At 37.9% G+C, this 72,089-nt stretch overlaps 4 protein-coding genes across 4 annotated transcripts in view; 2 read left to right on the top strand and 2 right to left on the bottom strand.

The window, feature by feature from the left end:
• Nucleotides 1-13,267, bottom strand: part of USP16 (ubiquitin specific peptidase 16) — a gene marked incomplete at both ends in the record, with an annotated part of 17,781 nt that extends 4,514 nt beyond the window's left edge. Inside the window, 11 exons of the mRNA XM_081996359.1 lie at nucleotides 801-857; nucleotides 1,665-1,756; nucleotides 2,650-2,728; nucleotides 3,609-3,696; nucleotides 4,060-4,190; nucleotides 4,884-4,976; nucleotides 5,964-6,145; nucleotides 8,003-8,106; nucleotides 10,560-10,663; nucleotides 11,339-11,517; nucleotides 13,207-13,267. Of these exons, the coding sequence (XP_081852485.1) occupies nucleotides 801-857; nucleotides 1,665-1,756; nucleotides 2,650-2,728; nucleotides 3,609-3,696; nucleotides 4,060-4,190; nucleotides 4,884-4,976; nucleotides 5,964-6,145; nucleotides 8,003-8,106; nucleotides 10,560-10,663; nucleotides 11,339-11,517; nucleotides 13,207-13,267 (1,170 nt within the window). The remainder of the gene's footprint in view (nucleotides 1-800; nucleotides 858-1,664; nucleotides 1,757-2,649; nucleotides 2,729-3,608; nucleotides 3,697-4,059; nucleotides 4,191-4,883; nucleotides 4,977-5,963; nucleotides 6,146-8,002; nucleotides 8,107-10,559; nucleotides 10,664-11,338; nucleotides 11,518-13,206) is intronic.
• Nucleotides 13,268-16,119: 2,852 nt separating this feature from the next.
• Nucleotides 16,120-18,516, top strand: RWDD2B (RWD domain containing 2B; the record flags this gene model as incomplete). Its single annotated transcript, XM_081997879.1, has 4 exons — nucleotides 16,120-16,323; nucleotides 16,414-16,481; nucleotides 17,186-17,551; nucleotides 18,266-18,516. 4 exons carry the CDS (start codon nucleotides 16,120-16,122, stop codon nucleotides 18,501-18,503), a joined length of 876 nt encoding a protein of 291 aa, XP_081854005.1. The 3' UTR covers nucleotides 18,504-18,516.
• Nucleotides 18,517-19,397: 881 nt separating this feature from the next.
• On the top strand, nucleotides 19,398-49,701 carry LTN1 (listerin E3 ubiquitin protein ligase 1; the record flags this gene model as incomplete). Its single annotated transcript, XM_082008833.1, has 30 exons — nucleotides 19,398-19,439; nucleotides 21,004-21,207; nucleotides 21,535-21,633; nucleotides 22,652-22,882; nucleotides 23,667-23,719; nucleotides 24,167-24,347; nucleotides 25,023-25,196; nucleotides 26,260-26,450; nucleotides 27,739-27,886; nucleotides 28,205-28,990; nucleotides 29,534-29,575; nucleotides 30,595-30,802; nucleotides 33,191-33,430; nucleotides 34,392-34,545; nucleotides 34,831-34,981; nucleotides 35,697-35,898; nucleotides 36,847-37,006; nucleotides 37,173-37,277; nucleotides 37,539-37,681; nucleotides 39,569-39,704; nucleotides 40,619-40,763; nucleotides 42,569-42,782; nucleotides 43,068-43,305; nucleotides 44,171-44,245; nucleotides 45,171-45,357; nucleotides 45,798-45,969; nucleotides 47,042-47,262; nucleotides 47,825-48,019; nucleotides 48,694-48,861; nucleotides 49,639-49,701. The coding sequence occupies 30 exons, from the start codon at nucleotides 19,398-19,400 to the stop codon at nucleotides 49,699-49,701; spliced, it is 5,328 nt and encodes a 1,775-aa protein (XP_081864959.1).
• Nucleotides 49,702-54,993: 5,292 nt separating this feature from the next.
• HEMK2 (HemK methyltransferase 2, ETF1 glutamine and histone H4 lysine) lies at nucleotides 54,994-60,459 on the bottom strand (the record flags this gene model as incomplete). Its single annotated transcript, XM_082008532.1, has 6 exons — nucleotides 54,994-55,103; nucleotides 56,147-56,288; nucleotides 56,973-57,056; nucleotides 57,970-58,060; nucleotides 58,676-58,765; nucleotides 60,317-60,459. 6 exons carry the CDS (start codon nucleotides 60,457-60,459, stop codon nucleotides 54,994-54,996), a joined length of 660 nt encoding a protein of 219 aa, XP_081864658.1.
• Between the last annotated feature and the right edge of the window lie 11,630 nt (nucleotides 60,460-72,089).

Raw genomic sequence — 72,089 nt, 5'->3', positions numbered from 1 at the left:
AGAGTAGCATTTTACAAAAGCTGAGACATTTTCAGTTGAACTGCCTGCCACAGAATTTGTTCGCTTCTGCTACAATTAAATTTATTTGCTGCAGAAGACATATGATCCCTTTCGCTGGGGGGGTTTAATTTCAATATTTACTCATTACCTTTTTTGTAAGCAGTGCTACATAACAAATTTGAAATATTACACATACAGATTATCAATATGAAACACAAAGCAAATCAAGTATTTTGAGTGTCAAATAAAGCAATACTGATCAAATAAATATTCACATACTATCCTACCGATGTTGCTTAACTTTATTCAATAACCTAAATATTATGAGAAGTACTCTTGCACTCAATAAAGAAAAATGGATGAAAAAAATGTAAAAAATAAGCAACCCCTAGGCACCCACCACTGTCATGCAATGTAGTTCAGTTTTACAACAGCGAAGATGAATCGGGAAACACTGTTCTTTGCCACTCAGTCTTCGGCAATAGTGAGACAACACTGGAACATACTACGTTATTCCCTAAGCCAGTCTCTACATTAGAAACATTAACTGACAAAGCCAAAAGATCACCAACAGACTATCAGTGATTTTTCCAGAGACGATTTATGAGCCACAACTTACAGGAGCGACTCTCATGAAAATCTTATTCTCTGTCTTCCTGGGCAAACTTGTAATTTTAACTTTTCAAGAGAGACATTTAGAAAGATCCATAAATTTATTCCCTAATGATTATATAATAAGAGGTGTTTTCATATAAGCAAACAAAAACAAAGCCAAAAAGCAAGCATGTACCATTTCTTACCTGATCATCTAGTACGGGAAGCGACAAATCAAGGAAAGACTCGTGGACCAAGGATACCTTTAAATGAGTATGTAAGAGTCCAATTTAATTTTGTTTGGAAGTGGCTGGTGGTAGGTTTATTTGTACCTTGCCTTGTTTGCATTCAATGCATGCTTTAGCCGTGCTTTAAGTTTGTATGCACAAGTGAATCTACCTTCACAAACAGCCATGACCAAAATCTAGCAGTCATATTACGACAGAAATAAGCAAGAAATACTTTCACAAATTGCAGTTTTCTAGTGGCCCAGAATATGAGACTCCAACTTCGGGCCTGTGAGACTGCAGGTATCGTCCTGTCATGACATACATCTAGCCCACTTGCTAATACCCTTAATTACTTAATTCTCAGGATGCATTATTCCAACCGTGCCTTCTTGCTTAACTATTCTCCTCGCAATCCCACAGTCATTCCAGTGTGGGAAAGGGAAAGACCTCATTACCTGATGAGAAAGAAAAGGGCCCCTGGCAGCATACTGCTGGTAGCAGTACAATTCGCCCACTCTACAATTTGTACCACTGGAAGGTGTTTACCAGGAGTCTGAGAATGAATTCTTCTGGCAGAGACAGCTTGCTGTCACTGACCTCTTTTTCTGGAAGTCTTTTGAAAGGGACTGAAAGATCAGCTTTGTAACATAAGGGAACAAAGACTCCAGCCAAACCATGCCCCTCTTTGAAAAGCATGCAGCTAGTCAACTCTTAGAAGTGTATTACTTGAAGCAAACCTCTCCAATTTCACTTATTTCTACATATAGTAGAACTTAGGGGTTCTCCTGCAGATTACATAAAATTATACTCTAGGCTATTCAAAGCAGGCAGTTTACTTACGGTTCTGCATTCCTCACACATAATCGTACTGGTTAATTCTCCACCAAAGATTCGATCTACAAAACTTTGCATTCCCTTTTTCTTTTCAAATTCTGAGAATTGACAAAATATATAGTAAAGTTAATGCTATTATATATAATATACTGGCAACCAATTAGTTATGGCATACCAAATAAAAAAAAAAAACCCAAAACAGAATACAGTATGCAAGATATATGATGGAACATGTTGGCCTGTTCTAGTTTCCTCAGGAAGTGCAGCAAGTTTCTTAAATTAAGGTCCTTTCGTGTATCAAAGGAATGGGGGCAAAAACACATTCACAGAACACAGTTTGACTGAACCAACATTTTTACCACTTTCCCAACTCAAATGCATTTCCCTGTTTTCCCAGAAGTACTGCATCCCAGGAGGAGTTCCTGTTTTCTCTCAAGACCCAACTCAAACAACTGTCTGAACCTATAGAACAAGCACCAACTTCTGTCTGTATAGGTGCCCTACAAACAAAACCAACTTCCTCAAGTTGCATTTTCCATGTGGTCTGCATTTAAACTTGCCTTCATCTTCTAACCTAAATCATGGTGAAAAGTTTAAAAATTCTTCTGTTCACTGTTCGTTTTGGGGTTTTTTTTTATACCACTGTTAAGTAACAATGGACTATTAGGACTGAATAAACCATTACATCAATGTGCTAATATTTAATTTCTTATATATTAATGATTAAACACTACCCAAACGTATTTTAATGTATAACATCTATCGAATCAACTGTCTCTTACACTGTTAAGAAGGAAACACCACCAAGTTCAGTACGACATTTAAATAAATAGTCTAACACTACTGAGCCTTATATTTTAGATACACACATGAGATGGCATAAACTTGTAGAATTAAACATGTATCTTTTAGTTGCTGCCATTTGTGCTACTTTGTGTATTTCAATGAAACAGATTTTCAATTACCACAACATCAGTAACATGTACTTTACCTTTAATTTTCTTTTTAAGTTCTTCTTCATTTTGTTTGTTAGAGTCAGTCAGCGCCTTCAGTATTCCAACAGTTACTTGCTGAAATTTTCAAAACAAATACACACATAAAATTTCCTAAATTAATTCAGTTGACTAGTTCATTTTACAAAATATGTCAGACGGAGGAAAAAGTTTAATCTTCACCAAATAAGAGAATCAGTAAAAACACCACAAATGCCTGCAGAGACACAAAGTAGTTCCTGCGGATATTGAAAAAATTAACTAACTGAAAAACAAGCTTGCAACTGTAACGTTGCAATTAGTATGTAAGAAAATCAGTCTCAAGATTAAATACTTTCCCAAAGTAAAACTGGCAACAAAAAATCATGGAATTTCCACAAGTGAACTTTCAGGCATTTCAGAAATTAAGACAAAAAAGCACATTCCCTTAGGGTGACTACACATACTCCACACCCACTTTTTCTGTAGAAGTTTTGGAGAAGTCAATCAATTTCTGAAGGACAACAGACATTTGTATTAGAAGTGCTGAATTAACCAGAGACCTTTAGAGCAAGCAAAGCTGAACTTTTCTACTTGATTTTATTAGAAGAGCACAGTGTACACACCAGTACACTGCCTTACAAAAAGGCAGAAAATATCATTATCTTAGAAACCTAAACAATGTGTGCAATGTATGTTAGAGATACAGGCCACAAACAAACTTCATTCTTTGAACAGCTCTGTAAAATGAAAATAGTAATACCCATGGTTGCTCCTTCACAACACCACTGCTTACAGGCTGCCTGGTTCTACAGCTCTATTGCTAATCTGCTTCAAGTGCGTGCTATGGGCAGCACAAACCACTCTACAGAGGCTGACATCTCAGAAATAATGTTCTTTCTCCCCTCAGCAGAGGGGAGAGTCTTGGTCTGAGGTATGCAAGAAGAAAGGTAGGCACAACTATGAAATTAGCACTCACTTGGATTTCTTCTGCTCTCATTCCATCAAGTAAGTAACGAAGCAATTCATGACTGTCTTGCTGCTGATAACCTTTAAATCGTATTGCTCTATCAAATGAAACAATAATTGTGAAGTATAACAACTTAGAGATAGACAAAGTAAAAACAATTCATACCAGACACAAAAGGACAAAGTCCCAAGCATGTATATAAAAGCAACAAGTGTCTACATATTTTCTAAAATTATGAAGCTAGCTAGTCAGAATATGTTACTGAGTATCTTTCATTTTATTTCTATGCATTTATATTTTGCTCTTTATCTTCTTCTTTCAAAGCTTGTTAAGTATCATACAAATGTTATATGCTGTGATGTGACCTCAAGAAAAAAAAAAGGGGGGGGAGAAAACTGATCTTTTTAAACAACAAATTTTTTTCACACTCACTATGATATGCAATTGTACAGATACTCACTTTTTACAAACCTGGGCAAAAAGTTCCTTAGGAGTGACTACCCCTTTTTTTGTCTCCTGCATTTCTGTCAGGAACTGGTACATGGCTAATGTCAAAGGACCTGGCTGATCTAGTTTTATCAGCTGAGGTTCCTGTTTTAAACAAAAGCAACAAAGTTGTTTTGCCTTAATTTGGTGACAGATCCTTCTGGAGTAAGTTCTTCCTTATCTAAACACTTCAGTTCTTGAAAACATTATTATAAAATAGAATACACAAATAAGTTAACCTGACAAAAACAACCAACACTTGGTTTCTCATGAGATGATACCAAAACACTGGGATAAAAATCATTAATTATTTATTGCTTAGTTGCAACTCTGGATTTCTTGCTTTTATTAGGGGGAAAAAAACCCAAAACACACAGTTTCCTGAAATGCACAACCCTTCGTTCCCGTCCAAATCCCTAACTGTAACAACAGGTGTGTTATTTAAGTAGGCGCTGCAGACACCCTATAGTTTCCTATTTTGCATTTAGACAAGTGACACTATAGCAAAAGTTACACATTTTCATCCTTTATATAACTTAATCATAATGTAAGTACTCCTTTGATGACAACTAATACTTAGAGTATTGAATCACTGCTCTTTCACTTTGAATGGAAAGACCTCTGCGAACTTCAGAAGCAGCTTTATGGAAGTCAATGGTAAAGTTCCCATTGATTTTACATCTTGATCTTGTTAGTATTTAGTTGAAACAGCTTTAAAACCCAGAGATGAGTATTGCTTGTTTCTTTAACAGACTGGAAGGGTGGGGAGAAACACTACAGAGGTCAAAGCATATATACCATGGATAACTCAGGTGACTCTATTTTAACTGTTGTGCCAGGCATTTTAGCTTCTTTAAGCAGCTCTCTCAGGACTGGAGTTTGTGATAAATTCTGTAGAATATAAAAGAAAGAAGAAGATTGGTAACAGGGGAACAAGAGGAAGGGCAGAGGAGTTCCACTGGTCGTGGAATTTGTATCAACCAGATTTGCAGCAGTTTATTTTTCCAAAACACAGAACTACGATGGTAACTACCACTCTGAAAATTCTAACAGTGTTTAACAGTTAAAAGGTACATTCATACAGCTAATGTGACTTCCAGGTGTCCTCTTTATATATATCACTTTAGATTGCAAGAACCCTAAATGTACTTTCCTTCTTCAGACTCACCTTTTGACAGTCTATTTACTAGTGTCTGTTTCCAAAAATCAAAAGGTACTATGCAGTGTGCATATTTGCTTAGTTTAAAATATGCTTAAAAAAAAAAATTGAATGGTCTATTAAAACCTGCAAGTACAGTGGGAATTTTGTTTGAGTAAAGCTTCAGTATCAAGAACCAAAGAGCACAAGATTACATGCGAGTTTTAATACAAATAAAAGAGCAAGTTGATTCTATCCAAACACTTCTTGGCTGAGCAAGACACACAAGATGGCAATGCAATACACTCATCTCGTTAATATTTATTTTTATTTGATTTCCCATTGCTGAGAGAGACAGTTTTTGTTTCTTTGGGTATTTATTTCTTATATTCCAAGAGGTCAGCAAAGATAAGGCAGAATTTTTTTTTTTTCTTCTTATTAAACTCAGAAGTTGGCATGCTTAATCTATATCAGTGAAAGATGCTGTCCCTCAAAGACAGGACAGTTTGTTGTATCTTCCCTGAGAGCAAGTCTGAACCTGCAGCTCCATTTCTTCATATTTCTCTGGGCCAACATGCTATTTTTAGAATGAACCCATCATTCTTGGCAGATAAAAGCCACATTCTATCTGTGTCATTGTACAATACTGGGGGTGGGGCTGTTGTGGGTTGTTGGGTTTGGGTTTGTTTTTTTTTTTTTGCTATTCAGAATTTTTTCAAAAGCAGCAATAACTACCGTACCTGCATCACTGCATTAAAGAAACATGTATTCCCCAAGTTACTAAGTCCTTTCACAGTCACTTCCGAGTTAGTACTTGAATGAGAATTCTCTTCTTTAAGTGAGACTTCTTTTTCTTGCTCATTTTTGCTGTCTTTTTCTACTTTTTTATTTTCAAATTCTTTGTACTCTTGTTTTTTTTCTACTGAAATAATAAAAAAACATACCACATATTAACCACGTAACAGGGAATGGGCTAGGAAAAAGTTACTATAGGCAGCTGTAATCTACAATGTTTAAAAGTTAAGCATATGATAATTAATTCTGTAATTATATACATGTAACACCACTGGTTTAAGTTCTTAAACTGTCTAGGTAACAGGAGTTTAAAAAGAAACAAAACAAACAAAACCAAATAAAAATAATCAAGAAACCCCTGAAATGCCGTTTCAGATCAGCATACAATTTAAACATGCCACTTGGTCCACAAGCCATTCATGCCAACAATCTCTGAAACTCTGCATCTGTTATCTGAAATTTCATTCCTGTTGCAAAATCTCCTATGGTAGGGCTTTATACAACACCCAGCAAGATGCCACCTGATACAATATCCCTTTTGACATGGCACTATTGTCTGAAATGAAATGCACAGGCCTCCCATTGTCAAAGCATTCTCATGTTCATTTCATGAACCTAAACAGATTAAACTGGAAGGTTTATATTCTCCAACACACATTAAAGATATTCTCCCCAAAATTACTTTGGTGTATAGCTCCAGATTTCAATGACCTGTTTAATAAAACCATATGGAAATTCCAGGTAATTTCCAAAATAACACCCACACTGGTTCTGCCAGTTTGGCAGTCTACTATTGATAAGGTTTCTGATAAATAGGGCTTGGAGCCAAAATTAACTTTATTTTAAAGTAATACCAGCTCAGAGAAAGCAAGGAAACCAGACAATACAATCTTTGCAGATGGACAAGAAATGGATGGACAATAACAGATGGAACACCTGAAACAGACAACAACTGCACCCAGGTATTCATCTGTTTTTCAGTTCAAACCCAAGAAGAAAATTCTGGCAATCAATATGAAGTTCAAATACTAGATGTAGAGAAACTACGTATCTGGGAAATACAGACCAGAACCACTCAAAGATTCCAGTCCCTGTGGGAAAACCTCAGCCGCTTCCTAAACAAATATTCAGAGACAGCCACTTGGCATTGCTGGATGGCTGTGATCTGTTTCCCAAGGGGGATATGACTTCACCCAAGTGTAGGATGGTATTGGATTTTTTGATAGCATGAGTTATAGCATTTAAGTTGAGAGGCAAATTCTTCTGAGTTTTCTAGTGGAAAAGCCTTGTACAAAAACAGTTTTGCCGTTGTGGAAACGGGGGGGCTTTTGCTGGGTTTGTTTCCTTTTAAATGACCCTGTTTTGCAGATAGACTGCAGGCTGAACATGCTATTTTAGAGCGTTCTGAATGCACTGCAGCTACCAATACTAAAGGTACAGACCTAGCAGACAATTCCTCTTGTACACTCCTTTCATTAGGAAACGTGCTGCAATAGCTGGAGACTTAGTCATTCCAGCTGATACATTCACAAATACCTACAAAAATACTTTTAAAAAAAATAAAATCAAATTATGCGTAAGCAATGAAATTCTCCTTCAGATCTCAAGACAGACTGAGCAATACTGATGAATTTCAGCACTTCTAAGTACTGAAAGTAAATTCCTTACTCACAGAACAATGGAATGCCACATTTTAAAAACAGTCACAGTAAAAAATATATTTTTCTTCCTTCTACTCCTATATTTCTGATCTGTAAATTTAGGGGACACTGAGCAAAATCCTGGTCCAATTAGGTCCATAGGCTAGGATGTTACTTATGCTATCAGAATTCTGACAAAGAAAAAAAGGAAGAAACTAGCTTTTTACTTTACCATAAGATGCTTCAAAGCTAGGTCTAATTTAGTATACATTCTTGATTTACAGTACTGTCTCCTACATTTAAGGGACTTTCTGATTTACTGTATGTATACTATAGTTACTTACCTGTACGTGATGAGTCAGTACAAACTTGTTTTCTAACATAATCCACAGTCTGACCCAATCGGCTTGAAGAATTATATGGGACTTCATTATCGCATATGTAGCACCTGTCTCCGCACCCCCCACAAAGAAAAACAATTAATCCTATTTTTTCCTATTGTTTAAAAATCCTAAACTATTTGCTTCTTTGATGCTATTCATTACACAAAACTATAAAATTACAAGATTTATTTTAAGATTTAGAAGTCTTAAAGAAGAGTTCAATCTTATTTCTGATCAAGAAAATACAAGGTTCTAAAATTATCTTTACTAAATAATTTCAATGACTGGAGGTTGCAATTTACAAATATAAATTAGACCCTTAAAAGATGTGCTTAGAAACCTAGTCTGCAAGAAAAATAAATGCAGGGAAAATTTTGCCAAAATCAAGAAACTAAGATATCAGGCCCTAAAGGAAATGACTTATGAATGTTATGGCATGGAAAAACATTCTGAGTATTCTAGCCAAGCAACTACTTCATTATATTAAAATTGGGTAAGAAACAAATCAGTGTCCTTCATTAGTCCTGCACGCTTTTATTTGCTCTTCCGTGGCTGATATAAATCTATTTGTCTCTCTATGAGCAAAGAACTGTGTGGTTCGGCTACTAATCTGTTTTACACAAAATTGTGAGAGAAGCTGCAGTGACAAAGGCTCAAGCAAGAGTAAAATTCTGCCAGAACACATACAGCCGAAGGAGAGTTGTATGTACCGATTTCGTAGTTCTGCCCAATCAGGTCTTTGAAGAGGTGACAAAAGGTACTGAAGGGAATGCAAATAATTCTGCATTCTGGAACATACCAATTACAGTTCTTGGGCACAAATGCATTTAGCAGATTTCAGGATTACCATAAGCCAGACTCTATTTTCTGATATTAAAAGCAGCAGAAGTCTGCAGTAAAGCACTTCGCTAAATCTCTAGCATCCCTGGAATTCACTGCAATTCTCACATTTCTTCAATGTCTCATTGAAAAAACTAGCTCAATCTTTGGATCCCTGGTATGTATTTATTGTCTCTCTGGTTAATTATAAAAAATAGGCATTCTCACTCCTAGAATAACAAATGATAGTTACTTCCATGGGCAATTTTTAGTATCCTTTCACCCATCAAAAATTTTTATAGGAAGCCGTGAGGGAAACAAGGAATCGGAAGGAAGTTTTTTCAATGATGGCTGTTTGACCAGTGGGAAAAACATTAAGTAGATCCAATTGGTAAGTCATACCAGTGCTGAAAATACGTACAATAGCACTTGCTGTAACCCCGGAAGAGCAGAACTTAATCAATTACTAGGACTCTCCTCTTTCTCTCCATGTTTGAAACTTTTTCTTATAACCATTTACAAGTACTATTCAAGTCCAATTTCAACCACATTTGCATGAACACTATAGAGAGATTTATTTATACATTCATAGCATTAATAAATTCTGATCAAAAAGGCTTTCCCTTTTATGTACCAAGTCCACTGTGAAATACAGTTCTTGATTGTAGGTTTGATTTATAACAACAATTTATAGCCAATATATCAATCTGAATTTGTGCAAGTTTGTATAACAAAGAAACTCTAGAAAGAAGCAAAATATCTTGCTTAGACAACTTCCCCTCATTCACAAGTACTTTGATTTGAAAACAATATAAGCTTTAGAACAGAGAAAATAAGATATAGATTAAGCCCTTTAAAATAATAATTTAAAAACTTATTTAAATTCACAAAAATAAGTTCATTAGTAATACATATTATTAATGTCTATTTCCATTCTAGAGTTCAATAAAAATACTGACCATTACATGTAAGTGTTAAATATGATCAAATAAAGAGATAATGTTAAATGGAATTAACATAATGACAAATAATAAGTTTAAAAAAAGGTTATAAAGCAAAATGAAAACTCTTCATGTAAGGCACAGTGTTTCTGTATGGCACTGTCCGGAAGATTAAGGTTCCCCCTTATATAGTAACATGCTATTCCCTTTAAGCATATTCGTTTCAGGAGAACTCCTTTTAAGAGCAGGAAATACTACCAGAGAGATGGAATTTGTATTGATTGATCCAGTAGCATCTTGTAATTCTACAGTTGTGCTTCTAAACTATACAAATGGTGTTAAGAAGTCATATTTATTGGGAAAATAAGAGTAATTAAGTTTGTCACTAACTGTGTATCAGAAAGTAGCTTCTCCCAAGGCTGAAAATTCAGAGCTACTAACAACATACATTTCTACACGTCAGTATTCTGACCAAGAAAAAGCAGTAAAATATGAAGTCAACAGCATTTACTAGTTGGTCAATTTCAACTTCAATTATGAAAACTTTCTAATTCTGTAACTTATGAAAGGTATAGATTTTACAAGCAATATTTATTCAGCAAATCTCAGCAAAGACTGCTGGGAAGTTGGTGTGCAGAAATGTTTTATAAATTTCTAGAGATAAGTCCTAGAGAACACAAAGAAAAGAAAACAAGAATTATATCCCAGTCTCTGTTGCCCTCTAGCTATGTCTTATAACTGCTGCCTGACAAACTCACCACACACTCCAGTTGTCCAAACTGAGAACCAAACAATGGGGATCTGATCTCGGCGTAGTATAATGCTTTAAAGCATGCTGTTCTTGAGAATTTCTGCCACAGCCCTACAATGTTGATAACCAGAAGTGTCACAAAATCCAGTTGACTATCAATGAAACATACATAAAGTCAAAGTATAAACAAAGGATTAAAATGAAAATTGATGAGTTATGTTAAACTAATTAGGATGACCAGATGGGTCTGTATTTCAAGACACTTATTTCTGCAGAGAGAGAAGTAACTTACTGGGTGCAGAATAACTATAAAGTTGCTCAGGGATCAAACATCTCATTTACAAACTCCAGCTTGAACAGCTTGAAGAACAAAACAGAGCAAAACCAAAAACCTCTTCAACATGCATAGTTTGCAGTTTGTAATTTTATATTAGCTTAATAAACTAATGTTAGCACAAGATCTTATTGTAAAAATCACAAATTAGGATCATTAACAGAGTTTTTTTATTTTCTTAGCAAAATAATTTGGACTTTCTAGGAAAAAGTCCTCAAGATGGTGTTTAGCCTTAAGTCTGCTAAATGCCTTTGTGCCAAGCTTCTAAGTACTTCATTTGCAATTCGGAGCAGACATTTTTTATCACACTAAAGTATATGAAATCATTTATGTAGCACGACATTTAAAATAAAGAAAGAGAGAATATGAGTTTAATTAGAAGCTCTCTTGTTCTACTATATTATGAGGCACTAAAAGATATTAGGACAAATTAACAACAAAACAAGAGATACCCTATGGCCACATTTTAGACATAACCATATCGAAGGGCTTTCGTCAGTCTCCTCCTCAGATTTCTCTTGTGTCTTATTGTCTGCCTTGCAGTCCTGACAAACATGCCATTCCACGTTCAGCAGTGCCTTTTTCAGATGACCTTGTTCCAATCCTTTACGAATATGCTTGCACACAGGTTCTACAAGACAAAAAGCACAAGAAGGATGTAGGTATCATAACAAACGAAACAGTCTCTAGGCTTCAAAGACACAGGCAGCAATCCAGAAGCTAGGATAGCCTTTCTAGAGTCAAAAGAAACATTGACAATTTAGCAAATGTATCAGAAAGAAACCCTTTGTTACCCACATTCACAATCCAAGGATATTGTTGCTGCATCCTAAACTACTGCATTAGTAAAATAAAAGTATCACTCAAATCTACACCTGGTCAGAGGAGTTGACAAAACCTTTGGATACAAACCTACCTACTGTGCCAGGCTGTGGGCTTCTATTATTGTGGCGTTACGATTCCCACATCTCCCAGGGAGCAGCCACAGCCCACTGCCACGGTTCCCAGTCACCAAGGCAGCACCTGGCTGGCCTATAAAAGTGGAGATTATGGAGGTTATGCTTCCAGCTGAGCTGCCTCAGTGAAATTAGGCAGCAGACTATAGTAAAAAAGAATGGCAGTCATCCTACCCATACCATTACCACTTCACACTACAATACTACACCGTACTTGGAGCTGCACCTTCTGGGCCTGGTGTGAACTCCATCTATTTAACCAAACTCGGCTAAGAAAGGTTACACCGAGAACAGGCATCTGTTGCTAAGACCTACTACCAGGAGTTTAATTATCTTCCTTCTTTTTTGTTTAATTTTTAAGGTTGTTGGTTACACCATCACTTCAATGAAGAGAAGCTGCCTGTAAGCTTCCGTCACATACAGAAAAATTGTGATTGACAGACATGACAGATAATGCATATGCAAACCAAATCAAGTTCTTCCAAATAAAAAAAGTGGTGGTTTTTTTGGTTTGGGGTTTTTTGGGTTTTGGGGTTTTTTTGTTTGTTTGTTTGGTTTGTTTTTTTCAGCCTACAATTTTTCACTATTTGCAGCTGCAATTGCAAATGTTTCCCCAGTTGGGATCAACAACAAAAAAAAAAAAGATGGGCAAGTCACAATCTGTGACCTGGTAGACAAGGTGGTAGAAGAGAATGCTACACAGCGTAAGTGAAAACAAGAGCTAGAATAACCAGGGTAGACAAGATAACAAATAAAATTGCACCACTGAGGTGAGACGCAGTACAGCTGGAAGGATAACATTAACTATTTGGGATTAGGAACCACTAGGAACAGAAGGTGAAGAGGAGAAAGATGTTTTAATCAAAAAGCACTATGACTAGAGAGCTGAGGTGTCCAGCGCCGGTACTAAGTTAGTTACTAGTGTAAAGACAAATAGCTTCACAGAAATATTTTAATCACAAACTTTTCTGCTGGAGCAAGAATCTTCTGCAACAAAACCTTTACTAGAAAAATGCTACTTAAACCTATCATGACAAGCTTAGCAGCTGACTCTACAAACCCCCTTATATTCTGAGGAATTTTATATGATTCAATACAATACGTACATCAGTAAACAACTATGTGTCTGAGTTCCTTGAAAACCAGAAAATAATCCTAGTTTTCAAGACAGGATTATTAATTTCTAGCATTCTTAGAAAAGTAGCAACACTAATGTAGTCTTGGTAGACTTGCGTTTCAAGTATGCAAACCCACACTTTGTAAATGAGACTTCAAAGACAGTGACTAGCGTAAAGGCCTTCTAATATTAATGAGTTTTCAAGCGCTCTTTGAGGTTAAAACAAGACTTCTCTGAGGAAGCATACCCAGCGTATCCAGAGACTCATCAGACTGTGCAGTCTTGCCTTTGATGCGTTTCTTTCCCATATTTGTAGTCTGTAATTTTTCTTACATGGAACAGTGACCTAGAAAGAGAAATTGTAAATTAGAAAGTAGGTTTTGTTTTTACTTGTTCATTGCTAAACAATGACTTATTTCTATGGCCAAGATGTCCCTTGAGGTGATCTACCTTGTTTTTGACATTTTCAAAAGAAAATAAATTAATTATACTTTAACATGAAATAATTGTAACTGTTGTAGTGGCGAGATCATGGTGTGCATTATAAAACCCAAATTATCTATAACCTTAAATCAAAAGCATTGCACAAAACAACAAGATGGGAAACTTAAGTATCAAAAATCCTATAAACGTTTAAGACTTGTGCTATAACTAACTAATAACACAGGGATTTTAGGAAAAAGAATTAGGTTTGTCCCAATTAATTCTCAAAAAATTTTTTTGCCATTACAATCTTTCCACTTTCTTTATGCTTCTTTATGTATCTTTATGAATCTGTGTAATACTGATACAATTGATACAATTCCTTGTATCTTTGATGAAGTCTGACATACGCAAATACTCTAACACATTTGAAAATATACAGACAACGGGAGTTCCAATTTTTCAGCTTCTTTGCTGGGGGAGATTTGTCATCGCCTTTCTAACATATCAAGACAGTAATTCTGATGGGATCTGTTATTTGGTATGCCTGCAAACCCTTTTAGAGAAGGGTGATCTACCACTACAGAGTCCTAAGTCAAGTGTTTGCCTTCAAAAAGTTGGCTGCTGCATATAGCGTAGGTCATTTTTAGCTTCTAGTCTGTAGCCCCTGGAAGGCCCTGTGCCTTATCCCACAAAAGGTCATTCAAAAAGATCAGATAAACTTAAAAATCGACACATGCTATATAGAGAAAGCATGCAAACTTAAAAGGGTTCAAAATCAAGTCTTCGTAGTCTTATGCAGTCCTTGCAGGCTGGCCTAACCCTGCTGTCCACCCTTCACGTAAACACGTTAGCACAGCACTAAATCTGACTTATAACACCTGTCCTTTCCAAACCATTTCTTAGCTCGTACTCAGCAGCACACCAGCCAGAGAGAACAGCTGCCCACGTGGAGCTGTCACAGCCAAATAATGAAGCCAGCCCAAGAGAATCAGAGAGAAACTAAGCGGGTAAGAGTTCAGGCATGATACCCACTGCGGACTTTCTGTATGAAAAACCTTTTTGGACAGATTACTCAGCTGTTAAATGACTTGTAGACAGCCACTTCATCAAGAGTAGAATTATCCAATCTTTAGCAACTTCGCACTCCATTTGTTCAGCAAAAGAAACGACAGTTCAACGACAAACTCCCTCTGCAGCACATTTTTCAGCAAAAAGCTACAACATTTCATCTTATATGAACAACTCTAAACCGTTAAAACCTTTTCCAAGTTGATCTCACTCCTGCCAGGACGGCGGGACAGCACGAACACATGTAGCTGTTCATTTAACCCAGGCTGTGCCTGGACAGACCTGCCCGACAAGCTCTTCACCAGCCTTTTCCACCGAACAGCCCATACGAGGGAAAGTGCTGCACAGCCCAGGAGCTAAAGCAATAAAATCACGGTATACATTATTTTTATTTTTTAATAAGAAAGAGCGGTATGCAAACGACCAGAAGTGTACCTGCGTCGCATGGAGACCCAGGAAAAATGCCCACAAAGGCGCGGCAGGGGCCTGCCCCAGGCAGCGGGCCGGGCCCCCGAGGCTCCGCCGGACACCTGTCGCCAGCGAGGAGCCGACACTCCCTGTCCCCAGAGCTGCCGGGACAGCCCGCCGCGGCGGGGAGGAGCTGCGCGCCGGGACTCGGCGCTCGGCTCGTCTCCCGGCCACCCCACCCCCCGACCCCCCTGGGCCGCCCCACTCACCGCGTCCCGCGGGTCTGGCCTGGCCGGGCCGGGCCGGGCCGGGCCGCCCACGTGCTCCCCGGGGCCGCCCACGTGCTCCCCGGGGCCGCCGCGCACCCTCGCCCCGCCGCCGCGCACCCTACCGCGCTGCACCGCTCCGCTTGCTTCCGATTGGCCCGCCGGCCGCCTCCCGCGCCTTCACTGACAGGCACCGCAGCCAATAGGAAAGGCCGAGTGCCCCGGCCGGAGGAAGGCTGTGGAACGCCGGCGGAGTGAGTCCCGGGGCGGGCGAAAGAGGGCGGCCACGGTGGTAGGAGCGCGACGGCAGCAGCAAGGGCTTCCGTCCCTCACCTGCCGATGCCGTGGGGCGAACAGCTTGGCGGCGCATGGCTCAGTCTTGGGGCAGCCCGACAACATCACCTCATCCTCAGGCGCTTGGGTGACGGTCACCGGCTGCCATCCTCGCTTCCGGCGCGTTGCATTGTGGGGCCGTGAGGAGCCGACGGGAGGGGATGAAGGGAACGGGGGACGAGGACGTGTCAGCGCATGCACGGGCTCCTTGCGCCTCCCCCTGTGCGCACCCTGCCCCTGCGTGCTCCCTCTCCTCCGATGCTGCCGGTGGGCACCCGGTGCGGGGACGGTCTCCGTGCAGTACAGCGCTCGCAGGCCGGACTTGCTCGGCGGGGGAGCGGTGGCTCCCCATGTGCGCTAACACCCGCCTCTGCGGCCGCCAAAGCGGCAGAGGGGACTGCGCCTCAGGTGTGCGGCCCTGTGGGAGAGGAGTCTGCGTGGTGACACACCACCACATCCTCTCCCATCTCGGATCCATGGACACTTCGTGGACGGTCACGGCCTATCTTCGTGCTTCCAACTGCCCAACGCATAGGAGTTTTGGTGGGCCTGGTTGTAAGGTTTAATACGATTTACGTGGCAGTAGTTAATGAACTTAGTCTCATATTCAAGCCCTGTTTTTCTTCCCTAATGTCATCTTTGCTTAGGAAAGAACAAAAATGAACGGAGAAGCAGCTGAGATACAAATTTCAGAATTAGATTTACTCTCTAGCATGTTTCCTTATGAGGAAGAGTTCGTTGTGACTGACCAGCTGGCTGTAGCAGAGCTAAAGCACTATGTTGAAAATGAGTCTGCAGAGATGCCATCTTCAAAAGTTCATTTTATACTGAATGTAAAGCCAGAGGTCTCTAATGCTTCTATGGTATCGTAAACACCTTCTTTATATTTTTATTTTTATTTTGGGGGATTTTAGGGCTTACTTGAACTGAACATTTGCTCATTTGCTTTTCAGGTGGAATTCTCTATGGCCTGTGCCTTACCATTTCAATATCCAACTGTTCTACCAGAAATTACTGTGAGGTATGGCACTAGAAGTACAGCAAATAAAAACATTTCGAAGCGTTGGTGTACTACCTAAATATGGTTATAACAGGAAAAAGCTGTCCTTTTTTGATAGTTTGCTGTCAAATTAAGCCAGATGGACAACAATGTTGAAGAAAAATGTCCGAGGTTATGATTTCTCAGACGTCCTCAGCAAATAAGTGAGAAAAATGGGGAAAGCGTGGAGCACTGCCATCTTCTGTACAGAGGGGTTATGGTAGATACTGTTCATAGGTCTGATGCTCAAGAAGAGAGACTGTTGTCCGTTTTGACAAGGCTTAACACTAACTAAAGGAGTGAAAAGTTACTCAATGGTCTTACTCTTCCCTTGTCAAAATGCTGTTACTCCCAGGCTTGTGTTATTTTTTATTGGAACATTTTTGTTTAAAGAAGTAGCCTTGCATATTACAGGAAATTAGTTCAGCCACCATACTTACTTCTGAAGTACCTTTTTCTTGATTTTGATTTAAAAAGCGGTAGTACTATATGGGAACTCAAGAGTTAGCACACCAATTAAATACTAATTAAGTCCTTTTCGTAGCTAATATGACTTAAGTATCAATAGCAAGTGTATACCATCTAAAGATGGCCTGATTTTTTGGCAGCTTGAAGTAAAACTGTTTGAAAAACGTGCTACATTGTAGGCATATTACAACTGTATTTAGATTTTTCTTTTTCTTTAGGTCATCATTATTAAGCCGTTCTCAGCAGATTCACCTGAACTCTGATCTAAAAACATATTTGATGCAAAACTGCAGTGGTGAGCCCTGCATGTTGAGTGCAAGGGAATGGGTTAAAGACCATGCAGCTGCTTACATTGACAAAGAGCTTTCGTCTTCCTCAGTGACAACATCAAATGCCATGCAGTCAGAAGACATCACGTTCACTCGTTTGTGGATCTATAGTCATCACATTTACAACAAGGAGAAAAGAAAGAATATTATTGACTGGGCCAAGGAGCTCGCTCTGTCAGGGTTTTGCATGCCAGGGAAACCAGGTGTTGTTTGTGTAGAAGGTCTACAGAGTAGTTGTGAAGAGTTCTGGTCAAGGTTTGTTTTCCTTTGCAGTTAAATGCCATTTGTAGTTAGAAAATTACAAGTTTTATGTTGTATATGTGGACAGAAGGTGGGAAATCCAACCACCTTCCAACCTATAAATGTCTGCAAAGTATTTGTGTTAATCATAATGTATTTACAACTTTGAATATCCACTGTACTGTTGGTTACAGCAATCAAAGCTACTGGTACCACACGATGCCCATTTATTTCTGGTTTACCTTCCTCTGTATTTCACTTGTATAGCGATGGACTGCAGTACCCTGGTCATGTTAGATGTGTATGCTGTTATATCGCTTTGCATGCGTGTTTTGTTCTGCTCCCATCATTTATATTTGTGGGTGGTGCAGACTAAATGAACGTTGACGTTTGATTATAACAGCTAAGAGAGTATGAGAATGTGAGAATACTTAGCACAGCACAGGCAAGGCAGAAGTGAGCACTGAAATTGAAATCACACCTTCATCAATTATTTTGTGAGGTATAATATTAAGGCTTTTGAATCCTGGGGATATATCAAGAAACAAGCTCCTGCTTGTGGGAGTGTTTATGTGTGAGGAGTATTTCTATGACCAGCTAGGGAACCATTATCTCTATCAACATATATGTACAAATGGAATTTATTGATTTCTGTGATAATAGGTCTTTCATAGTATTTTCTGAAACAATCTTTATTTAATAGATTCATATTTCTCCAATTGCTTTCAGAGTAAGAAGATTAACGTGGAAAAGAATTCTCATTCGGCACAGAGAAGATGTTTCTTTGGAAGGTGGAGGACGTGCTGAGATTCAGAAACAAAGGAAGTTCTCCCCTTTGGAAGAAAAATGTTTTGATGCACACGGTGCCAGAGGAAATCATATGGATTTGGGGCAGCTGTATCGGTTTTTAGAAGAAAAAGGATGTGCTGACATTTTTCAAATGTACTTTGGGGTTGAAGGGCATTGAAGGGGCTGAAGAGCACCACAGGTCCAAGTGGTGATCTCTGTAAGGTAATCCTTGTAACAGATTCCTTAGCTGTTCTGCGACCGTTGATCAAAGAGAGAATTAGTAATTCGTGGTTTATATGACGAATCCAGTTTTCAGTGAAAACAAATATTCAGTGAAATCCTGAATAAAGAAAATGACTAAATGAATGCTTTATTACTCTTTCTGGTTTTAAGGGCATTTAGGGTACCTGCCTAAAGACAATGAAAGAAAACACGTTTGATAACCTACCGTGCAGTTACAGAATCACCGGTGAATGAATATATGAATAAAAAGAGACAAAAACGAAGTGTGGCAATCTCAGGAGAGGAAATGTGATGTTTGCATCATTTGTTACTCTTTGCATACACTGCGTGAAGACTTTTTTTTTTGGTAACAATCTTTTCTTCTACTTTTCTACCTCTACCTCTAAAAGCATGAGGTTAATGCTTATATTTTTTCAATAATGGAGGGACGCAGTTCACAAAAGTCTTGTTCATGCAAACAGGATGAGCTAGGACGCCTACGCGAAGGCATAAGAGTTTTCCGTGGGTCAAAGTGTGTATGCAGGTGAGAAAGAGACCGTGGTGGCTGCGCTACACCTGCAGCTGAGGCGCCTGGTCCGTTTACTGATGTAAAAGCAGCAGCTTGCCAGGCATCGGGCTCCTTTACAGTACACACAACGCGGCCGTTCCGCGGCCTTCCCGGCAGCACCGGCTGGGAGGAGGAGGGCACGGCCACTGCCAGCAGCACCCCCGCGCCTTGGTGTGGGAGCCGCGCGCTTGGTCCCGCCCCCCGGAAGCGCCGCGCTTCCCCGCCCCGGCCGCGCGCCACCTCGCTCACGGCCGGTGCCTCAGCGCCGCTGCTGCTGCCGCCATGGGGGGCAAGAACAAGCAGCGGACCAAGGGCAACCTGCGGGTGAGTGCGCCTCGTGGGGCGGGGGGCCGCCGCGCCGCCTCCGTGGGCACTGGTTACCGCGCGGCCTCCACCGGTGGCGCCCGCAGGCGGCCTGGCCGGGGAGGGTGGCGGGGCCCGGGCTTCGGGGCTGAGGCTTCCGGCACCGGCGGGCAGGTGAAGGCCGCCCTTCCCGGTGCCTTGGGAAGGGGGCTGTAGGCCGCCGAAGCCTGTCCTCCGCTGGGCGGTGGCGTTGCCGCCTCCGGGCCCGGTTGCAGTAGCTAGGCTAGGCCGCCGCCGGGCTCCAGGGGCGACTCTTGGCCGGGGCCCGGGCCCGGGCCCGTCATTTTGGGGAGCGTGTCTGCAACTTCCCGCAGCGTTTGCGGACGTTTTCCAGAGAGGGGCAAGGGTAGGGGGACGTAACTGCAAAATTACCACGCGTGTAAGTTCCGCGAGGTACCGGTGGGTACGTGTAGCGTATGTTTCTGTGGAGAGTCTCAGAGTACACCTGTGGTGGCGTCTCCGTCCTGCCACCGTGCCTGACGTGGTGTGACATCCCCCATAGGTGGCACTCGCTGGAGGTGGGAGAATTGTTGTTGAAGTGCTGTGTTTAGGCTAGGGAATTCCTGCAAATGTTCTTCCTCTCATGTGTTTAGAGAAGGCTAGGGAACATAAAGAAGTGTGTCCTTATAGTTCAGGGTTCACATGCAGAAAAAAAGAAAATTCATCTGTAGATATAGTTGTCAGGTAAAACGTGTCTTATGTATCTCAAGAAAATTGGAAGAGTATGATGAACTTCAGCAAATTGTCATTACTTTAAAAAAATCCAGAAACAACAAATGTAGAAAACTTCAACTGTCATCAGGAAATAAAGGTATTTGGACTATAAGGTGTCACAGAGAACATAAAGCATCAGTCAGTTTTGGGAGAGTCTTTTCAAAAGAGTATGGTTGACATAAACATGAGCCACTGATACAACGAGCAAGGTGTTGAATTAACTGGGACAAACTAGAAGAGATGCTGAACTCCAAAACACTCACTATAATGCTAACGGGATAGTATTATACTTTGTTACATATGTACCCTTTTGGTCCATTCCTCTAAATCCTTCTTGGCCCCTTTGTTGCTGGTAGCGTCCTTTGTTTCCTGCGTGTTCTTATTTTTCTCAATGATAAGAGCATTCCTTGAGCACTGTATCAGTCCATATGCAATAACATGAGAAGGACTAGCAAAAACAGAAGTAGTGAAGGAGGGAGACTGGTTTCTTAATAAATTGTTCAGTTACAGAAGGGCTTGGGCTTTTCTGTTACACTTTTTTGTATGTGTATAAAACCAGTATAATTTTCCATAAGTATTCGTGGGTCAAAATCACTATGAGACAAGGGAATGCTGATTCTAAAGAGAATAATAATTTTCTAGGTCAAACTTCAATGTTTAAAGCATAGGTATCCTTTTTTTTGTGAGACTTCATTTTAAATAGGTTAATTATACAATATAAATAGGATCATTATTTCAAATGCATGATGCATGCAAAATAAAATGAAATGACTGAAATTGATAACAGACTTCTTTCCCTATTTTTTGTCAGCCTTCTAGCAGTGGCCGAGCTGCAGAGCTCCTCGCCAAAGAACGTGGAACAGTGCCTGGGTTTATTGGCTTTGGAACATCTCAAAGTGATCTAGGATACGTTCCTGCAGTTCAAGGAGCAGAGGAAATAGACAGCCTTGTGGATGCTGATTTCCGAATGGTGTTGCGAAAACTTTCTAAAAGGGATATTACAACAAAATTAAAAGTAGGTGTATCCTTTGTCCCCCATAATTTTTTTTTTTACCGGAAAACAATACATTTTTCTTAAGATTGGGAGAGGAATATATTGAGGTAGCTGATACTAGTTTTGTATTGCTAAATTTGCTAGAACTTTAATCCAGAAGATATTTTGGAGGACGTATAACAAGGTCCATCACGCAATGCTGACAAAGCATTCATAAAATTAACTTTATAGATGCTCCATTGCAAAAAATGAATTGATTTTTGAAAAAGAGAGTTGCAATGTCTGGTAGAAGCTGGTAAATTACAGAACATATCTATCTGACTTCTTAAATCATGCTCTTGATTTTAGGCTATGCAAGAGTTTGGGGCAATGTGCAAGGAAAGAGAAGCAGAAGTTGTTAAAGGTGTTCTTCCTTACTGGCCAAGAATTTATTGTAAAATCTCACTAGTAAGTATTAAAGTATCTAAATTAAAAACTTCTCTGGATACTTCCTGTGAAAACCTCTAAGGCAGTCTTTATTGATATATCTAACTGTTGGAATTACTGGCTTTTTCTAGGAAAAACATGAAGTTGAAGGAAAATAGTGTTCTTTATTGTGGAGATGTTTCAGTACTGGCCGTAGGTGGAATCGTGAACTGTTAGTGCCTGGTCTGTACTTGTTGAGTACAGAGACAGCTGTCTGTTAGACCTTTATGTTAAAAAGATGACAAGATATTTCTTGTCATGAAAAGTTCTTTTATGTAGATTCCAGAATGGCTAAAGAGAATGTACTGTTCAGTTAACATTTAACATAATTATAAATCTTTTTGATGTAGGACTAATATCTGACCAGATTAATATAAGAAAACCACACACAAAAAAAACCCCAAGCATGAAAAGACCATGCGTAGTCAGATAATCTATAATTTTCTGGTATATTTAATACATCTCCAAACTGTCTGGACTAGCTACTGCTGGAAACATACTGGACAAAGTATTCTGATCTGTTAGAGCGATTCCTGATATTTCTTTCAGGAGCCAAGAGCACAGAAAGTCATGATGTTGTAGATTCATACACAAATAATGGATAATGATGCACAGTTTGTGTAGGCTTATGGTTGTTTTAATTCAAAAAGTGTCTTCAAGGCTCCCTGTTTCTCTTGCCTCTTGCATTTCTGTTTAAATGTTTGTGAAAATGGAAATAGAAACTGTAATTAGGGATATCAGGAAAAGGTTACAATTTTGAATGTGCAACACATCGGGAATACTATGCTCCTAAGTTAGGACTTTCTGCTCATCTAGGGATACCAAGACTTTTTTGTCGTTGTTGCGTATTTTCAAATCTGTATAGCCCAATTCATTGTGAAAATGTCTGAACTGCGGCACGGCTTTTTTTTTTTGTCATGACTTCTGCTTTGAAGCACCTGGCATCAAAGGTACATTTCTTAAAACAATAAACCTTTCTTTCTTTTTTTCTCTTTAACATGATCATGATCGCCGTGTTCGAGAAGCAACTCAGCAATCTTTTGAGCAGCTGATTCTTAAAGTAAAGAAACACTTAGCTCCTTACTTAAAAAGTATCATGGGATACTGGCTGATTGCTCAGTGTGACACTTACTCTCCTGCTGCTTCTGCTGCAAAAGTAGCTTTTGAAAAAGCTTTTCCTTCAAGCAAACAACCTGAAGCCTTAGCATTCTGTAAAGATGAAATTCTTAATGTGAGTTTATACTTATGTGTTTCTTTAAGGCTTTGTGTTGAATATATGTCAGCTTTTATTACAAGTTTAAAACTCATCCTGCCACCATCTGTTCTTCATGGTTAAATTTCTTTCTCACCTGCAACTTTGCTCCTGCTAATGTGAAGAGAAGACTGAGGGAAAGACACATCCTCTAGGTTTTTTTTTTTTGGCTTGTGGTTAGAATGACCTGAACCAGAGGAATGATTATGAAGTGAATTTTCTTGTATGTATTTCTATGTAATGATGCTGAGTCATCATGTAATGTTGCTGACAAATGGAATAATGATGCCGGAATAGTTTAGCTGCAGTGGTAGAGGATTAAAGAATGCTGAGTAGTGTTTCAGAGAGCCTCTACAAGTTTAGTTCTGAGCGAGGTTAATGCTCTTCCACCAGTCATAAAAAATGGAATTAACTGAATTTAAAAAGGTGCAAGTTTGCATTGCTGGCCCATCATATGCAAACTTAACCTTTTTATTTTGTCTAGGTTTGGCTTCTTTTTACCAGAAGCCTGTTGTCATAGGACTGCAACGTACAAAGTATTATGAAGTCTTGACTCAGACAGTATGACAGCTACTATATTCATCAGGAGTCAATTAAATTATGTTCTTGTTTACTAGCATGTCTAAAATGTGCTTAAAAGACTTGACTCAGAGGTTGCAAAGTTTTATTGTAGAGCTGTTTCTGAATAATGTATAGACTATATTATTTACATATATAAAAATGAAAATCTAATATTTATATGTGATTTTTTTTTTTCCCCTAGGTACTTCAAGACCACCTTCTGAAAGAAACACCTGATACACTCAGTGACCCCCAGTATGTTAGCCTCCTTTCATGTGTATGGTTTAAGTCTTGATCTGTATTGAGTTCTGTGTCCCTGGAGGTGGTGGATTTAGTGTTGTTTCAAGAGACAGAATAGTTATTTGAGTCCAAATCCCAACAACTTTCTTTGGGACTAAAGTAAAAATGCTTTTGAAAGTGTCATTAATTGTCTAATTCTTGTTTCAGCTCTTTTAGGAGTAGCATTTTTGAATAGCTGAAAGATGAGATGACTTGAAACTCTCTTTTTCTAACACTTTATAATGTAATTTGGTAGCTTTAGAACCTATGGAAAGTTTACATATTTACAGTGCTGGCTTATGAAATCAAAAAAAGAACACAGAAAAACTGAAGACAGTTTAGTTTAGACAGTTTAGAAGAGCATGATAAGCCTACTGATTTATTTATGGTTCACTTTAATTTTGTTTTGTTTTGTTTTCTGAGAACTGTACCAGAAGAGGAAAGGGAAGCCAAATTTTTCCGGATTCTGACCTGTTCCTTGTTAGCTTTAAAAAAGTTGCTTAGCATGTTGCCAAAGAAAGACATGCATTCCTTGGAGGAAAAGTTAGTGTCACTTCTGTCCCAAAACAAATTTTGGAAATATGGCAAACACAGCATACCACAGGTGATTTTTTTATGTCGTCTTTGTTTTGGTTGTTTTTAGTTAAAGATAATACACTGAACCTAAGCAACTATAAATTAACTGTATTCTACAAGAATGAACTTTTGTACTTTGATGAATTATGTTTGAAACAGCCTTCAAATTTCTAGGCCTTAGACAATATTGCTCTAAAATTTGCCCAGTAGGCTGATTTGTTATTTCCATGTCACCATCATGTACTTGGCAATCTGCCATCATTTCAAATTCATGCAAAATATATAAACTGTCAGCTTACTGCATGTGTTTTTAGTGCTTTTGGATTTTAATATTTTTAACCATTTTATTGGCCTGTGGTCTGCTAAGACCAATAGTACATAGTGATGAATTGATTCTGGTAGTATTTTGTTAGAAAGTTTTAAGATGCTTTTGGGAAAACATGTCTTTTGAGAAGTATATTAAAATAAAAATTTTGAAAAGCAGTTTATCACTAAACAAAATATTTTAAAATCTAAAACAGGCTTATCAAATTATTTCTTTATTTTTCTTTATTTGTAATAATATTTGAACCTTTGCTGACGTGATAAAATATGGGGACTGCGTGTTGTAAATTATGGTGACTTTATAAGGAATGTTGTAAACTAGATCTAGTGACAGAGTGTTTTCACTTGACTAAAATTGTTTTCCTGTGGCCTATGTCAGGTTCGCTCAGCTTTCTTTGAGCTGGCTTCTGCTTTTTGTCAGTACTTGCCCGAGCTGGTGAAAACTGAAGCACCAAGAGTTTGTCCTGCTGTTCTTCTCAGCATTGATGACAGTGATGCACTGGTGTGTCCTGCTCTTTGGGAAGCTGTACTTTATGCTATCGCCACTATTGAGGTAACGTGGGAAACCTAAGGGGCAGATACTTACTCAAATTTAACTTTTCACCAAGTTACATTGTTCTCTGTGTAGAATTAGGAAGAACAGCTGGACTGGGTTTTCTTTATGATTAATAACATGAACTTATCAATGCTACATACTCCCTCCTCCTCCTTAGGGTTTCAGCGTAACTTTCAAATATATCGTGTTCAGCAAGGCTGAAAGTCAGAGTTGTTTTAGAAGTTTAATTAAATTAACCTGAATCCCTTTGATTAAAAATAGTTACTAATAAGTAAAATAAAACTTAAAACCTTTTTCTTGGTTAAAGGCGGTTACAAAAATGACCTGCAGTGCATTTTTGGTTTGTTTGTTTCCCCTTCTAATTTAATGCTTGGTTCTATAACTTTGTTTCTTAAGTGAAATACCAGCGTTGAATTTATTAGCAGGATGAGTGGTGTTGCCAGAGACTGAGATGTTTTGAGGGTTTGATGTTGCAGATCTCTTTTGTAACTGGTGGTATAAACTGTAACAATATGGGGGGGGGGGGGAACAACAACTTTGTTCAGCTTGCTATAAATATAGGTATCTGGAACTATGATAAATCAGATCAGATGACAGCAAACTTTGGGGTGGGGGGGAAAGCGCCAAGCTATTTTGTAACCATCAGAACATTTTTGAGGGGAGTTTTGAAGTTAGTGATGCTTCTAAAGTTAGGATTTTGAAATCATTGCTTATTCTTGATAATAAGAACTCAGAATTAAATACAGGACCAGTTACAATAATGATTTTTATAAAGTATCCATAAAGCATTATTGAAGAGAAGCTTTTGACTGCAGTTTTCTGACAAGGGAGGTCCATTTATTTTAAACAACACAGAAACAGCTTTATCATGTTAACTTCTTAAATTCGCACGCTGAAATAGGGAGAAAGTGATTTTTAAAACTACTGGCAAGTGAATTTAGATTTTACAATAACTTGTTTCAGCTACAACATAGGGAGGTAGATCAAATGTCTAGCTTGGGAGTTCTTCCAAGGAAACATATTCTCATTTAATATACAATAAGTGTATTTCTTTCTGTAGGACTGTTGGAGTCATGTAAATGCCAAAAAGGGAGTTCTACCAAAGCTATGGACAATGCTTCGAGAAGGTGGACGAGGACTAGCGACTGTTATATACCCAAATCTCTTGCCATTCATTAGCAAGGTACCTCCTGGCATTGCAGAGCCAAAGCTGGAATATTTCAGAACTTTTTTCAGCGCTATAATTCAAGGGTATGAACTACAAATGTATTTATTTATTTTTTTTAAATTAGTCTCTTTTATATTTGGAAATAGGAGAACTAATCTTCTTTAAGCATTTAAAGATAAGTAACATGTCATTTGGCTTGAGGATATTTCAATATGCATTAATTGTTTATTTGACAAAAGACTGTTTTCACTATTATATTTGAAAATCACATTTTTAAAATACTTTTAAATATCTGAAACTAGAGTCAGTCCTTTGTGGCTATCCCCGTCTTCTTAAAACTGCAGCTGCCTTTTTGATTTTATTATGTTTTCCTTACGTAAAGCATTCTAATCTTTCTTCATCAGAGCTTCATGTTTATTCCATGATAAGTGTTAAAATGGGAAATTAATTTAAAATTAATTTAAAATTAAGAGTGGCTTTGAAGGTATCAGGCTCTTCTCAGCAGTGTGTAATTATTACAGAGGTTATTGGGGATTAGCATGGTGATTGTGGAACTTCCTATATGCAGAACTTTAATTCTTGTGATACTGATTTTTGAAGGATTGAAACTGCTATCATTTTTTGCCTTTAAAATACATCAAAACCAACTTTCTATCAAATCTAATTTAAATAGTTGCATGTGCATTGTGTACTCAAAGGCACATATAAGTTATATTGTGAAAGACTAAAATTAACTTAATAAGCAAAAATAAATTCTCGATTGATGTTGGCTTATTAGCAGAGCTCTTGGAGAAGACAGCTATGTATGGGTTGTCTTTGAAAAGTTTATAGAATTTTATTACAAGTAATAAAATGGTTGTAATATTTGTATGGTAATTTGTGTGGTCTAATTTTCATAAAAAGCAAACAAATCACAGTTGATAAGACTTACTGGCTATAGTGAAACTTTCTTTTGGTTTCTTATTTTAGTTTTTTTTTCTTTTTTCTGTAATGACAGAAAGTGACACCTTCTAAACCTCTCATGTGTGCAGAAAATTGCAAAGGAGTTTTGAGAAACAGCAGAAACAGTAGACTGTATGCTTTACTGGATATGTTTCCTCTATTTACATAGATTATTTTTTTATGAATGCTAAAACTAGATGAAGAAGTTATTTTAATATAAGTTATATTAAATGCCTGGATTTATTGTTTTGATTCTTTAAATATGTCCTATTGAATTTGTTTTATCTGCCTCCTGTTGATGATTCTATAGTCATATTGGTGTTGTCTGATTAAGAACAGCATAAACGAGGTTGTATACATTACATGTGTACTGGGTTTCTTAGAAGCGTAGATGACTGAGCGTGCCCTCCCTCCGATGTTGCCTTTCAGGTTGTCAAGTGAGCGAGCAATAGCCAGCCCTTCAGAAAGTTCAGCAATTATAACTGCATTTATGGAATGTCTGCGCTTTGCCTTACTACAGAAAATAGATGAAGAAGATGACCAAGGACAAATTCATCAAATGCTTATATATGACCAGGTATTTAATAGAAATACTTAGTATTGTTGTGTGTACATTTAATAATTTGAAGTTAAAGAAAAACTTACATTTCTGTGAGGATTTACTTCTTTGTTGAAAGTTTCACTAGATTTTATTTTTTCCTTCCTATAAAATCATCCCTTTTACTGTGCAGTTCAAATTACATTTAGAAGTGTTCAAACGTGAGTAATTCTGATGTTTTCAGAATTGCTTCTGGAGTGGTTTTCAAAGTTATAGAATTACCTGGTATTATGAAGAATAAAATTATCATCTAGTTGGATCACTGTTTTTTAATGTTGTTTTTTTTTGTCTTTATAGCTAATTCCTCTTATCAATGCTGTACTTAAGGAGCCCAGGTTACAAAATGGACCGTTATTTTATCAAGTAGCAGAAATGCTGAGCTCCTGGGAAGATAAAGCAGAGCTCTCCAATGATGATGGCACAGGTGAAGTTTTCCAGAAACTGTTGTCAAATTTTTGGGACCATCTTTTAAAAATGTGTGTCCTTCATGTTGATATGTTGGATGCTGATGAGAAATCATTGTTTGCCATATCTGGTATGCTAGAAATTCTTCAGAATCCGAAGAGTGCTACAAAACCAAACAACAGAAAATCTCTGAAAATCAGTTTTACAGATGAGGATGAGTCTGAAAGAAACACAGAGAATGGAAAGCTCACTGAAGTGAGAAACAGTGACTCTGAAATACAGGCTGACTTGCAGCATAGTTCACTTCTAAGGAAAGAGCCTTTAGAGAATTTAGTCTGCAGCCTTGCTGAACTGAGTATTGTGTATGTCAATGAACAGAAATCAGAACAGCATTTGAAATTTCTCTCTGCCCTGCTCAACTCTTTTTCTTCAAACAGAGTTTTTCAAGTACTTTTAGAGCAGGGAAGTGGTGCAAGCTCTTCTCAAGCTGAATCCCAAAATGAAATTAAAGCTCATCATGAAAGCCCATCTGTACAATTTCTGTATATGAATTTAATAACTTGGCTGAAAGAAGACTGGAGGAAAGACACCCATTTTCTGATTGATATTTTGTACAGTGCGCTTAATTGTTGCAACAGTAATGATGAAAGGAAAATCATTCTTGATGATTTAACGAAGGTATGACTTGTACCTTTTGTTATTAGTTTTTATCAAAGTGACTCCTTTGTTGTGGGCTGTAGTTGGTTAATCATTTTATTTTGGGGCTGTGGAATGGAACATATTCTACATGAATATGTAGAATACATATTCTGAACTGCTGAACAACTACTAAGTTCAGCGTAAGGAAGGTGGATGTGGGAAAGGTTGACATGACAGTGTTGGGGTGAAAGGTTATGACATATGTCCTTTTCTATATGGTATAAATAATTTTAAAAAAGGTAACATCAGAATTTCTCAGTTCTTGCTTCTTTATACAGTGTACTTCTATACTAGTCATCGGTGGCCTTTCTTATAAATACAGTCCCTTATTGATCTGTGTGGTAGAGAAAGACTGGGAAGCCAAAAATAATGTAATCAATAACTTTGTTACTGAAACTTAGCAACTTCTGCTTATCCCCTGCAGAAAATAAAGTTGTAAAACAGACAGTTAAAATGGTATTACATGCTTCATGTGCAGCAAAGAATTTGTTAAATATGGTGGAATTTTGTTTTTCTTTTCAGGTGGATCTGAAATGGATTATTTTTCTCCAGATAATTCAAAAGGTACCTCTTAAGACTTCTTTGTTCTTGTTTTGCATAGTTTTGAATGTTTCCCTGGTGTTAGTTTTGAGAGTTACATGTGTTTGACCATTTTTTTTTTTTAATTATATTTAAGTCGTGATAATTTGCATAGTTTGAAAATCTTGTAATAGTTTCAGAGTGTTGTTTGTTTTAACTGCTTTTAAATTGGGGGACAGTCCTAGAAATGAATGATGATACCAAAACAAAAGCATCTTTGTCTCTTCTGTGTTTTGGTCAGTTTGCTCTTTGAGGCAGAGGGACTCCTGATTTGTTTCTGGTCATCCCTTCTGAGCTAGAGAGAATGGAGTTGGGTATTAGACCAGTAATTTAAATGATTATTTGTATCATCACCCTTACATGGTGCTTATAAGGAAAAGATAGTATACCGTTTTTTTCACATGGGATATTGAGAGGCTGACATTTGAGTGATTGCCTGGGATGAAATATGAAGAGTATTACAAATTTTTGGACAGAAACTCACAGTGCTTGATTTACAGTCCAGTGCGTTGACCATATCTTTCTTCACAGATACTGTGTATTTTATGAATCCCCGGGTTTTATGATTTTGTAACTTACAATGGCTTATCACCAAAATAATGCTTTTCTCATTTGTGACTTTCCATTTCTTTCTAGAGAAATTCAGATGCTGTAAACAGATTTTATGTTGTAAATAAATTTTATTTCAGCCAACCTGGTGATCCAAAAGTTACCTAACTCCAATGTAGGCATTCCCTGGGCTCTATAGTTTGAAAAAAGGAAAAAGATGACCTTTCAGAAAGTGACTTGTTTCACGCTAAACTGACTTAGCCATAAGTTGCTGTCTCTGACCAAAAAGAAAGTGGGGGGATTGTTGCAGATGTAAGCATCTAGAGAGTTATTGTTTATGACAGATGATATGATTCTCACTCTTTGTGTGCAGGTTTGACACATTAATCTTATGCTTAGTGTAATAAAAGTTAATACCCTGAAAAGATTATTAGAATCATTTTCTTGTGATTCAGGCATGCTCAAGCACAACAAAACTTTCCTTAGTCTCTGACTGGCTGAAAGGAGATACACTTGGAGAAAGACTTGTAATGCTGGCAGATGATCTGTGTCACTTGGGATTAAAACCTATAGCAGCCTCATCAGAATCATCCTCATCAGAATCATCCTCATCAGAAAGGTGGACCCTCTTGAGCTTAGTGTTGTCACAACACATTAAAAATGGTAAGCGTATTTATTCCTTGGGGTTTGTGAAGTGTAAATATGGCACTTAGGCTTTGTAGAAGGTTGAAAGGAATTTGAGATCTTCCAGAATACTTAATTTCTAACATCTAGGCTTTCTTCTGGTTTTTTTTGTTTTTGTTTGGTTTTTCTGTTATTTTTTGTTTTGTGTAGGGGTGTGCTTTTTTTTTTTTTAGCTTTTGTTGTTGCTGTTTTTTTTACCTGAGCCAGTTAACCATGACCAATTTAATTTCATAAACGCTAACTTGCAGCAATGACGTTGCATTTTGTTTGGTCTGTGTTGCTAAACAGAAGTTAGTGCTTAACAAACAGATTCAGATTTGCGAGTCTGGAAGACTTGAGGAAAATTTAAGTAAGTTTGATTTATTAGCTGATGTGTTGTAAAATAAGATTAATTTTTAAACCATACCATCTGAAATTTACCTTCAAAACTAGAATATCAAAAATCAATGGCTATGAACGCATGTGTGAGTTGATAATGCCTTGTTACATGACAAATTGCTTTCAGCCATTTTCAGTTAGATCCATGTATTTTAAAAACTGTGTGTGCACTTACGCTGTATATGTAAAGTATTTTTTATTAATGACATCCTATTTCATCTCTTCCTTGCATCTTGTGGTATCTGTGATACAGCCTTCTAGTGGAGTTCAGTATTCTTGATGTTTTCCATATAAACTTGTCATTTGTGTTTTGTTAAACTCGGCATTTGGTTTGATCCCTGAGGTAACATACTTCAGTTTACCTGAATGTTGGGCACGTGGTGCTTTCAAGTTTGAGATGCACACACCAAGTTGACTGCTGTGGATGTTCGTAGATAGCGCATCCTGAAGGTGTTGAAAGATAGTTATTTCTGTTACTGGAACTTTTGATGTAGAGGAGCATCAGGAAAACCTGTTCCCTCTTTTCAGACAGAATTCAACAAAATTGCTCACTTGTGAGTCAGTGGTGTCCTAGGGCTGAGCGTCCAGTGTCTTTGCGTTTTGGCTCTAGAGCTGGAGGTAATTCTGAGCTCACGTATTTGTTTTGTGCTGTGTGACCTCTTTTTCATGCATGTTGGATGAAGTCTAAGAGACCTTCAGGAACTATGGTTTTTCTTGACTTGTGTTTTGTTAAACTCAGCATTTGGTTTGATCCCTGAGGTAACATACTTCAGTTTACCTGAATGCTGGGCACATTCGTGGTGCTTTCAAGTATTTAGGCCAAAATGGAGAGTATGTGGACTTTCAAAAAGATTTTTGATGACATCTATCATCTAAGTTTCTCAAGGTAAACTGTTGTGGAGTAAATGCAAGGGCCTTTCATGGATCAGTAACACATCAGATGATAAGAATTAAAGAGGAAAAAGGATAAATACTAAAAGAATGATAATTGTTTCTCATAAATTATTCAGAGTAGTCAAAACTGAAACTTCACTGCAGGCCGGTGCTCAGCAATAAAAAAGGAATACGGGTTATTAGGAGTTGCTGTGAAAAGAACAAATGAAAATTATAGCATTGGTGTGTCAGTATCTTGAATATTGCTTGTAGTTTTGGTCATTGCAATATCCTTGTTCACCTATATACTTTTGAAAAAAGGTGTGATAGAATCAGAGCTATGCCAAAAGAGAGACGGCAAGGATGGTTAGGCAAATGCAGTGGCCTCTGCTTGTAGAGGCAGTAGAGTAGGCTAGAATTTTTCAGCTTGCAATGAAAGTGATGGGGGATGGGGTTGTGGTAAAGAGCCATAAAATCATAATTTGTATGGAAAGAGCAAGTAAGAAGGAATTTTTCATTGTTCCTTTAAACAGAAGAGCCTGAGGTTGCTTACAGATGCTTAGATAGCAGACTTGAGGAAAGAAAAAAAATATACTTTTTCATAGAGTTCATAATTAAATAATGGAATTCATTGCCATAGGATGCTGTGGAGTTTGAGGGTAAATGGGATTAGCCTACTTCAGTCCAGTGAGAAAGGAACTCAGCATATTCATGGAAGTTTTTCATGTCATGGAAGTCCATGGAAGCATATTCATGGAAGATTGGTGTGATTGGGTTAATTACACATCCAGATGTAATCTCTGGCTCACAGTTGATTACCAGAAGCTGGGAAGGGATCACTCTGCACTTGCTCTATTTTACATACCTTTTATCTAAGCTGCTTTAGCTAATTTAGAGAAAGGATACTTGGCGCTGTGAAACTTTGGCTAGGTGGTCCTAGATGACTGGAATAAGAAAATGAGTTTAGGTATACATTAGACTGAAACTACTTTGCACTTTATTTTGCATTCAAAATTAGTAAATAAAAAACAAATCAGTACATATTAATCTGATGCCTTTGAATGATCATGTTTATCAAGTAATCAAAGCATGCTGTCTTTTTCCTCTCCCCAATAGAATCTTTGATTGGTGAAACTTTTGTTGAAAGGATTATTGATAAACTTCAAGCAGCTCTGTCAAAAGCTAAGGATCTTTCTGAAGCTGGAAATTCTGAACCATCAGTATCTTTCATCTGCGATGTAGCCTCAAGCTTTTTCAGCTCCGTTAAAGGGTGCTTACTGATGCCATCCTCAGAAGACTTGCTTCTTACCATCTTCCAGTTGTGTGCTCAGAGGCAGGATGCTACACACTTGACAGGTAATTTGGAAAAAGAACTTCAGCCAAACTTTTTTGTAGTTGATGATTACATCTAAATGCTTCTTTTTCATGAAACTGATTCCAGTCTGTAATAGAATATTATAGTTCACAGACATTGAGCACTTGCAGCTGTAACTGACATAAAAATTTGCACTTTACTTTACAATGCCAGTAGTTACTGCTAAACATCAAGTCCTGTACAAGGATTTTAAACTTTCTTGACGGTAGTATCACTTGTGCTTCGGCTATGTTTGAGGCTGTGATATTCCATGCTTTCTGGAGTGTTACATAAATTATTTAAGGCCTATGAAGTACTATGAATGAGCATTTTTTTTATTCATTCTGCAATGTGAGGTTCATATGAAAAAATGTGTGCAATCACTTCATTAAAGTTATATATATTTATTCTGAAACAATTTATATTGCTCAGTTTGCTATGACAAATTGTGACCTATTTCTCTCTCTGCCTGTGTCTCACTTTCAAACTCAGATCCTGATTTATATTCTTTGAATGCAGAATTTGAGTGATTAGTGTATGCATTTACTGACAGATAAAAAGGAGGAAGTGTTGGCAGTGTTGTTGAAGTGAAGTAGGACAACACTAACCTAAAAACCACTGTTGCTGTGCAAATGAGTGTTGATGTTGTGAATGTTCAGTATTCTAAAAAGATCTGCAGTTTTGAAGACTATATGAACATATTGTAATAGACAACAGGAACATGACTCTTATTCTCAAATAAAATATTACCTGTGTGTCAGAGTTAATTTAACATTGCTCTACAACAAGAAACCTGTGTATTTGCCCCTGAGAGTAACCACATAGAAAAGATAATTCTTTTCCTGCTCTAGGACCTTTAGACATGACCGTTGCTGTATGCTGTGCATTGTAATGTGAGGTTACCTTTTTGTAGTGGTTTTGCTGGTCTGCTTGATGTTGGTTTTTTTCTTTTCCCTATGACAGATTTACTTGTATGTAAATTAAAACATACTTGGATGTCTGGTGTAAATTCACTTGTGCGTCAACTTAAGAGTATGCAGAAACAGAGTACCTTTTTGCATAAATCTGCACTGTGGGTCAAGAATCAAATTCAGTCTTCCTCGTTGGATGTTAAAAGGTAATTGTGATGTACATGTCCATTTCATAATATGTTGTTCTCAAAAAAAAAAAAAATTAAGATCAGTGCTATACTATTCTTTATTTAATTGGTGAGTGTGTTACTGAGTTTTTTCAGCCTGTCAGAGGTGAGAACTGTGGCATAGAGCATAGCTTCAAATGCCATTGATACAACATGTATATAGCATTGATACAATGTATATAGCATTGTATTGATGTAAGATAAGGCCGCTGGTTTTTACTGGGTAGTGCCAAACTTGTTTGCAGTGCTTTCTCCTTTTCTCAGCCTTCAGGTTCTGATCTCTGCAGTTAGTGATTTGTTGTCTAAGCTTATGGAAGCTGACGGACAGTTTGGATATCTTGTGGGAGCTTATGTTGAGCATGTCACGCCAAACAAAACTGAGTGGGGGAAATTGCATGAGTCTCTATCCACTGAGGTATGAAAACAACAATGGGCTTGCACATGGTAGTCAATCTTACCTCAAGTTTCTGTCCTTTAGGGTGCTAAGCATTCTTTATTTTGACATGGCACTGCAGTTATGGATATGTGTATGTCTGTGTAAAGGTTCTTTTCAGCCTCTGTCCGTGACAGAGTGCAAGATCTGTATGTTCGTGGCCCCATCTAGTACTACTGGAGAAAATAAAAATCTATATAATTACCCTTCTCTGCATGGAAGACCAGCAGTTTACAATTCAGGAATCTTGTGTGACAGAATATACATCATGAAAGTGTTCTTAATTCTTCTGTAAGGTTAATTTTGTGAAAGACACCAGTATCTGCAGTGGAACATAATGCATTGACTGTCAACAAAATGCTGACATATATAGATTGGAGAGTGGGGAAGGACATACATTTCCTGTCCAACCACCAATCTTCAGTAACCCTAGTGTTTCTTGTAAAATATATAGAATTCTAAAGATACATATTTATTCCTGAGGCAGCAATGCAGTTTCAAGTTACTACCGTGCTTTTATGTTTTTTAAGATACTGGAGTGGGCCATCCTCACCATTGTGCTTTTGGTGTTAGTTTGTACCGTTTGTGGTTATTTTGTAATAATTCTGAATTTTCAAGGTTAAACAGATCATAGCTCTTCTATGCATCATTAAAATGTCAATTATTTGTTCATACTCTTTTTATGCATGTATTACAGTGGATGCACAAACCTCTTTTGGAAGGAAGGCTTAGCATGAATTGTGAACCTTTGGGTTCACATGTCAAACTGTGTGGCACAACTAAACTTCCAGGCCATCTGTGTACTTCAGCCTTATTAAGTAAAATGGTCCTGCTTGTGTTGGAAAATGGTATAGTCCCTGGAAATGATGCTGCTGAAAGAAAGAAAATTGACAATATAAGTAAGTTACAATGGTAAAACTTAAAGGAATTTGTTTTTCTAGTAGTTGTAAATTAACCTGAATTGATAATTAGAAATGGGTAGTTAAAGTTTGGAATATAGGTATGAGAAATCATCCTTCTACCTTTTGTGGCTTTGTTTTTGCTTTTTTTTCTTCAGTTCTCCTTTAAAAGTATAAGTATGCACAAGCATAGTGTTCATATTTCTAGGACCTTTTGATTATATACGTGCTATCTCAACAGAACTTTGAATTTGGAGAAGTTTGAATTTATGATGAACTTCAAAGTTGTTCATTGCCAAAACACATGGTGCATTGGCATGAGGGGGCAATAGGAACTGTATCCATGCCATCAAATAAATGCCCTGAGTCTTTAGCCATAATGTAGAGGCATTTGAGGCCGCAATTCTTCTTAATTCCACCAGGTGAAATCTTGTTTCTTTTTCTTTATAGAACGTTCAAATTAGAGCCAGCATTATCAAATGAACAATTCCATCTCCAAAAGTCTCACCATGATGAGAAGCATAATTGTTCAGTGTGGGTCTTTGTAAGCTATGAAGAAACTGCATGCTAACTATTAGCATCAAATTTGTTTAGGTTTTTTCTGGACTTAGATCTTGATTGCCTTGTCTGCAAGAAATACGTACATTTAAAAGAAAAAAAAGAGAGAGAACAAAGAGGAGTTCGAGTTCTTGTCATGCTTGATTTGCTTTAAAATTTCCTGAACATCTAGAATAGACTGTTGTAGCCTTTTCTTTTCTTGTATTTTATGATGCGATGGCAAATATCCAGTTCATGCTCCGAAGCACCTGAGGTCATGTGTAAATGTCATCTTTCTAATGCATTAAAAACATAATTAAAAAACGCAACAAAACCTTGACCTGAAACTTCTTGCTTATGCTCTGAATATATTCAGCAGTTGTTTGTAAACAACAACCTTTATTTAATTAGTTGCAGAGCTGTTGTACTCCCTACAATGGATTGAAGAATTGGAGAATCCTCCTTATCTGCTTCTGGAATATCTTCATATGTTAGAAGAAATGCACATCACATATGATAAGTTCAGTATGCTTAGTGATACAACTAGCCTTCAGCAAACAGTATTTGATAGGTATGTAAGAACAAGTAAAACAACTCTTAACTCTGTCTTCATATTTTACATTGTATAGAGTATTAAGTGCCACCATACTTCCTTGTGTGTATCGATTCAAATAAATGCTTTTGTTGTGAACTGTGCATCTGTATATATTAACCAGGGCCTTTCTTCTTCCTTGAAGATCAGAGGAACATGGAAAACTCTGGTCCTTAACCATGGCTAAAGTGATCCGTGTGGAGAACACTGTATCCTGTGAGATGAAACAACTTTTTAAGACAACAGAAGGGTATCTTAATACCACTGCCTATAATCTTTTAGTTTACATTGCAAATGTTGATAATGTTAAATAATACTGATGCTGATGAATGGTATCTGAAGACTGAAAATTTGGTAGTATATGTATGTGGTATGTAAAAGTGAATTTCAGTTTAGTGTGTGGGCTTAGTTACATCATCGTATATTAGATCATTATGAACCAACTGACATTTAGTTTATTAGTTAAAATTTTGTGTTTGCTTCATTCTTGATGTTTTGCTTGTTTGAATAGGTTTCTGCCATTAACAGAGGGCAAATTGCATACAATTCAGTGTCTATCACCTTTTTTAATTGAGGAAGAAAAGAAAGAACTTGTCTTCCACTGTGTGGCCAAACTTATGACATGCACACAGACAGAGCTTTCCAGTACTGATGGTATGTTCTTACCTCAGTCCACTTCATTAGAATTTAAGAACATTATTTTGTGTTATTGTTTGCTTTTAGATAAAATATGTTAACTATAATACCATTCTTTCTAGAAAGAAATGTATTCTTGGTTTGGTTATTTCTTCTAGACTGTTCGGCATAGTAGTTTTCTGCCTTATTAAGGAAGTACAAGCTATACTGCCTGGTCCAAAATTTGAATGAAAGGATTTAGGCTGATATTGTTAAAAGAATTTTGATACTGGTCTACTTCTTGTTTGGTCTATCTGATTTAAACATCCGTAAATACTGAAGCTTTCAATTAATCATTTAGGCTTTACACAGCATGCAAAGTATTGCTATTGTCCACTGGTAGTGTCATGATTGTCTTTAGATGCTTTAGCAAGAGCTCTTTCGCAGTTCATGTATGATTTTTGAGTAGTCCTTCCAGTGCATGGGATATAGTGTGCTGAGTAAGAGCTACTGTACATACCCTTTCAGCAGCTTTTGAAAAATTACTTAGAGATAGTTGAGATGTGTTATAAAATTTCTTTGAATATCCTTTCAAAGACCTTTTTGTTTTCACAAACTTGTAGCTTTTCAAGAAAACTCTCTGGAAATAGTCACACACAGTCCTTCTACATGTCTGAATTAGATGTTGTTTAAAAGAAAGAACTTTCTCTTTTTCTTTAAGTATTACTTTCATGCCATCTTGCACATACTCTTACTGATCAGTCTGTGTAAAAACTTGAAAGTTGATTTTGTATTTTTTAACAGGACTGTCCTTACTTAAATTGAAAAAACTATATTTGGTGATTTTAAACTGTGGACTTCTGTCCCTTGGCAGTGTCCAGGTTTTCAGATGAGTTCTTCAAATGGATGTCCTCAAAGTGTGAAAATTTTCAGTGTTAATGTCATGCAGTGATTGGGAGGAATTGTGAATTTTTCTACTGTGGTAGTTTCCCTAACTCTTTCTTACTCTTTGGACTTAGTTAAGCCTACCTGGCTTTCTGAGTGAATCAGTGAACCAGCTGAATGTGTCTGTGAAACTTTAAACAGAAAATGGGAAGAAGAATCCTCATTCCTCCCCTACTGTGGAGTGCTCTTGTTTGTAACGCTGGTCTGCATTTTCCTCTCCACTGCTTCTCTTTTTCCTGGGGATTCCTGAACAGAAAATATATACCCAAATTTTCCCATCAAGTGTGATGTAGGTTGTGGGCTTACCATTCAAATTTTAATTCTTTTTTCGGATCAGGAAAGTGCTAGTAAAGTTCTTGTAAATCATTGCACTGCTGCTTAAGTGAAGTTGGTTTTTTTGTTTGTTTTTGCTATGCATAAATGGTACTTTAATCAACTCAGTTCTTTGTCATTACGCTTGGAAGAGATGTTCTTGTTCTCCAAGAAATCTAGATACATACAGTTTTCCTTAAAAATGGAAAATGGTACTACTGCAACAGTAGCATTTCACTCTGAAAGTAAATTAACATTCCTACAACAATATTGGAATTCACAACTCGCAGTTACATTTACTTAATTATCTGTCCAAATTATTGCTTCTCATACTACATTTTTAGTAGCACAAATAGATTTAAAACTTAGCATATATTTTCTCTTTTGTTAATTGTATAAACAAACAATTAATCTTGTAGGAGTTTTTGGTTGGTTTGAGGGTGGTTTTGTTTTGTTTTTTTTTTATCTTAAGTTTGGGTTGGATGTAGTATTTTTGATTTAACAATGGCATCTCTGGATTAAGTGTCCAAAGAAAAAAACTTAGGCATTATCTTATGATACTAATGTTAAGTTCAAATAAAACAATCCAGGCAATTGACACACATTGTAATGTTTGTTTTGTCTTGATAATTAAGACCTATTGAGTATGATATCATTATTATGTTATAGGAGCATTTGGTTGTCTTTCCATTTTGAACTCCTGCTTGAACAATGGAAGCATTGACTGTGATCATCTACTACCTGGAATACTAAAAATCATAGTATCTTGGAAAAATGATAATGAGGACAGCTTTCTCTTTAGCTGGTGGGTGCAACTTTGAGATAATTTGACTTTTTAAAATTTCTAAAACAAGAGTTTAAGAATACAGAGTGGTTATTAATGCAAAGAAAATCAATTTGTAAGTCACAACTACCATCTACTGTTCCAATATTACATTTTTAAGCCTTTTTAGAACTGCATGCCCTAGTTTAATATACCTGTCTTTAAGTATCTGGTAACTCATACTGAAGAAAATTATCTGGGGTGGTTGAAGGTTGGGAAACTAGGAGCTTTTGTGATGCACCTAGATGTCAACTGTTTTCAAAAGCATTCAGAACTGACGAACTTTTGTATGTCTTGCTGGACATTCAGTTCCAAATTCTGATTGCTTATGTAGGCAGCAGAAAGAAAACTTGGATACCAAACCTAGGTGTCTCTTTTTTAAAATTCTGGACCTGAAAAGGTAACTTGGAAAGCTTCCAGCAAGGACTGAAAATATACTGAGGTTCATTTGTCTTGAGTATAGTAAGAAAAATCCAGGCAACAAAATCTCAAAATAATGTACACTGTTTGGGCACTTGAGGGCTTCTATTTTAAGTTACTAATTTAAAAAAAAAATGTTTATTTTTCTTGCATTGATTTAGTTAAAATTGCTAAATTTCATAATTGATGTAAATATATTATTGCATGAATATGGAAATTGTACAATTTTAGGAATCTGTATAACATGGAAATGAGCAAGTAGCTCTGATAGTCTACTTTGTACCTGTTGACTGACTGACTTAGACTTGGCAGCTAATGTAGTATTCTAACTCTGAAAGACACAGTATGATCGAAAGCATGTAAGGCAGAGCCTAGTGCAAGACTAATTTGTCCTAAAAGGAGGAGTGAAGGCAAGAATATAAATACTCATGTCTACAACATGAAGATAGGTAACCTTAGTTGTATTTTTCTTGCAGCAATCTGAAAGACGCAAGTGCTCCGTTGCTTGGTTTCAACATAGAGATGATCCGTTATCTTCCCTTGCTGCTGAAGTATTCCACAGCTGCATTGACCGATAATGAATGGGACTTTATTATGTGCTCCATGCTGGCTTGGCTGGAGGTAGTATGAAAGAGATTATTACTAATCATTGCATTGCAGCTTTTAATAGGATCCTCGTGATGCCCTCTGAACCTACTGAACTGATGCAGGGGAGAGGGGGTTAAAAAATAGGCTATGAAATAACTAGATTTTTATAATCTTACTGGGCTGTCTGACATTTCATCCTAAGTCTTTGAAAGCTGTATGTTAGAAGTTCACCTGTGTATTTACAAAGTGGAAAGTTAGGTATCAGGATGATACAGTTAAACATTGTAGAAGCTGTGGCACATAGCAATTAAATTTGAACAAAGAAGCATGAGGATTGCAAAGACGAATGGAAATTAGAGTCCACCTAATGATTATTACTTAGAGTTTAGAACACAATGGTCTTAATTTTTACTTTGTTTTGTCTAACATGTTTCTTAACTTTCTAGTACTTTAGAGTAATAGCTGGGTACTCAGCATTTGAAAGATAACTTATTTTAAAAAACACCTCAGAAATACGTAACTAAGAAAATAAAGTTTACCTACCATGAGTGCTAATGTATCATTTCCAGTTTCGATGTACTTACCTCTTTACATTATTCTCTGGATATGGCAAGGACATGGTTATCTCAGCTTAGCAAATATTTGACACAATGTTAAAAAGAATTGCACAAAATCCTTTTTTCATTGAACTTTGACAAAGGTCATGTGTGGCTTAAAAGTAAAAGCAATACTGTATCTCCTGTTTCTTTCTGGATATGGAGGTGAAATTACCTCCTCCTTGAAGTAATACGATGTTTAGTAATGGCATTGGTAACTGGAGAATAATTTTGAAATGTATCTGCTGTAAGTCTCAGTTGATAAACAATATCCCTTTAAAGCCAAAGTCTAATGAGACATACAAAAACTAAATGAATGAAAAGCAGTATCTGCATTTCAATATCTAAATGATCACATGAAACATCAAAATTATATTCTAACACAGTTAGAAAACAAGTCAGAATGAACAGCTGACTACTATTTTATTAATCAAATAAAGATACAGAATCGCTCACATTCTAGCTTTTTTAAAACTTATTTTTTATAATTGTAGCATCCTCTGTCACCACACACTTAAGGCCAGGCTGGAAACTTCCTTGTGGCCTTTCTTAGTCTCAGGATTAATCTTTTACCTATGCTGTATGTCCCTCAAAACTGTATTTTTTTTATTTAAAAAAAACCCACAAACAACAAACTTGTATGAAAAACTCGTTGCATAGATTAAATGCTTGGGAACATTTTTAATATTTAATGATATTCCTCTTTTGAAGAAATGAGTAAGAATAAAAAGGAGCTATGCTGGGGGAGAGGAAATATTCTCCTGATCACCACTTCAATAACTTCCAGCTTACAATAGTGTATTGCCAATTTCCTTCTGCAGTTTGGAAACACAAGCATGATATTGGTATGGCTTTTATGTTTGGGAGAGAAAAGTGACAGCACTGCACATCTCAGTTTTGGCTCACTTGGCTGTACAAGTGCTCCAGATAAGCTACAGTGGCATATAATTCTATTTAAATCCACTTGGTGGCATTTTCTTTGTGTCATTATAAAGAAGGTCGTATATGGGAAACAATTCAGGATTCTAATGTTGATGAGACTTGGAAATAACCTTCAGCAAGTCTTACTATAATACGGATTATATTTTTTAACTTTTTTTCTTTTTTCCCCAAATTGTTTTAAAATGTGTTTTGCTATTGAGTCTTCATTGTAATTACACTTTCTGGTGTAGACAGGGAATATGAAATGGGTATTTTAAAGGAAATTTTTAGTTAAGAAATCTTTGTCTTTTTTCTTCCTAGACAACAAGTGAAAACCGTTCGCTTTATCATGTCCCGCTTGTGCAGATTTTTGCTTGTGTCAGTTGTGACTTGGCATCTGCCCTTAGCGCTTATTTTGAAGCTGCAACTCCTGAAACTACTGAAAACTTTCCTGTGAACTTGATCAGTGAATGGAAAGAATTCTTTTCTGAAGGAATTCACAATTTGCTGCTGCCTTTGTTGGTGAAAGTCACAGGCAAGTATATGGCAAGGAGGGTAATAGTGGTACATGTCAGGCTATTCTGAAATAGAACTTGACGGGCCATATTTTTGAATTTATAGGAATATTATGTCAAGATAGCTTATAAAAACTCACTTTTTTGCATATGTAGATGCTAATTAGTAAAATAATTGCACTTAACAATGGTGACTTTTAAGATTAGATGGATTCTCATAAGCAGAGTTTGGGTTGTTTCTATCAATGCTTGTTTATGATATCATCCATACATTCTCTATCACAGCTTGTCTTTATTTTAAATAGGAGAAACCAAAAATGCATCTGAAGGCTCCTTTCAGAACTCAGTGTTAATGTCTTTGGGTGAAGCTCTAATGTACATCTCAAAGGACCAGTTGTTAAACCATAAATTGCCAGCGAAGTTTGTTGCAGGCCAGAAGACAAATCTTCCAGAAAAGCTCCAGACTCTACTAAATACGTTATCTCCATTGTTGCTTTTCCGGGCTAGACCGGTACAGGTTTCTGTCTACTATATGTTGTATAAGTAAGAATCAACAAATTTCTCACGTTTCCTCCCCGTGCCCTTTTTCTTTTTTTTCACATGTGCTTTAGAACATGCACTTACAGATGTGTTTAGCAAAGTCATATTCTGTTATGGGAGAAAATTCTTAACTGGGCACTTTATATACTAAGTTTAATTGTGAAAGTAGACTAAATATATACTGAGAAATTTTACTGCAGTACATGAAGATACAATTTTATTTTCTGTACCATAATTACACAGATATCAGTATCGTGACTACAAAGCTATTTTTTTAGCCCCTATTTTAACACTCAGAGAATCCTAAAATGTAAACTGGCATATTCTGGGTTTGATCTGGGTCTGACAGTATCCTTAAATAGTATGACCTTTCTATTTTCACTAGTTTACATAAGAAAATGAAGAAAGTGAATAAAAATGCGTAGCATTCTTGTGAACTTTTTCGCTATCTCTAATACCAAAAGAGAGAATACAGAAATTGAAAAATAGTATGTGCATTTGCTAAAAATGCAGATTGCGAGGCAGGTGGCTTATGCTTAAGAAGCTACCATCATCTTTCACTTATACTGAGGAATAAAGCTGCAGTAGCCTTATTCTGAGAGAGAGCTCCAAGTTCATTTTAGCATGACTCAGGAAGTGTAAAAGGTCTCGAAAAGAACTGAGCAAGGCTACATGCTCATTGGCTGCTGTCATTCAGGAACCAAATTTGCAATGGTGACATGTTTCTCAAAGATTCTGTGTTGTTACTCAGGAATTGCTGTTATTTTATTGCTTATCATTAATGTTGACCCTGATAAGCAAAGAACTATGCATCACATACATTAAAATAGTAAAAATTAAATCTGATTTTCTTTCCATATTTCTATAGATTAATGCCTGAATTGCCTAAATTTGATGATGAAGATCTGAAATCTTATGGTGACGAAGAAGAGGAATTGGCATTGTGTGTATTTTTTCCTCTTTCTTTTAATGACTTTTTTCTGTGTTTTTAAAATGTGTTACAAGAATTGAGATTTGCAGCAGAGTAGTCACCTATCAGGAGATGTTAAAAGGAAAAAAAAAAGACATGGCTATGGCAGTAGGGTCATAAGTATTGAAAATATTCAATATAATTGGTTAAGTGTGCCTTTGTGCTAAAACTGGAAACTATTTGCAATTGTTTTTAGAGTAAGTGCAACATACATGCTCTATATTGTAAAATCTTGACAGATTTTTTCTGGACTGCTGTATTCAGAATGTGTCCAGCTGTACAGGTAACTTCAGTTTCTTGAACCTCCAAAATTGACATGGGTGTTTTATACAGCTTGAACCTGATAAGGTCAACAGTTTGAAGGTGAATGTGCTAACAGATTTTTAAAAAATTACATAGCTTTTTTTACAATTTTTTTTTTTTTACCTCAGCCCACTGATTAATACCTTTACTTACCATGGAGCTGCAGAAGGCTTTTTAATCAAGTGCCAAAGCCCAAACCCCAGCCCATTCAGTGATTAGGAGATTCATTGTTCAGTTGCTCCTTTGTTGGTGTGACTTGACAAAGAAAGCAAGCAAGCAAACCAGCTGTCCATGATGTAGGTTAAATCAGCTCAGCCGTAGACCACTTTCAATTGATCAGCATTCAGTTAATACTCATCTTGCAAGAGGTAAAAACACCAGCTCTCCATTTCAGGAAAAAAAGAAACAAAACAAACCCGTAAAATCTAGCACTAATGTGTGAATCTGAAAGTAAATTTTCCTGTAATAAAAGGCCACTTTTATGTTCTACATACCTGTCTTTACTAACAGATTTCTAGGAAAGCTGTGAATATAAATGCAATTACTGCTCTGCACAAGGGTTGAGTTTACTATGCCAGATAACATTTCTCCATAGATCACCTCCAGCAGCTCTTATGTCTGTCCTGGCCACTCAAGAACTCTTGCTAGAAAACATCCTGGAATGCATTCCTGTTGGAGAATTTGCAGTTATTCAGCCTCTGAGCGATGAGTTCTGCCTTGTTCTAGGATATCTTCTCACTTGGAAGTTAACACTAACTTTTTTCAAAGCAGCTTCTTCTCAGGTATATGTTCAGAGTCTTTTAACTGAATTTCTTAACATGCTTATTTGGTTTGAATCTTTGAAGTTTAATCCAGCCTTTTTATTCTTTTAATTATGTATCTTCCTACCTCTTGTTTTTGTGGAATTAGTGGAATTCGGGAAGCATCGATAGGCTTAGATTTCTGCACTGCAATAGTTAAGGACAGTAATATTAGAGTAATAAAGAATTAAGATTCATTAACATGTGATTCTTTCTGGCATTTTCAAACAAGCTTGCTACATTTTATGATCTTATAAACATTCAAAATGGTGCAGAGAACTAAATCACTCCTGTAAAACTTGTTCTGAATCAGTCTTGCCTTCCCTCCCTACAGAAACGTATTTGTATTATTTACAGAGTAAGCTATACTTAAGTCTGATCTGTATTTTGTGGTTTTTCTTTTTTTTTTTTAACACTATCAGCTGCGAGTTCTCTACTCGCAATACCTTAGAAGAACAAAAAGCTTGAATAAGCTGCTTTATCACTTGTTCAGGCTTATGCCTGAAAACCCTGTGTTTTCTGGGCCAACTTCAGAAGCTCCAAATAAGGACACAAAAACCTTCTTTACTGAAGAGCTTCATTTAGATGTTAAAGGTTAGTGAAAATTGTATTGGTGTATTTGAGAGAGTTTTGATATTGCTGAAGTTTAAATATGGTTTTCTGCTTAAAAATACATATTTAGAAAATGTTACCTATAAAATAGATACACACAGAGACATATGTTTACAAATCTTTGGCTAACACGCCCCATTTGAAGCTTAACCAAAGTTGAAATGTTTATCAGAAGAATCAAGGGGAGGGGGGAACAAACCAGGAAATGCTTAGATTATTGACTTAGGGCAGAAAAAATACATTGCTACTATTTGAATCCTGAATGCATGCAAAGATTCCAAAATACTAAAAATGTGTGATCTATTCTAAGATGTCTCCATTTCCTCTAGATTTTTTTTTTTAATGCTAAATAGGATTTCTATTTTTTCTTCTATTTTGATACATAAATAAAATGAAACAGTGTTGGGTTTTTTTTTTGTTTGAGACATTAAATTGTGTGTTGTTTTAATCACACTGTTCAGAAGACCCAGAGTTAATAAACCATGATGAGAGAAGATAGGCTGGTTTTTTTTAGCTGAGAAACATGAAGCAGAGAATTAGTTTTAAAAGTTATGTCATTGTTATTTTATGTACCTGTATAGATGAAAGCAAAGATACTGAGTTTTCATTTCTTAATTTTTTACTTTAACATCACTGTATGTTGCAGAAAAATTTATCTGGATGACAGTAAGAAACAATTACTGACATGACATCCAAAGAGCAAGATTTCCCTTATCTCTTTATGCACTTCTATAGAACACTGCAAACCTCAAACATGCTCCAAAGATCTTATTTTTTATGCACTCCGAAGTGAGCATTTTTTCACTTCTATAATATAAAATTATTTTTGATTTCTGGTAGTCACCTTCTAAATTAGAAGATGAATTTCCTGTTGTGTAGTGTTAGAGAAAGGCAGAGTCAAAAAAGCACTTATAGTAGCAAGTATAGGAATGTGTACATGAAATTCCAGTTACCACAGTTGTGTTGGTATCAAAATTTCTGTATGTGGTGTGGTGAAACCAACATTTGTGACTAATGTGTTAGAGTATTTCAACATCCTTTCTTTCCTTCCCAGGGACAGGAGTCCTGTCATCCCAGATTCCACACTTGGCCTGTTCTGTGTACCATATAACGCTGAAAGACTTGCCAGCCATGGTCAGGCTTTGGTGGAATAGCTGCGAGAAACGTGTCTTCAACGTTGTAGATAAATTTACAACCAAATACGTCAGCAGTGTGCTTTCTTCACAGGAAATATCTTCTGTTCAGACTAGCACACAGTTATTTAATGGCATGACGGTCAGTAAGACTTTTTATTCTTTTTTTGGTTTTACTGTAGTTTTTTGAAAACATTTTAAGAAACGTTACTTCTCAGAACCAGACTGCATTACAGTGTTTTATATGAATGCATTTTTGTTGTTCTAAATGACTGATGAAAACATAATTTAGCTTGGTATTGATATATTAAGTTGATGTTTATTAACATTCTGTTTGGAAAAAAATGGAAAATACTGGGTTTTATGATGTTGGGAAGTTGAGGAGGGTAAGTGGAAGATACTGCTATGAATATACTTCTTTTTGGTTTATTAAAAAATGTAATCAATCAGTAGATTGAAAAATGGTTGGTAGTTTCTTTTTGGATTGTCAATATATGAGTGGATTTTTATTTTCTTTGAGAAAAATGTTTTCCTGGTCTAAGAAAACTATTTAATGTGTGTGGTGAAGTATTTATGCTTTTATATATATACACACATATATATATATATATATACACACACACACACATATATATATATATAAAGACTAGAGTTGGTACATATCTCTCTGTGGAGTTTTTTGATATGTGCATTTTTTGTCATAGGTAAAAGCTCGGTCTGCTGCACGGGAAGTCATTGCTACCTATTCAGTTGATGATATATTTATTGAACTAATAATACAGCTTCCATCAAATTACCCACTGGGATCCATAACAGTTGAGAGTGGAAAGAGGGTTGGTGTGGCTGTACAGCAATGGCGCAATTGGATGCTACAGTTAAGCACATATCTTACACATCAGGTGAGTTTAGAGAAAGCCCTTAATTCTGAAAACTTAAGAGTCCTGATAATAGAAAAATATTACTAGTCATGTAATATTATTCAGATCTGTATAATGGATCTCATCAGTAGATCTAGACTTCATAGAATTGGTCACTCTTACCATCTGCTTTTCTGCAGATGCTGAAAGAGAGAGATAATTTTATCTGCCTAATAAGTCCTGTTAAATCCATAGCCAAAGTTGAGAATTTAGATATCTTAAGATATGGGCCAGTGTTTGCCCCATGTGGCAATGTCATCTCACTATAATTTGGGAAAAAAAACCCTGACAAAACCCCACAAACAGCCCAGCACATGAAATTCTCTAAAAGATTGTTGGTTGCTGAAGTTGCGTCATATATGGTTAGAACAAAACAAAACACTGACTGAAAATTTTTAAATCCCCTTTCATAGTGCTTATAAGTGCATTCTTTTCATTGTGATGAACTCTTGCATTTCTAAAGATTAAACTGTCATATGTATTTCATGTGTTGGCTTTATAAATTGCTCACTGCATATATTGCATATAATTTTAGATTATAAAGCCTTCAGGCTTTGTTTCCTTCATGTGTTTATGAATAACAGCAAGAATATTCTGAAGGAATTCTACATTAATTATTAATTACAGAGTATTAACAGCTCTTTTCTCTCTGTTAGAATGGAAGCATTATGGAAGGCTTATCTTTGTGGAAAAATAATGTGGATAAACGTTTTGAGGGCGTTGAAGATTGCATGATCTGTTTTTCAGTCATTCATGGTTCCAACTATTCTCTTCCCAAAAAAGCTTGCAGAACATGCAAGAAAAAGTTTCATTCAGCTTGCCTGGTAAGTACCTGGACCAAATGTTTTTAAATAGGCAAAATACCCATTTATATTTTGAACCAGGAACTTCTTTTGTAATACCATCAATTCTCCATTATGTCGTTGGAGTATCTGGGATTAACTGAACTCAGAAGTTATTTGCATGGATTTTGTACTGAGTGGTAAGGGCATGTAACAAGAGAGGGGTTGCTATGCTTACAGATAATAACTATCCACTTTGTGTCCACTAAGACAGAAACCAATACATCTACGTAGGGTGTAGCAACAGCATCTTCTTGTTGTCAGCTCAGATGTGGGAATAGTAGAGGTTAAACTTAAATTTATGCAGCATGCTCTTTAGTAAACCATGCTGATCTGGATAATTAACATTTAACTATATCCAAGTCATCATAGGCATATACTCTCTATGATTACAGAGTATACTGGAGCAGGTTGGCATCTGTATTGGCCATACAATGGAGGAGTTATTGCTACTTTAAAAACACTAGCTTTTTATTCTAAAATGAGACTAGATGAGAATTCCTTTGTGTCATGTTTTTTAGAATAACACTTCAGTAGTGTGTGTGTAATATGTGTATACACATACGTGTATATATATACATGCATACATACACAAGTGGAAAGGGGTTTGTTTGCTGTTTCTTGCTGGGTTTTAATTAAGTATAGTTAATGTTTTGATAGTTATATTAATTGGAAAATAATAGTTATTACTAGTGATAAACCCGTGTTCCTGATACTCATCTCTCAGTCGTATATTAAACCGTTGTATGTCTCTTTCAGTACAAATGGTTCACATCCAGCAACAAATCCACCTGTCCACTCTGTCGAGAGACATTTTTCTGAAATAAAGCGGTCTTTCTTCTTTCTGTGGGCTAAATAATAAATGAAGAGGAGGCAATAAACTGTATGTTGAAAGAAGCTAACTACTTGGAAGTAATGTCAGTTACTTGATTCTTGGCTAGTGGGATATGACACATTTACCTCTGGACTGTTTTTTGTAAATTTGAAGATTCTTCTTTGATATAAAGAAATATATAAGAATAATTTATTTTAATTTGTATATTTTTAAGGTATTGAGATATGTTAAAAATTCAGAAATAATGTAGAGTTACACCTGAAAAGTGGTGTTTAAGCCACAGTATAGCTGATTAAAACCTCTTATTTTAGGTATATTCTAACATGGTGTTTATCCACTTAACCCAGATCATGCCTCTTAATATAACAGGTGAATTTAACATAGGTGGTATAAAGACTATGATTGCATTCATAATAGTTCCTTTTATGGGGAAAAAAGAATGTTGTTCCTCTTACATGCTAGGAACTAGGGTGACAACCTTCTGTTAAATCATAAAATTTAAACATGGCATGTTCTAAGCTGTCAGCTTTAACAGTCATTTTCCCCCAAAATCTCAGCCATCTAGCACCCTAAAACATGAAACCTCGGAAGCCCAAGTAAATAGAGAGTACAATCATTCCCACATAACAGTGAAAAACACTACCTATTTATTACCGATTGGAGGCATACACACTGATCAGTTCTTGTTCTCATTATTTCAGTTAATGTCTTCATTATCTGGCAAGTTATCACTGAATGTGCACTGTACTTCCACTGTCCTATAATAATAAGGACTCCAAGTGAACATGACAGATCTATAAGGATTTAATACTGTCTTCAACTGTACACTTTTTTCATGCCTTTTTTTTAACAGCAGTAGCGTACTAATATATTCTAACTTGGATGGTGTTTGTGGTGGATTTCTTTGAAAAGTCAATAAAAGGGGAGGAATAAATGACTTTTGTCAGTGTCTGTAGTCTCTAGATTGCTGTCTCTTCCTCTGTGTGATAAACTTTCAGATATTAATAGTATAAATTTTCAGATGCCCAGTTTATTGGCTGTACCTCAACAGCAGATTTATTTTTTTCAAGATTCTGTATGTTTTCTCAAAGTTGGTCCCTTTTGAGGTGACAGAAATTAGAAATCTAGAAATTATTTTTAGCTGTTGTTAAAAATATAGACTTAAGTTACCAGGTAACACTGGGCTTCCAGAAGAGAAATTTCTTGATGTTTTGCGAAAGAAATAATGGAAAGGATTTAAAACTGGTATTGAGGAGGTGTGACTGAAAACGCAGATTATTGAGCAAGCTATATTGTTTTAATAACTACGGATGCTAAAACTCCAGGATTGTCTCTGTTGTATCACTTTTTTTCAGACATGACTTGTTATTGTAAATGACTTATTTGCAAGTTCAAATAACTGATTTGAAAGTGAGTTGTGGCTAACCACGTATTGCTTGAAAAGAGCCATCTTAAACCTTTCTAGCAAACTCTAACTTGCAAATTTTCTAGGAATGGCCTTGTGGAGAGCTTTTATCTTGGTCCTGTTAGAACAAAGAAGGGCAGGTGCTTGCAAAGCAGCAGTATGTCTTTTGACACTGGTACTTGCTGACAGAACAGTGCCTAAGGGTCTCAGGGAGCAGAGTTTTTGCTTTCTTACTGGCAAGTATGACACTACATAGAAGGTCTGTATCTGCCAAGCAGCTTATTCTCATGCGCATTGAATGCAGGAATATGTCTCCCAAAACTCTCCAGAAAGTGTTGTGTTCTTTGGTCTTCTAGGAGAAGGGAGTAGGCGTGCCCTGGCAAATGCCACGTGTAATGAGCAGACCTCTGTGTAGAAGTTTAAAAACTTTAAAATACGAAAAAGTTACCTGGCTTGTTACTAGTTCCCAGTCTTCACTAGGATGATGGTAGCATACTAAGAATCAGTTCTTACAGAGTTCACCAATGTTCTTACTTGGATTGCATTTTGACAAGTGCTTCCACTAAAGCTGCAGCCGACAGCAATACAGTGGGGCCAAGAGAATCAACTCATGATTTATTAAAGTGCACACATATTTTCTTGTCTAAATATCCAGCTGTTAGTGCAGTGCAATTCTTTCTGTTGAAAGCATGTTATGTTTTTTGACACTTTCTGATCTTCTACTCTGATTTTCATTATTCTGTCCTTTAATTTAAAACCACGTATGCTGATGAGCATTGTGATCTACCGTGCAAGATGACTGCACTTTCTTATCTTTGATTACCACTTTTAAAACTAATTCTTTAGCCGTAACTAAAAGCTAGACAGATAAACCAAAAATTCCTTTTGTTAAACCTGTAGTTTGATTCTATTGTGTGTTTTGACTAGATCTTAAAATTGTCTTTTGATGTGACTTTTGCTCCGCAACCTTTGTTAGCCAAAGTGGTTAACAACATAAAACTTCTAGAGCGGTCTAAGGATGACAGCATTTCGGTTCATTCAAACAGCCCTATGGCTATAATTAGAACATCAGAAACCATGATTCTATGTAAAAGCAAAATCGTTAAGCATAAAACCTTCTCTCCTTAACAGTTTTGTAAGGGAGAACTGAACCAAAAAAAAGAGTGTGGCTTAGCAAAGGGTCTGCCATCAAGTCAAAAAGGTTCTAGAAGTAGGAGGCAGTTGAACTGAAAATGACTTAACAGAACTAGTTGGTAAGTTGCAAGAACAAAACTTTGCTTAAATTCTTCAGTGGAAAACTGTGTTATTTCACAGATGGCCACCAAGTTTACTCTCAGTTTTTCACCTTTGACATTCCTTAGGCAAGTGTGGTGTTGACCCTTGCTGGACACCAGGTGCCCTCCAAAGCTGCTCTATCACTCCCCTCCTCAGCTGGGCAGGGGAGAGCAAATGTAACCGAAGGCTCGTTGGTTGAGATAAAGACAGGGAGAGATCATTCAGCAACTACCATCACAGGCAAAACAGACTCGAGTTGGGGAAAAATTAATTTAATTTATTACCAATCAAATCAGAGTAGGATAATGAGAAAATAAAAACTAATCTTAAAACACCTTCCCCCTACCCCTTCCATCCTCCCAGGCTCAGCTTAACTCCTGAGTTCTCTGCTTCCTCCCCTGCAGCAGTGCAGGGGGATGGGGCATGGGGGTTGTGGTCAGTTCATCACACCTTGTCTCTGCTGCTCCTTCCCCCTCAGGGGGAGGACTCCTCACACTCTTCCCCGGCTCCAGCCTGGGGTCCCTCCCACGGGAGACAGTCCTCCATGAACTTCTCCAACGTGAGTCCTTCCCACAGGCTGCAGTTCTTCATGAACTGCTCCAGCCTGGGTCCCTTCCACGGGGTGCCATCCTTCAGGAACAGCCTGCTCCAGCCTAGGTCCCCCCCAGGGTCACAAGTCCTGCCAGCAAACCTGCTCAGCCTGGGCTCCTCTCTCCATGGGTCCTGCCAGGAGCCTGCTCCAGCACGGACTGCCCACGGGGTCACGGCCTCCTTCGGGCATCACCTGCTCTAGTGTGGGCTCCTCCCTGGGCTCCAGGTGGAGATCTGCTCCAGCATGGAGCGCCATGGCTGCAGGGGGACAGCCAGCCTCACCATGGTTTTCACCAGGGGCTGCCAGGGACCCTCTGCTCCGGCGCCTGGAGCACCTCCTGCCCCTCCTTCTTTACTGTCTGCACAGGTGTTTCTCTCACATGTTCTCATTCCTCTCTTTCAGTTGCTGTTGCACAGCAGTTTTTTTGCCATTCTTAAATGGTGCTACCACCATTGTTTATTGGCTCAGTCTTGGCCAGTGGCAGGTCTGGAGCTGGCTGGCACTGGCTCTGGGGAAGCCACTCCTGTAGCTCCCCCACTACCAAAACCTTGCCTCGCAAACCCAATACAAGTTACTCAGAAGGTGAGAATCAACAAGTCTCCCTTTGACCTGTATCAGTCAAAAGTAGCTTCTCATATGCCCTTGCAGTAAAATACCTCAAATGGTCGAGGTAGTTTTGCAGTCGCATGTTTCTGCTAACAGCACCTACACTTCTTACATGTTGTTATGCCTGTCCAAAAACTCCTTTTTTCAATCTTCTAGATAACTTTTTTTTTTTTGGGGTGGTCAGCTCAAAACATGGAAAAATTTTTCATACCTGTGCAAATTTACTTCTAAAGTCTTAAATAAAATAGTCTTTGCAGTGCCTCAGCATCCTGCAAAAAAACCCAAAACCAATCTTGGACCTTAATCTCCATAAAAGAGCTAGCTAATGGTTCATCATAGCATCACTTAAAGTTTCTGTTGACACAAACCCTTAAAGGTCAGTTTCTTTGAAAGCATTCTCCCCGACAGTGCTAGTGCATACCTGAACTGCCTCTACTTTTGTGCTGCATGTGAGCAAAACACCTTCCTCATAGGACTGTGCCCACCTCGCAGCACACGTCTCCTCATGCTGCTGGGACAACGCCCCATTAGAACCTTCTGCGGGCAGAAGCAAAGGAAAGCTCTTCATCAGGGTCTGATGGTCAGGAAATACCTTCCTCTTCTGAATAATGCTTTTAAGAGAGGACTTTTATTCCATTTGTTTACTTACAGTCATGGTTTTCAGCTACCCAGCAACTAGCCTTTCTAATAGCATCTTACGTAGTATTTTTTCTCCCTTAATACCTTTTCATGGATGAGAATTCTTCATCTAATCCACATCTCCATAGTAGTACCCTCCTTGTAAAATGGCATAAAAGGGAGCACAATATTGTCCAGAGGACTTCAGGAGAACAATAGGTTGCCTTTGTCCCAGCTCTTGAGATAGACTTACTGCATCATCCTGTTTAAAGTACACTGTTTCCTTACAATAGAAACAAACTCAGCAACTGTACCTTAGACCTGTAAAAGTGCCTGATACTACATCAAAATGAATAACACTGATTCTAAGTATTCATGTAAACCTAGCGTAGGTGTAGACTAGCTATTAAAACAGGAAGAATTATATCAAGTACGTTATTTTAATAAGCCACAATGACAAATATACAAATACCTATTTGTAGAGGAAACAGTCTTTAGTGCTTAAGTGCAAGGAACAAGGAAGAGTATTTCACGGTTCCCCCACAGCTGTCCTGCGGATAGCCAGAGTACAACTGTACTTCTGACAGCAGATAATAGCTGGTTAACATCCAGAATAAAAATAAATACAGTCTTGATGAGTTTCACTGCAGTAATCTGGAAGTGAGGACACACCTTAAGAGAGTGAAAATCTTGTCTTATAACTTGATTTGATAACTCCGTGTTCAACCTCCGTACTCCGTGTTCAACCTTCTGCATGCCTAGTATCTGGAAGGTTAAGAGCAGTTATGAAGACTTCCTAAACTTGAGGACAGTAAGCATCTCTTGTCCCGCTTGCCTGGAAAGTACTCGTGTGCCTTCTAAGCCACATTTCTTCATTGTTTCCAGAATTTCATCTGTAATTGAAAGTGCAGTGTTACAACCGAGCTTACACAGAAATTGGCTGTAAAAGGCAGTGCTAATCTATCTGCCAAACATAAGCTGTAAAGCAAAGATTATAAACTGTGTCCTCTTACTCTGTCAGACAGTAATTTTTATGCAAAGTAGTCTTCCACCAAGAACAAATAAAGTTAACAATTTACTGACTGAAGTTCTGTATTTTGGTATTATAGCAATGAACAGTTCAGTTATGAAGCTAATTTGTAGAAGGAACTGGAATTTGTAGCACCTTCTCCTAAAAGCTGCCTAACCAGGTGTAAAAGAATAATCTTTCTTTTTGATACTACTTGATAACGTATAGCCATTAAGCATTAGATCAGAAGGAGCAAGTCTGAATCTTTTCTCTAAGTGTGTCAAAATGAAAGACATCACACTTCCAAGTAAAGGCTTTTGCCTTTTAAGTTTACACCACCATTCTCTTTCATGAGAAAGGGTTGGCCTGGCTTTGTTACGTAGTCCAGCAGATTTACAGTCACCTTTCAGACTTGGAATTGAAATCTTACAGAGCTGCTGGGCTCAGGACCTACATATTACCTTTTTCCAAACTAGCTTAGGGCATTCTAGTTTTGGCAAATCTGCTTATATTTTTTGTTTAGCTCACCATACACTCAAGGCACAAGGCACGAATTCAGAAAAGGGATTCCAAGAAGCAACAGGTTACATAGAAGTCCCTTTGTAGATTAGATACCCACACAAACTTGAAAGATGAGAAGCACAAGTGTCCACAAGATGCCACAGTTTGTATGAGGAATACAGATACACTCTACCTGCCTATAGCATTTCTGAAAAATGACCTAGAACACCTGTATGAATTTCAATACATGCTGTCAATATTCCGTTAGTTGCTATCACCACTTGTTAGATTCAACTGATGTTATGTACTACTTTTTCTTGTTTACTGAAGTCTGATAACCTACAGAACATTGCTGTGATCAACGTTTTGATTAATACAGTGTTAAATCTCATTTGGCATATCTAAAGGTCCAAAGAAAGTGTTTACCTGGATTATTTTCTTTAATTGTGACCAAGTAGAATAATCCTCCTGGGGAAAGTAGGTCTGGTACTAATGGAAAAACTCTATCCATTACTTCTCTGCCCTTTTTGCCACCAGCCCAGGATGCCTCTATTCCATGGCTTTCCACCTAGGAAGAATGAACGCAAAGATTGTCTTCGTACAGAATGACAGAAGTGTCAGTGATAGTCATAAAGAGAAAGATCACAATAATCTCTACCTTTAGGTGTCTGCCATTAGAAATCTGACAACTTTGATGCAGCAGATTGGTTTATGCAGGAAAATTACTTCAGAACTACTTCCTACATGCTGAACATCCTACTTTTGTTTGAAATTCTATTCTTAAACTGAATTACAAGTGCTACATTTTGTCACATGCTTTGTATGTATTTTCTTGTCATGTTTTATGAGCTTGTTTGCCAAACAGAAGGTGGCCAGTAAACCTTTTTAAGTGTTCCTGGGTCCATTTCTGAGAGTTTGTGGAAGAAGAGGATATTTATTTTGCATGGAACAAAAGCATTTCCATTGAAAGTCTTCTATAAGAATGCCTTAGCATGCCTAACAGAAATCTTACATGGTTTATACTTGATGGAGAAACTATGTATTGAGAAGCAGCAGCTAGCAATCCTTACTCCCATGTAGTCTTTATAAGCAAATCTAGTAAATCATTTTCACTAAAACAGTGCTGGTCCTACAACATCCTTTACCATTTCAAAAAAACCCTACAGTTTTCATACCAGAGCTTATTTGATTTGCCGCCTCTCCTCTGACAGTAGAAATACCATTTTTATTGTGTATTTCAAATTTTTCCTACCTCTTCAGAAGGTGTTGCCACATACGGTGGATTAAATAACAGTAGATCAACCTTCCCATTTAATCTTGGAGATAGTCCTTTGACCTATAGATGAAGTTGATGATTCTTTTGGTTTCTTTTTTTTTTGAAACATAAAGAATGCAAACATTTTGTAAAAATACAGTTACATAGTGCTGGATAGTCTGAGCATTTCAGCCTGACTCAGGAACACTAAGCTTTACTTTCTACGTGCAAGAGAAGCATCAAGAAGTATTACCTATGCATAGCACAACGATTTCAATAGTCTTAAGACTATGTTATGTATAGGATGTAGAAGAGCAAAAGACACATATGCAGACACAAAGGTAGTACTTTATTCTTGCTCAGTTCAGAATTTAAATTAGATATAGAAGAATTCTGAATTCATCACCGGATAACATTTGTTACCCAAAATGATCAGTCTGTGACAACTGCAGTTCAGTTCTCAAGTATGAGCAGTCATTCATTCATTTTAGATCACATTTATTCTTGCCTATCTTCACCGTCTTTTATAAACATATATATATACAGGGTATTTTAAACAAATATCTTGCTAAAGAGATAAGAAACTTGATCTTTTCTCCATATCAAATTTTGTAAGAAAAAAAAGCAACGATGTACAGAGTTCCTAATAACTCAGAAAGAGCTGAGAAGCAAGAACTGCATAGCATTAGAGGAAGGGCTAGGATAATGTCAGGTTGCTGCAGAGTTCCTTGTACAGCATTTTCCAAACTATATCTACATAATTTATTTTAAAAATAAATGCAATGAATTTTTAAAGCTTAAATTTGCATTTTAGAGCTTGAGTAGTTTGGTTTTCCCTTCTTTCAGAAACACTTTGGCATTTTGTTGGTTTTTTCATCTGTGCTTATTAAAAGAATGTTTGTTCTAGACTTTATGGTTATTTTTCAGTATCTCTAATAAGTATTAAAAAATTACAAAAACTATAAAGAGGATATTATTGAAACTTCTATCTTACCAAGTCAGTAATGACTGGCTGAAGGTGAACATTGTTAAGCAGAGCTGTCTCCAGCGTACAGTAAGCTGCCATCGGGTTGATATCTGTACATCTAAAAGCAAAATATTACGAAGTGTAAGGTACTGGCTACTGTATCTGGAAGTTTAACCCTGTGTACCACACACTAATTTATGTACTCTCAATGAAAATATCCTTTCCAGCATCCTTTACCTTGCAAGCAAATAGCAAAAAACAGACAGTAAAATATGCACAATGTATCAGCAGCTAAAGCAGTCAACACTGCACTGGAAGCTTTAATGACTGAAAGCTGAAATATCGGATTTCCTTTGCAATGCTAGCTCTGCATAAATATATATGCATACAAAACTCAGTTACTGCCAACACCCAGGTAACTAATGTTATGTCATCAGACCTCAGTAAGACTAGTCAGTGGCTAAAATTTAGGATTCAACCCAGCAAAAACAAGTGTAAGCTTAGCAATTTGTCTGAGAGGTAGGAAAATGGAATTTAGTCGCATGATTGTTACAGAACCTGAAGTAAATAGTTTAGGCTCTCTTTGCTTTGATTTCCATGTCTGTAGAATTGAGTTAGAATTTCTTTGTGAAAAGAACAGTTTTTAAAATGTGAAAATGGAATGTATTTATGTGAGGGGTAAGTATTCTTTATTATTGCATGCAACAGTTTAAATAAGTGCTATTATACTTACATGTACAGTGCACTGGATCCGATAATGGAAGACGCTAGAAACGTTGAGACCACACCAGATCCAGATCCTATTTCAAGGCAGATCTCAACTCTGAAGAGAGAAAAGTCCGGATGACTTTTATTTCTAACATGTAAGAGCACCTGCAACAGATGCAGAATTAAAGTATCATAGAGTCATAAAGGTTGGAAAAGACCTTTAAGATCATCAAGTCCAACCGTCAACCCAATACCACCATACCCACTTAGCCATGTCCCGAAGTGCCACGTCTACACATTTTTTGAACACCTCCAGGGATGGCGACTCCACCACCTCCCTGGCAGCCTGTTCCAATGTTTGACCACTCTCTCCGTAAAGAAATTTTTCCTCATATCTAATCTAAACCTCCCCTGGCGCAACTCGAGGCCATTTCCTCTCGTCCTATCACTAGTTACTTGGGAGAAGAGACCAACACCCACCTCGTCAAAACCCCCTTCCAGGTAGTTGTAGAGAGCGATAAGGTCTCCTCTCAGCCTCCTCTTCTCCAGACTGAACAACCCCAGTTCCCTCAGCCGCTCCTCATAAGACTTGTGCTCCAGACCCCTCACCAGCTTCATTGCCCTTCTCTGGACATGCTCAAGCACCTCAGCATCCTTCTTGTAGCGAGGGGCCCAAAACTGAACACAGGATTCGAGGTGCGGCCTCACCAGTGCTGAGTACAGGGGCACAATCACTTCCCTGCTCCTGCTGGCCACACTAGTTCTGATACAGGCCAGAACGCTGTTGGCCGCCTTGGCCACCTGGGCACACTGCCGGCTCATGTTCAGCCGGCTGTCAACCAGCACCCCTGGGCCCTTCTGCCGGGCAGCTCTCCCAGCCAGTCCTCCCCAAGCCTGTAGCCTTGCATGGGGTTGTTGTGACTGTCACGACAGTGTTATGAAACCTGCTGCCAAAGCGCCCTTCTCCCACACAGGCTGAAATATTTGCTGGTGACACGGCCTTCAAAGCCCACGTCATCCTGTTTCGTAATGGCTGCCAGGTCTACTTGTGCCTGTACAGGCTACTGCTTCTCAGAGGCCACTTTGGGAAACGCACATTTCCCCGTGCCTAACGTTAACGTTTCCATTAACTACACAATCTCAACAGCACAGGCTACATTGCTACAGCATTTATTGCACATTTATTGCACATTTATTGCAGTGAGACTGAACTCCAACAGAAGTCACGGCAGGTGACCGTGAAGCCACGCAACGAAAGCAGGGCTCAAAGGCAGAGTACCTCAGGAGAGCTGCGGCCAGCTCTGGGCAAACTGCAGTGGCAGGCAAGTTCAGTTACTCCTCAGATCAGCCCCTCGGGTGATTTCTGTGGCGGTTAGAGTCACCTAGACATAGGACAGCCACTGACACCCGGTCGCAACCCGAGCAGCTACGCAACTCCGACAGCTTCTTCAGGGTTGAGACACGGACGTTTCTGCACATTCAAATTCCTGCTACTGCCACCAAATACAAACCCCGGGCCCGAGGGACGGGGTAGCCCCCTCCCCCCGGCCCCCGCGCGCGGAGCCGTTAGCACCGCCCCCCCGCCGCTGGCGGCAAGGGCTGGCCCCGCCCCTCCCTCCTATTGGCCGCTCTCGAGGGTCGCTCCCGCCCCTCCCGGCGCGCCTACCGAGCCTCCCTCAGGCGGGCCGCGTCCAGCTCCAGGGCATCCAGCAGCAGGAAGGTGTCCTCGGCCGGCTCGTACACATCCCCGAACGGCCCGTGCGGCCCCACGTGGTCGTACCGCGGCGTAGGGAGCGTGGGCGACGCCATCACGTCCCGCCCCCCGGGTGCGCATGCGCAGACACGCCCATCCGTCCTGGCCGACGCGACGGGGACAGGGGGCGGGGCCAAGTCCTCTGCCCGGCGCGCTGGGGCCACGACGTGGGAAGGCGTGTGTTGCGCGGGGCTCCCCGCGGGGGCGCGCCGGGGCACTCGCGCCACCGACACCGCCGATGGGAGGGCGCCGGCTTGGCCCCGCCCCTAGCGCGGGTTTAACGGCCCGCTGGCCGCGCGACGTCCCCTTTGGCCTTGGTGTCAGTGACGCTGCAGCGTTAAGTGGCAGTGCAAAGGGCCATCTTAAGTGAAATTCCAACGTCAGGTTTCGTCGTGCTGATTTCACCGATCCTCATGACAAATCTTCGCTAGTCAGGCAAGGACAGTTTGGTGAGCACAGGCCTGGCTGCCCCCGAAGATTGATGTGAAAGGGACATGCTGGTCTTGCTAATTATTTTTGTGTCAGCTTCCCAAATTAATTGCTTTTCCATCATGAGAAAACCATAACCTTTGCACGGCAAGTTAGCAGGAAGCCAAAAGAAAGAGATGCTGAGGAAGTTTCTGTGTGGCAATTCTGCAGTGAAGCACCCAGGGGAAAGACTTAACACTGACGCTCAGATGAAGCTCTTTTTTCCCAGTTATGAAAGAATATGTTTGTGTGACTCTTTGCCAGCGACAGTTGACAATTGTCAATTGACAATCCTTAGGTCCAACCAGCTACAGCTGATGGCATCCTTAGGTCGAACCCTAAGAACTTCCAAATTCAAATGAAAATGAGCCTCTACAAAACTGAGAACTGAGGGGAAATCCCAGAGGAAAGATCAGATTAACAATCTGCTCTGCACAACAAAACAGAAATGAGCAAATTCTGATCAAAAGCAGGAGAGAGAGGGGTATGAACTCTAATTCCCCTGAAATCTCTGTGTTCAATTATCAATGCACTGAACACTCAAATTCTGAGAGCGAGAGAAATGCCTAAGTCAATGAAGGAAAAGGGTGATCATGGAATCACAGAATCATTAAAGTTGGAAAAGACCTTTAAGATCATCAAGTCCAACCGTCAACCCAACACCACCATGCCCACTAAACCATGTCCCAAAGTGGCGTGTCTACACGTCTTTTGAACACTTCCAGGGATGGTGACTCCACCACCTCCCTGGGCAGCCTGTTCCAATGCTTGACCACCCTCTCGGTGAAGAAATTCTTCCTCATATCCAATCTAAACCTCCCCTGGCACAACTTGAGGCCATTTCGTCTCGTCCTATCACTAGTTACTTGGGAGAAGAGACCAACACCCTCGTCGCCACAACCCCCTTCCAGGTAGTTGTAGAGAGCGATAAGGTCTCCTCTCAGCCTCCTCTTCTCCAGACTAAACAACCCCAGTTCCCTCAATTGCTCCTCATAAGACTTGTGCTCCAGACCCCTCACCAGCTTCGTTGCCCTTCTCTGGACACGCTCCAGCACCTCAACATCCTTCTTGTAGTGAGGGGGCCAAAACTGAACACAGGATTTGAGGTGTGAATCAACATGCCAGAGTCTTAAAACATTATTATGATAACTTCAAAAAACATCTGTTTTGGGAAAAGAAGGAAAAAAAAAAAAGAGAGAACATGACTAATCCAATAGATAAATCTTTGTTGCCTTAAGTACATTTAAGGGTTGAGGTGTTTCTTGTTTGCTAGCCTCCATTTTTGGCTCTGGAACTAGGGAAGGATAGCCAGTTTCCATTTTTAATTTGCAACTGTAAAAGACCTCTGTAAAACAGAGGGTATCTTATATTTCTACAGGATAACTACTTGATTTTTTAGCAGCCCATAGTTCATATATGTATGTAACTAATTTTGAAGCTAATTTTATTCTGTTTATTTCTGTATCCACTGTAGGTCATCTTTGCATAGGAATATAGGAAAACACAGAAAGGGAGTTCCTGCTTCATGGAGGGGTCTCACCCTTTACCCTCCATTGCAAAGAACTGTGAAGTAGATGCTTTGTCCTGAAAGCTCATAGAACATCTAGTCCACATACCCATGTGAGGAAAAAAAGTTGTCATCAATATACTTAGTCCTTGCAGTAACCAGAAACTTGTTTGGGTAAATTCTTAGAGAAAGGACTATGCCTGCACACTACAGACAAACGAAAGATCAGCAAACGCTGAATTTCCGTGACTCTTAGTGCAGGGGGTGAGAATTCCATTCTCACTGCAGATGTGGTGACTGGTGTTACCTGACCCAAGTGCTGGACACCAGCTCACCAGCCAGGTATCTGGAGGACTTAGCTGAAAATTCAGCATTAGTGCATCCTGCCTTTAGCTGTGGCCCACCTTCAACGTTTCCAAGTAAAATCAACATGCTACTCTTTAGCCTCAAAGCCAATGCCTCTTCAAGTAGCCAAGAGAGATTATGGAGAATCATAATTAATATACCAGAAATACATGCAAAGAATTATGATCAGCCAGTAGTAAGGAAGTGTCCTTTATGTCCAATCTTTTGGAGTAAGACAATGCAATCAGATATCCAGAGATTAATAATCAGAGATCCAAACAGGAGATTTTAACTCAAGGATCACAGAAATGAAACCATCAAGCTTTATTTTAAAACAGTTTAGGTTCCTTGCTGCACTGTCTACCATGTAAAGCAATTCTAGAAAGTCAGAGGTTCAGGAAGGTTCAGTTTCCAGAGTAAATTTATTCATGGACCTGATCTTGTGCTAGTATTACCTTTTAGTTAAAAAAGTTACTTTCTTTCAATTTATTCCCCCCTGTGAAGTGTTGTCATAACCCATCTCAACCTTCATTTTGCCAACAAAATTAACTGTTGTTGCCTCCTAATTTATGTCCTTATCATGCTCATTCCTGAACCTGTTCTGATAGGAGTTATTCTGACTTTCAACATGGTGTCTGCATACAGACTAAATGAGATCTTAGCCTGTGAGACGATACTAATGGTTTCCTTACTGGAAATCCCATGACTTGATGCAGAGTAGGATTGTTGCTTTTGTGTCAGAATGGCGGGTTCTCCTGACAGAAGTTAACAATGTCTGCTCTTCCTAAATTAACCTCCATTATCAATGGAGCATGATAGGCTCCTTCATGGGGCAGGAGCCTGTCTGGAGACAATACCATTTTTTTTAATGCAAAAGGAAACCCAGAAGATACTCCTTCAGTTCATCCATCTTCCCAATGATTTGCTTCTGCGCCAGAGGAACAAGTACTTGTAAAACATATTAAGTTTGCATAAAATACTTTGGCAAAATGAAGTCATGTTAAGAGACAGAATTTTGCACTGTGTCCATATTAGGAAAATTAATTCTTTGGATATATTTTTTTAATCTCTACAGGTGGTCGGGCTTTAGAGTGCAGTAGAAGAAATGACTTCACCATCTTCAGCTGTACTGGTTGTTATTTTTGGCTGTTTCATACTTCATGAAATCTGGTTAATTATTATTGGGTTTTTTAATACTTATAAGTCCTTCTGGGTGAATTTTATAAAACATTTATTTTTATTGCTTATATAACTACCTAAAATGTTTTTCTTGGTAGACAACTGTACTGTTTTTGCCAAAACAGATTCTGTTACAGTTTTGGGAAATTGTTGGAAAGCTAATATTCCTGTTTTCAGTGGTGCCTGTGCCATGTTATTAAACTAGGCTTTATGGAGATGAAAAATTGTTCTTGACAGGAATCATAACCATTTGTTTACACTAACTAAGCTGTATGGCTCTATCCCATTTGGAATTCAGTGCCATTCTTCTCATACAGCGATGCTTAACCCGTAACTTCCTAGCTGCCTGTCAGCCCTCAGAGATCTCCACCGTAAACTTCTCAGACATTTAATGGCTGCGTCTGGCCCTCTACGTCCCAAAAGAGATGTAGGCCTGTGCTGGACCCATGAATACTCCTGTTTCAGTGGATCTGAGGAATTGGAGCCACCAGGATCACTGCAGGGACAGAACTTCTAAGAGAGGTGTGGAAGAAATCTCTTAACCTATGTCCAGCAGGCAACCACATCATACAATCTCTTTCTTAAATTGAGCAAGTATCTTCCTAAAAGTAGCTAGGTTTCTTGCCATCAATACTTTTAATGAGAAGCTATTGTAACACTTAGTGATGTAGTGATTAGAAACCTTGTAATTCCCAGCCTAAATGTGCTGGTTATAGGTTTTATACTCACTTATTCTTCTGGCAAGTATGTAAGCTTAAGTGGTTCTTCTCATAGTTTTTGCCTGATGGATTTGTAGACAAAGGAAGGCTCTCATCAGCCTTTGTTTTGCCTAAGTAGGATGTGCTCTTACAAGTTTCCTCTCATAAGACATTCTTTTAATTTCTCTTATGACTTTTAGACTTTCCGCACCTGGATTCAAGTCTGACTTCACCGTGAATGTGGCTTGTACAAAATACTCCAGGTAACGCCTTAGTGATGCTTTGCAGAATTTACTGGCTTCATTATCCCTCCTGGAACTTTACTGGTGCATCCCAGGATCATGTTTGAATTTTCCTTGCAAAAGTGGTTTCTTACCATTTTCTGATCAGCTGGTGTTCCTCAGTTTTTCCTCTATTCTTTCCAAATAACTGACTATAAAGTGAGAATTCTATAGTGTTTTGCTGATTTTAGTAGTCTATTTTGCATGCCTGTTGCTCATGTTCTGGTCATTTTGTTCCCCCTGCGTGGTGTCTCCTGACTTCATGTTGTGATCAGAGTGATGTCAAGGATATTGGTAAAAACCCTAAGTAAAATCAGCCCCAAGACTATCTTTGAGGAAGTCATGATTAGGGGCTTACTTTTAACCTGATACTATTCCTTTTCAGTGTGATATATGACTATCTAACCTTTACTCAGTTTCTTGTTCACCTCATATTTCCTCTGCCAATTCCATCTTCTCCAGCTTACTGCATAGTTTTCCATGTTGTATCACATCAAAGGCTGCATGAGAGTCTAAGTAGATTCCCTGTGCTCCATTTTTCTTGTTTCATAATGGAGACAAGACACTGCAGTAATGTAGCAAGATGTTTGCAAGCCTTTGCCATCATGGCCAGAATCATCATCCATCTGTTGTTTTTAATCGTTGTCCCAGCTTAACAGTACAAGAGATCCTGCTTCTTTCCTTCTTGTCTTTTTGAACACACATGCAAAACTTTTTTCTCTGTGTTTTAATATAGTCGTTAAGACTATTTCAAATTGATTTTAACAATTCTTATTTTACACTGTATTTTCTAGCTCCTAAGACATAACTTTTTTATGGATCAGTCTTTTTATCTGTTACTTCCTGACACTGTGTATTCATAGTATCTTGCTTGAGACGGTTATTTAACCAATTAGGTTTGAAGCATATTCCTGCACACATTCATTCCCATGCTTCCACCTTTAACCATGATCAAATATTTTTATCTCCTTTTAACCTGAATTAAGACCTCTTTCATATTCGTATCCTGAAATAAAACATATCCATAGTTTGATTTATTTAATTCAATTATTCTTTCAATTATTAAAGCTTGTTAGAATAGTGAGTTGTAATAACAAACTTCCTTCTGTTTATCCTTTGTTTAATTATATTAAATTATTCCATGGTCAGTCATGTAAGGTGATTTTTCTTGACAACCTTGAAGTGACATACTCATTACTTAGCAAAGTCAAAAGTAGTATCATCTTTTTACTGCTCCCCTGACTATTAAGTGAAGAACTATGCTACTGTTGATGTGAAGAACACTTGGACGTTTCTCATTTCTAGTCTTCGGATAATTAACTTCTTTTTCTAAGTAAGTGTCACATTTCACAATTACATTTCCCTTTCTAACCATATTACTGAGTTCCCTAACCATACCAAAAGCCAAATCTTGGAGTTTATACTCCAATAAAACTTTTAGACTCCCTGTTCTCCACAGATACTCTTTGGATGAGTCAGTGCTGGTTTTTACACACTATTCTTTCTTTTGTATTTCTAAGGTTAGACAGACTGAATCTTTTTTCACTTCCTTGCTTCCCTACTGACTGATGAAAATTTTTGCCCTTACATCATGGCATTGCCTCAATACACTGTGGCATGGTAGTATTTAATCACAGCTATGGAATTTTTAGACCCGCTAAGGAAAGGTCCAGGGATGACATATTAGAGAGTAAGAATGAAGGATACTTGTTTATAGCCCTTCCTGAAAAGACGCCAGAGTGCACGCTAAACTTTACAAACCAATTGCAAACTATTCTATTGAAGGAATTACATCACTCATCATTGAAATGCAACTACCTCAGGGAGAAGGCAAGGAACTTTTTAATATTGTACAAAAGTATTTCAACACTTCAGGAGAGAAAATGAATAATACCATAATCAACTGAGCAGAAAGAGACTGTTTAGGTAAGTAGTCATATGTACTTGTTTTAACTGGATGTAGGCCAGAAACCTAGGAAAAACCTACTGCTAATGCAAAAAAATGGAATTGGGTTTTTTAAGTCACAAATAATCAAATCTTTTGGTTTACATTTACATCTTAAAACACACCATCTCACACAGCAGAGTCATAGCAGAGCTTTCTTTTGTAGCTGGGTTACCAACATTGCCTCCTTCAGTGGGTCGGAATGATGACTGATTTCCCCAAGAACCCACAACAATGTGCCTGAAGGCAGGTTGGCTCCTTCAGCTATTTTCAGGGCATTTCTGCTTTTTCTTGCCATTTTAAACTGTTAGTTTTTAGAGGTAAATAAGGCTAAAAAATGTTTTATTGCATTGGTTTCAGACAAACTATCAAGATAAGAGATTCCCTTACTTCGTGCCTGCCCAGTTACTGAAGAGAAGTCCCTATCATGACTGCTAGTTTTGAGTGTGCTTTCTTATTTTGTCTCCAAAGGCTTTAAATGGAGAATTCAGAGAGAAAGAGAGAAAACAGGAAAATTATGTGCAGTTACAAGGCAATATTCCTTTTTGACAATTATAAAAGGTCAGGAGTCCTTTTTAAAAAGGTTAAATATAATGTTTAGGACTCTAATCACTGTGTTAGTATGTCAGCAGCACTTGTGATAGTCTAAAATGTAGCTGTATGCCTTGTACATTTTAGCTAGAACCATCACCTACAGGAAGAGGTAAGGGTTGATTTGGATTTGCTCTTACAAACAGCAAAATTGCAATGCAGTCAGGCTCAGTAGGATCATGGCAAGGAATTTACTGAAGAAATAGCTGTTTTGAATATATGCATACATAATACAGAGACTTTTATTGTTTTTAATTACATTATTAATGAAATGTATGTATCGGGAGGGAGCAATGTGACACAGGAGAAAAACATACTGGCTAGAAGGGCATTTCTCCCAAGGCTGTGTACAATAGAAAAAAAGATTCTTCTAGGATATATGTTCAGCAAACACATTCTAAAAAGGATGAAAAATCTCTCCTTCAGAACTCAGCCTGAACTGATGTTTTCATTACATGAGTAATGGATAATTTCTATATGTGTCAGTCCACTGGAACTGGAGTGAAACAGAACTTACTGAAGAGCTAAGCAGAAATGACTGAACAAATTCAGAAGTTATCCCAACGGGGACAGTTTTTCCTGCATCTCCTTAAGAAAGCCCTTTGGTTGCTAAATCTTTCTCTCCTCATTTGATAGAACATTAAAGTCTATGAGCTAGCCAGAGATAACACCGTCCTTTTTGGCTTAGAGAACGTTTAACAAGGAAATCAATGAATATGCGTGCAATTTCCAGGATAAAAATGGGTTGACAAATTGCTCAGATTATCTGAAATAGTTCTGACATTGTACAGGATTGTATAGAGAAACAGCAACACTACAGTCAGTCAGTTATTTAGATCAGTGTTAGAGAAAACTCTAATAAACACCAGTCTTGTCTTATCGTAGGCATCTGAGTAGGTATAAATACAGCAGATTAAATCTTCACCTATTTTAAATTATTAGAACTTTATTGACTTCAGCAGAGTCATAGCTACTCTAGTGTTCATAATCAGAAGATAGAAAATCTGGACAGAACAATTTTAATTGTCCATGTGCATTTCAGAGTAGATTTGTTGTCACTCTTCAGAAAATCAATCACTGCCATGAAAAATCAGTGAAAAACTATTTAACGAATGCAAGAGATACCATAGGAATAGCTTATGTTAGAATAGGAGAAAATAAAACTGGAAATTTTATAATACTTTTATATATATTGGCATTAATGTACATAAGCATACATGCATTTGTAATGGCATTATATAAAAATGGTATTGTATATACGTACTATATGTTACCTGATGAGGTAAATATATATTTTTATATACATATATAATTATGTTTATTGTGTATTGGTTTTGTAAAGAAGCTCATAAATGGGTGATGGAAAGCTTTTGAAGCCAGGGAAAGACTCTGACTTTCTGGAGAATAGATTAGGGTGCTAGAGAAAGGGAGAGTAAGAATAAAATTTGATTGGAGCTTTTAAAGCAACGAATGTTGAAAACGACATTTTATGAACTGAAGAAATGGAAACTTTAAGTGAGTTCTCAGGAACTCATAAAACTTAATGTATTAACTTAATGTATTTTTCTCACAGTATATAATTAAGTAATATTAAGTAATATAACAAATTTTCAAAATATGTGAATGAAGCCAACAGTTTGAAGCAACTTATTTAAGGAACAGGCAATAAAAGACACTAACACTTCTATTTCAAATAAAAAGCAGCTGTCCACAAATGGGCATTTAGAGTAAGATTTATTAAATGGTCAGGTTAATCAAACATTATGCACTTTGTTTTAATTCTGATGGGGTTACTCTACATGAAGAGTGACTACTGAGAGCCGTTAGTAGAAAAAATGTCATTTTCTGTTGACTCGCTGAAGCAGGTTACACCAGGAGAAATTTGCTAAGCAAAGTGATTCAGTTTCAACTGAGTTATCATTAAAGAAGAAGCCTAAGCACAACCAAACGTTGTGAGAAGGTTTGAGCCAATTTTTTTTAAATGTTACTATTTCTACTAAAAGGGCTCTTATTATAGAATCAAAGAGTCACTCAGGCAGGAAGGGGCTTCAGTTCTCTGGTCCAACCTCCTGCACAAAGCAGAGCAATCTCTGGGGTCAGACAAGGCTGCTCAGGGCTTTCTCCAGGCAGGTCTTGAAACCCTCCAAAGATGGAGCCTGCACAACTTCACTGGCAACCTGCTCCACTGCTTGATTGTCCTCAGGGTGAGAAAGTTTTTCTTTATATCCAGCCTGAATGTCTCTTGTTTCAACTTGTGTCCATTGCTTCTTGCCCTTCCACCACAGAATAGGTCTTCTCAGTTGTTCATCTGAAAACTTGCTTGGGAGTCCTTTATTATACAGTGTAGTATCATCAGAGAAAACACCCATCCTGTAGATTTCCTATAGTTTATTCTGGCTGACACTGCCGATACTGATTACATTGACAGTGATACTAGATTAGGCAGGCTGTAAATGTTATGTCTCTCTCTTTTTGTTTGGATATATAATGAACATTTTGCCAACACCTTTTATCCGTCCTATTTCCGGGACAGTTTTAATGTGTTCATATAGTCAGTAAAGGAAAGTGTGACTATTAAGAAACTAAACAAAATTTGCATGTAATTATGTTTTGGGTGGCAGTTTTCCCTGTGTGTATTTTAATATGAAAATCTAATAAAGAGATATTAAAAAGGATTTTAATTTCAAAACAACCTTGAAATAGCTTTCATAATATCATTTGATACTCCATTACAGTCATGCTTCAAAAACAGAGGGGTTAGGCAGCTGTCCACCAAAACACTGGATGTTGATGTAGCAGGCTTAGTAGGTACTGGATAGAGCATGTCATCAGGCACCTTAGAGAAAAAATTTTCACGAGGGTTATGTAAATAAAGCATCTTGACAGACCATAGGAAAAAGACACTAATGTTATGCAAAATGTGTGTTGTCTATAGCTGTATATATTGTAGATGATTGATGAGTGTACCTTGTAAAAGTTCAGGTCATAGGTATTCACATAAGGCTACGTTAGTAGAACCATTTCTGAAATCATGCATTGTTCGGTCAAAAAAACCTCACAATAGCAAAACTTGGCCCATAAGGAAGGACTTTGTCACAATACAAGCCAGTCAAGATAAGACTGCCACTGAAATAGTCTAATATAATGCTAAGGACTATGTGTGGGAGTACACATTTGCTATGGATTTCCATAGCAACAAACATTGGCTAGCACTTAATAAATAATGAAGTGATCCTATATTTCATGGGTTTTGCAAGTTTTCAATAACTTTTTTATCAAGACTTTTCTTTAATTACATTTCTTAGGTTTTTTAAGGAAAAGTGAAAGGAGAAGATACAAAAAAGCACGATTGAGAGAAGAAACTAAATATATTGTGGGAAGGAGCCTGAAGATTAGCTTATTTCTGGCTGAGTTATCCTGATCTACAATCAGAGTGTGGGATTTGAGAAACTTTATTTTTTTGGGGGCTTGTAAGGCTACATAGTGTAACATTTTCATTGGACTACACTCAAATTGAGTCTTTGTCCAGCAACAACAACCTCCTTAAGCTGTCCGTTTTTCACATGCACACCTGTTAATATATTTTAAAGGAAATACTAAAAATGTGTTACAAGTAGAGACATAACATATGTCAGTAAGAATAAATGAGGTGATTTAGAATTGTATTAAAATCGTCAAGGTGCCTCGTTGGTCAGCCATGCTCTAAAGCGTTGCAGATTGACCTCAGCTGGAAACAGGATATAGCCGAGCAAGTAAAATTGCTGCAGTGGATCTTTGTCACTCCTGCTCTTTTTGTGTAGCTCATTACACTCTCACTTTTGTCTCTTAGTGTGGAGCTAAAGTTTGTAAGAAATGTTGGAAAATATTTTGTGATCTGTGGGGAGTTGGGTCAAATGTCGTCAAAGCTCTGTAGATCTGCATCTGTTGCACAGTTGCACGTAAACTTGGAGGTCTGAACTTGGGTCCTGTTCAGCAGCAAATTCCCAGCTGGGAGCAAAGTGGGAAATAATAGACTGGGGATTTAAAACTGCAAAGGCTGAGAAGTTGAGGAGGAACTCACAGGGACAAATTTCCTAGCAAGAAGCAGCATGATAAAACAAAAAGCAAGCTCCACCTTGAAACAAGGAGAATGCTATTTGCATTTGAAAGATCTAAATATTTCTTGTATTGTATAAGGTAAATGGCAAGTTGTTTTCCTTTTACTGAGTCTGTACTTGTTTTCTTCAACTGTCATCTATATCAAAGCTAAATTGGAATGTGCCAGAAGAATTGGGGGACATTTGACCTCCTGAGGCACCTTTGGTGCCTAGACACAAGGACTGGCAGCACCTGGTTTTTTGGAGACTTATTTCAAGAAAGTGTATGGGGGCCTCTGCCCTCATGAAGCATGACACTGAGTGGATGGCTGGATCCTTCCTAATCAGGGAGAATCTAAAGTCTTCTAAGCCCAGCATCTGTGTACTGACATAGAAATAGGATGAATAGCTGCAGAAAGGATTAATTGGCAGTGTTCATTTAAATACTAGATGACCATAAATGCAAATGTGAATATTAGTTAGATATCAAAATTGTCATTTTATTTTTCTTCTTAAAGGGAGTACTGCTTTCTAAAGGGAGTAAATGCTCCTTAAATTGTAGACACCCCCCAGTTATCTACAATACCCTCACTTTA

Source organism: Phaethon aethereus, assembly GCF_964289735.1.
Source record: "Phaethon aethereus genome assembly, chromosome: 1".
Taxonomy (NCBI): domain Eukaryota; kingdom Metazoa; phylum Chordata; class Aves; order Phaethontiformes; family Phaethontidae; genus Phaethon; species Phaethon aethereus.
The sequence above is the reverse complement of the archived record's forward strand: the minus strand, read 5'-3'. Positions and strand labels throughout refer to the sequence as shown.